We start from the raw sequence: 61,896 nt of genomic DNA, 5'->3' as shown, positions 1-61,896 counted from the left end.
AAATCAGTGCAATTCGGTTCAAAAACGGTTCAAAAATAGTGTAGTTAAGTTAAAAATTAGTGCAGTCCAGTTCAAAAATAGTGTAGTTCAGTTCTGACGTAGTGTAGTTCATAAAATAGTTCAGTTCATATTATAGTGCAGTGCAGTTCAATGCAGTGCAGTTTAGTCCAATTTATTTTTAAGAAAAACAATTTAGTTCAGTTCGTCTGAACTGTTTTACAGTTCAGTGCAGTTCATGCGAACTATTTTTTAGTTCAGTGTAGTTTTTGGTAGTGCAGTGCAATTTGGTTTATTTTCCCAGCCCTAATATTGAGTTCTTTTAGTACTTGAATATTTCATTTTCATTCTTTCTTGTGAGAACCCCTTTTGTTTTCCCTTTCTATGTACTTTCTCTCTTTGCTAGCACTCACACAGAAGCAACACTCCACTCACCTTGCACCTCTCTTCCTCACCATTTTCTCCTCCTTCTCTCTAACAAACAAAGGGCTTTGGGCTCCAATTCAGTTTCTGAATTCTGCTTTCTTCCTTCTGTAACAAAAATCTAACCTGAGGCTAGCATAGAATCTCCTCCCCAAGCTGTTCAATCCATCCCTACGCGTAAGTTGATTCCAATTTCTCAGTTTACCTTCAAATTTTCTGAATTTTGGGTCCTTCAATCTTTTGGGTTGAATTAGGAATCATACTCACGTATAGAAATTTCCTTTCCAGCTCCTTAAGTGCTGAAATCAAACCATCTTCCAGTTGAGAGTTGAATTTGCTTGTGATTATTGAGAAGGTAAGGGAAGCTAACCCCTTTTACTCAAATTGCATAGAAAATCCGTTGATGGGTCTGAATTGTATGTTTAATTGTTGAATTGATGTTTGAATTGTATGAATTGGTGAGTGATTGAATTGTGTATGAGGAAAATTGGGCTACTGCATGTGGGAACAGGTTCGTGACCTGGTATTTTCGCCTAGGCGAGTGACTCTCACCTGAGCGAAAACACTAGGAAACACATCTCTGTTCCTGCGTGAAGTCTCGCCTAGGCGAGCTAGGGTCGCTTGAGCGAGAGACGATCTCGTCTAAGCGAACTAGTCTAGCATGAGTGAGAGTTCGCCTAGGTTTCTTATTTTGCCACTGTTAGGGTCTCGCCTAGGCGAGACTGGCTCGCCTGAGCGAGATGGCCTCTCGCTTGGGCTAGATTTTCTAGCTTGAGCAAGAGCCACTGTAGTAGGGGTGCTTTAGTTTCTGTTTTCATTAGTGAGAATGCATGTTTTAATGTAGCTTTGTGCAAATCAGACCTTGTATGGTTGAAATGTCATTATCGATGTACTGCATGACGAAATTGGATGAATATAAATTATGAGGAGTTGTGGTTGAAATAGAATTTCAAGGGAAATTCAAGTGAATTTGTAGTGTGTGTAAGGACATGAGGAATCCATATTGGTTGGTATCCTGAAACTCCAATAATCATTCACGCTCAGATAGAGTAGAATGGATTATGTCGTGAGGAGTAGCAGGAGGTCCTAGTCATTGGACTTGATCCAGTCCTAGACGTGAAGGGGACTTACCTTGGGAACGGTCGGGTGAATACTCCATGTGTCCAGACTCTGCAGAGTCTGGGAACCGTTACAGGCGCAAGCCACCAAGAGCTCCAATGTCGCTTACACAATCCGTATATCGAGTCTAGAAATTTATAATTGAATTATGTGCTATGAATGATATTTCTAATTATGAAGTGTATCAGTGTCTCTCATTTCAATTAGCTTACCCTTCTTGTTTGTGTTTGCTTGCTCTTGTATATTATCCTTTGCAATGATCACCTATGGTTGGTGTGAGCAGAGCAAAAACCAGATGAAGATACCCCCCTTTTGAGCAGGAGTTGACGCTTTACTGAGAGTTTCCGCTGTAGTTTTTAGGTTTGATGCTGTAAAGTTTTGGAGTTGTGCAGTTTAGCATTTTCTTGTACCTACTCTTATCATGAGTGTTTTCATGTGGCTTTTGGATGACTGTACTAACTTTATATTCATACATATAAATTATATGTCAGTTATATCCTACTACCTACCTGTTTTGCTTGATCATAATATAATGTTTGATTTAGTAGTGTGAAAACTATTAAATGGGATGTTATACTTTCTAATGTTAAAATATAATTAAGGAAAAAAATATAAATATAAATTATGTAAATAAATGAAAAAAATATTTTTTAAATATATAAAAATAAGATAAATAATTTATTTAGTTTGATAATAAGAAAAAAATTATAATCTTAAATTTTGTTTGAATTTTATTATAGATTGAGACAGTGAGCACGTATTCAATCTTTTATTAAAAAAATCAAAATTTAAATTAACATGAAATTCATCTTGAAAGATTTTAAATTTAAAAAATAAGAAACAAATATTAAAAAATTTCACTAAATGATTCTAAATTTACAGTATAAGGAGCAAAGAATTACAGAGCTCCCTCAGAATTTTCCATTTAAAAAAAAATAAAGAGTAAAAGCTTCTCCTAAATATTTTCAATTTATAAAAAAATGTAAAAAATAAAAATTATCATTTTTCTTTTTTATAAATACATGTGATAATTATTACAAATTAAATATATCATGATTTTATTTTATTTACCTAAAACTAGTTTTGGTATTTTCTTCTTTTTTATCTCCAATCCCATATAACCATCAAAAATTATTGTAACATCCTTACAATCTCATTAAACAAAGGTAGATATGTTTAACATGTTATATAACTTCTGAAATACATATAATTCGTGTCTCTCATTTAAGATCATTACAACTAAATGCACTAGCAGTCTAGTGTTTGTAAGAAGATGGAGTTTTACTTAGATACATTCATCTATAAAAGTCTAGAAACACTCCTAATTAAACTAATACGGATTAATCTTCAAGACCCAAACCCAACTCTAGAGCTACTAGTCTTATATGTTCATTTCACTATTCATATATTAATATATTAATATATTATCATTGTAGAAAAAGAACAAAAGCAACATACCAACAAAAAACACAAAGGTGAGCTAATGCATTTTAAAAGAAAAATAGAGAAAGAAATAAATCATAGTGTGAAAGGTCCGAGAAGGATTTGTTAGATATGTATAATCCATGAGAAGTAAATATGCGTACAAAAACGTGTACAAATACGCACAAAAGGTGTTTGGTAAAAAACACCTCAAAGAGAATTTGTCTTCTGATTCATTAGAAACATGTCCAATATATAGAGTATAAAATCTCATGATATAAGGGGAGAAGGAAAACCTAATATATATCATCGTAAAACAGGATATTTAATAATAATAAAAGAGAATAAAAATATATGATATCTCTATTAATAAAATAAAAACTATAAGATATATGATATTTTTATCACCTCTTTCAAAGTGGGCATGAACATTGTAAAGGTCCAACTTGGAAGTAATAACCCAAAAAGTATAAGGATGCAATAACTTAGTAAACATATCAGCAAGTTGACTTGTAGAAGAAACATGGAGAAGGTGGATAAGGTCATCAACAAGCTTTTGTCGGATAATGTGACAATCAAGTTCTATATGTTTAGTTCTCTCATGAAGAGTGGAATTCTCGGCAATGTGAATAGCATAATTATTGTCACAAAAGGCAATGTATGGAATGGGAACAGAAAAATGCAAATCTTTAAGAAGATATTGAATCAATTATAGTTCACATGTCAGGGATGCCAAGGTACGACACTCGACCTCAAAAGAAGATAGTGAAATAGTTGTTTGTTTATTAGACTTTCAAACAATCAAGGAGGTGCCTAAGAAAACATAATATCCAAACACAAAGAGAGCTTATGGTAGTGACATGTTACTGAATCAAAATCAAAAAATGCATAACTTATACAAAAGGCCATATCTAGAAGCATGATCCGTAAAGCCTACTACATATGTGGTTCACGCAAAGAAGAAACAAACTGGCAGTGTTGTTGGATAACAAAACTAATATTAGGGCCTGGTATTAGTCAAGTAAAGTTATCATTCAATCATATGCCGAAAGAAAGAAGGATCTGGTAGAAAAGCTTCTTCATCTACAAGAAGTTTGATAGAAGGATCAGATGGCGTTGGTGCAGGTTTACATCCAAGCATCTCTACCTCTGAAATGAGATCCAAATAGTATTTCCTTTGGTTCAAAACTAATCCATCAAGAAAATGAGTAACTTCAAGGCCTTATTTGAGAGGGTCAAGATCTTTAATATGAAATATAGAATGAGGATGAGCTTTTAAAACATTGATTTCAATAATGCTATTACCAGTGAGAACCACATCATTGACATAAACCAATAAAACAATAATAACATAAACAAATTTCTTCACAAAGAGAGAGTGGTCAACAAAGTTGTGTGTGTAACCAAGAAGAAGTAACTTTGAAGTTATTTTTTTCCAATTATGACTAGCTTGTTTTAAATCGATAAAGACTTGTTAAGCTTACAAACAAGATTTGGTTGGGGAAGAGAAAAACCAAGTGGAGGCATCATATAGATATATTCATGTAAGTCTCCATAGAGGAAAGCATTGTCAACATCCAACTAATGAATAAAACAGTATCTAGCAGTGGCCAAGGTTAAAAGGATGCGTACACTAGTAAGTTTTGTTAACTCAACCCATAAAATCAACTTGTAAGGTGAAGTTTGCACCCACTTATATACTATAAAATTGTTTTATCTCTAGTCGATGTGAGACTTCCAACACCCCTCCCGTACATGGGGGACTAGACATTAATGGATGGTCCAATAGCGGGTCAATAGCAGGTGGAACTATATGCCCAAGAAACAAATCTTGCTACGATATGCTTTAACTATGGCTCTGATACCATGTTAGAAGTGGACTTTAAGCCTAACTCAACCCCACAAAATCGGCTTGTAAGGTGAGGTTTGCACCCACTTATATACTATGAAATTGCCTTATCTATAGTCGGTGTGAGACTTATAACAAGTTTGACAACAAGGGAGAAGGTTTCAAAATAATTAAGCCCCTCGATTTGAGTAAAACCCTTAGCCATAACCATGCTTTAAACCTATCAACTATGCCATCTGGTTTATGTTTGAGTTTGTAAACCCGACGGTAACCAATTGGCTTAATGCCAAAAGGAAGAGGAACTAAAGTCCAAGTCTGGTTTCTGTCAAGAGCATGTAATTCAACATCCATAGCATGTTTCCAACAGTCATGTTGAGCAACTTCTTTGAGGGAGAAAGGTTCAACTTGGGCAGAAATATTATGACAAAAGGCAGTATGGTCAAAAGAACAATTATCATAAGAAACAAATAAATGCATTGGATAAGGGTGAAAAAAGTAAAGCATGAAGTGGAAGCGGCACCATAATAATATTATTTTAAGTACCGAGGCTTGTTTTTCACTCTATGAGAAGTTATAAGATTAGGATCAGTAACTTCAACATTATTGGAAACAAGACTAGTAGCATGTTCGTAGTAAGGTTAGTGACATGTGAAATAGGTACAACTGAAAAATCATACATACTAATATCATAGTAATGAGAATCATCAATTGAAGCAAGAAAGTTATCAGATGGCAAAGAGGGTGAGTAAGGAAAAATATTTTCATTAAAGTTAACAATCCTAGTCACAAAAATAGACTTAGAGTGAAGATCATACAAAACACATCCTTTTGTTCCTGATTTATAACCAAGGAAAACATATTTTAAGCTTTAGGAATCCAATTTAGTTCTTCCAGTAGTGTCAGAACTGGCGTAAGGCTTAAGGCTTAGGAAAGAGGAACTACAACAAGAATCCGTTCTCAATTATAAAATTTGCAAAAGAGGCTTAGGGCTTAGGGCTTAGGGTTTAGGAAAGAGGAACTACTATAAAAATCTCTTCTCAATCATGGATCGTTTTGGGCTAGAAAACAAAGAAATATATGAAGAAGGGGATTATGTAGTATTGATTGTGTATAAAATGTTACAAGAGGTGTGTTATATATACACACAAAGCTACCCTTAGAAGTCACACGTAAATGGGCCTAAAACATGGGCCTATGCTAACAATATGTATATCACGTAAAACACAAGTATTTCGTGTAACAAAATATATCAATTTTGGGAGTCTCTTTTTCATTTGTTAAGTAATGTTTTGCTCTATGTTGAGGGGGTATTCATTTCTTTCATTTGTTAAGATTATTCGTAAAAAGCATATATGTCAACAACAAATATCTTTTATGAAAGGAGTTAAAACTCTTATGCTTCAGCAACTCCCTAATGCTTATTTTTTCAACTTTGGGAAAAGACATATGACCTGTATGGTTTAGTGCTTTACAAAATTTCAAGCACAGACACTAACCAAGGACAAATAAGTACTACTAGTTATTAAGATGTTGCTTAAAGAGGAGAAAAACACTAATGTATTGAATGCATTAATACATCCTTTATGTTCAAGTTAATCACAAACAAAGGAAGATATCTCATATGAGTTAAATATGCTCAATGTGCAACAACTCTTTAACAAGAAATACACAACAATCGAGCTACGATTTGCAAAGTGTTGAAACACTACTTTTTTTTGTGTCATAGAAAGCTTTGTAACAACATTGTTCTTTTCATTTATCAAACTAGTACACTCTTTAAACCTTGTATACATCATAAGATGCTACCTTTTATAGTGAACAAACCCTGTGATATTTTATATCACATTTTTAGACAAATCATTGCCTTAGCTGGGACTGCTTTCGTTATAAAAAAAACTCATTGTGTTAGCTATTAGTGATTACTTTCTAAATAATATTAAACAAGTTAGCCATAAATGACTAAGTGTTTAAAGAATACTTAACGGGTTAACCATGAGTGACTATGTTTTGAAATAATACTACACATGTTAATTAAGAGTGGTTATGTTCAAAAAATAATAGTTAATGGGTGAGCCAAAAGAATGCTCATTTGTAACTTGAGGCAATAGAATGCATAGTGAAACAATACTACACATGTTAGCTGATAAGTGTTAAGAATAAGCAAGTTTTTTATTTGAAATTTACACTTATTATGTATCAAATGGTGTTATTTGTGTATAAAATAAACCTCTTTAACTTAAGATATAGAATGAGATATTGAGAAATAGAGTTTTATGAATTATAATGATATTTTGTTGTTTTGTAGTAAAAATAAAAGAAAATATCAAGTATGTAGTTGAGCCATAGTACTGGAGTTGAGCCATGGAAGTAGAAAAGACATGACAACATATTTGGACTTTCTGGTTGAGCACAAGAAATGGAGTTGAGCCTCGTGAGGAAACCCTCTTTGCAAGGAAACCTAGAGCCCAAATCCATGAGGCTGAGCAGCCAAGAAGAGCCTTCCAAGAAGGAAAGGTCATGTGTTAAGAACCAGGATAAAGGGTCAAGCTGAGTAGGGTAGAATAGGGTCTGTGAGGCACGGGAGAGGTGCTTTTAGTGTAGATCTTAAGTGTAAATGTTGTTGGAATTGCATTGTAATATTCTATGAGTAGCTGAACTCCCTCGTGTCTAGGTTTGATGTAATCAATTTTGACTTTATTTGCTTATACTTTTTGGGTATTTATCTTTGCTTTCATTCAATTGTTTGTGGTTTGATTTATGCTTAATGATTACTTGATCACTCGTCTATTTAACTGGTTTGGATTTTGAATTGAGAAACTAGTCTCAAAATATGGTCCAATCAAACCATCATACATGTATTGGATGCTTCATGGCATACCAGAGTGGATGTTGGAGGAGAGAGTATTGCACATTAAAGCAAGGACTCATTCCACTAGGAGTTGAGAGATCACACTAGGGTTTGGAGTCCTTAGGTTCTAGTGTATCAAAGATGAACCTATATCTACATAGAAAGAGTACTCCCAGGACATTAAATGATTTGCAAAGTAAGTAAACAAGATGGTTGTGGTGTAGTAGAAAAAGATGAGATGAAATCAGTTCATAGCCCCTACTCCACTCAATCTATCAAATCAGTACTAATTTTATTTACTTGCACTCTCTATCAATCAAAAACAAAAAAAATAAAACTACCAATATACTTGCTAAATCCCTATGGATACGACACTTGTTGATACTACTACGTACCAGTACATCTTGCTGGAAAATGGTTGTTGTAAAACAGTCATCATTAGCCAAGAGTAGTTATATTATAAAATAATAATTGACGAGTTAACCAAAAGCGACTACGTTAAGAATACTTGATTTGAAACTTGTAAATAACTTGCATAATGAAACTCAAACAATTGATTTGCGACAATTGTCTGCATAATAAAACTTAATCAATTGATTGAGTATTAGACTTATTATGCGTTATTAGATGAAAATATTAGAGTAAATTCTTCTTGTGAGAACCTAAAAAATTTTGTTTTAGGAGTTACTATGTTTTAAATAATGAGACTCGATTATTTTAATAAAAAAAAGCTTGTGTATAAATAGAAATTTCATAAAAGGATCTCGTTACTTAGAAAACACTTAATCTCTCTAAAAACACCTTTCTAAGAATTCTCTCTCTTCCCTCTAAGCTATCTCATCGCCCGTTTGTCCTTTTGAAGCATAGGATTTCTCCTTGTGAGAAGATGATCAAGATCAACCAATCAATTTCTGTATTTTAGGTAAGTTAGTATTTTTTTTTGCCTCTTCTGATGTCTTATGTGTTATGGTCTGCATGTGACTCTTATAGGATTGCATGTGAGGTTCTAGTCTTCTTCTTGAGTCTCTAAGGATCAATGATAATGATGATATGATTTGATCATGTTTGTGATGTTTCTATGTTTAGATAGAACATCCTATGAGTTGAAGGGAGTCTGTTGTTCTATGATCTTGGTAAGGGAAGCTAGTGGTTTTAGCGTGAATGGGTTTAATTTTGCATGGTGTGGCTGATTTTGGTTTTTTGATGAGTAAGTTGTGTTGTTGTGATAAATTTGTTGGTATGCATGTTGATTGTATGTGAAATTTGGTTTGATTATTTGAATCATGTTTACTTGTTTGGCTTTTGGTAATTGAGAACAAATAGAATTTGAGTCATTAATCAAATTGATATCATCTACTACTATTTTAAATCTGTTTTGGACCATTATCTGAAGTAGAAGTACAAATTTACCAATTTGAATTATGAATCGGGTCTAGATTGCTCCAAAAACCAAAAAATCAAAGTGTTGATATCTGGTGTGACGTTGAGTGGTATACTTCACCGTTGAGCATCACAAAATACGAATTGATAGGCGTTGAGCGCTACCAGTGGTGCTGAACATTTGGGACCGTTGCATGTCTAGGAGTATTTTAGCTTCAAACGTTGAGCGATGTCATATGGCGTTGAACGTCGATTTTTATAAGGCAAGATGGCGTGAGCGTCAAATGTCCTATTTTCCTATTTTGCTATTTTGGTTACTTTTGAGGTTCTGTGTATGCTTGAACTAAATTATTTAGTTCTTATTGATATAAATTGAATTAAATATATGATTGTGAGTATGTATGAGGATGTTGGTGAAAGAATTTCAAGGAGAAATTCTTACTGGTGGTATTTTAGTGTATACACTATCATAAGGATTCAATATGGAGATATCATTTCTCTAATAACTACTCATACTCAAATGGAGCAAAGTAGGTTATGTGGTGAGGAGAAGAAAGAGGTCCTAGCCACTAGACCTATTTGGTCCTAAGCGTGTAGGGGACTTATCTTGTAAGTGGTTGAGTGATAACCCCTTTAGGTCAAACTCTGTAGAGTTTGGAAACCACCATAAGTGCACACCACCAGTGAGTCTGATGTCAAGTGCATGTATATGAATAATTAAGTTTAGTGTCAATTGTTTATGTAATTATAAATATACACATATGTGTGAGTTTGTTGCATGATTTTGATTTTATATGGTAAATTCTTTTTCACATTAGCTTGCTATGTTGTGTTTTTGTTTGGTTTATGCTTGGTTGTCTCTTTTGTAATGATCACTTAATTGTGTAAGAATGAGAGGATGCAAGTAAGGATACCCCTCCGGTGGATAGCAGCGAGGTTGCAGAGTATAGTGTGTTATTGTTTTCTCTGCTTAGTTTTGAAAAACTCTTATACCCCATGTTTGTTTTGTATGTATTTATAGGAAAATTATACTTTGACTCTCATTTTTTGACTCCCATCCTTTACTCCCTAACGTGACTTAGTGTGGGTCATTGATTCTTTCAAAGGAAAAGATAGTGATACATTAATCAATGATCCACACCAAGCCACGTTAGGGAGTAAAGGATGAGAGTAAAAAAAAGAAGGAGTCATAGTATCATTATCTATATTTATATTATTATAGTTATTATTGTGGATAACTGTATTAATATTTTATATATGTCTTCCATTATTTGTTTTGTGTTATAAATATTTAATATTTTGTTTAGTAGTTTTAAACTATTAAATGGGATAATACACTTATTTTCTTCATCTTGTTAATATTGCATGTTTCAAAATTGTACTAACTCAAGAACACGGGCGAAACTTAGAGTATCTATAGGGGGCCATGACCCACTCTCCGCACCCCCATTTTTTTTCCTATATAGGTAAAATGAATATATATATATATATATATATATATATATATATAAATTTATTTGATATCTCCAAAAAATTTATACATTTTTTTTGTGTTAAATATATTTTTAGTTTCCAAGCTTTAACGTGAAATTGAAATTTGTCCTTTGAACTTTAATATATTTTGGTTCCTAAATTTTTGAGATGAATTAATATAATTCTTTTAATCCAATTACGTAAAATTTCTTTTAAAATGTAGATGTGTTTCATGCTGACATTAAGTTGTTTATACTATTTGACGCGTTCTCGTTTCAATATCTACTAGAAAATGTAGTTGACTCATAAAATATGTAACGTACTTGGATTAAGATGACTATATTCATTCATTTTTAAAGTTTGAAAACTAAAATATATTAAAGTTTCGGACAATAAAAAATTTCAGTTTTATGTCAAAGTTAAAAGATCTCTAAAATTTTGTCCGGAGATCTCTCACTACTCATGAAGAAAAATTTTCAAACTAAATCTATGAAGTTGTTTGACAAATTGCTTGTCAAGTTAAAAATTATTGTTTGAGTATAGATTATCCACACCGACAACCGTGATCATGAACAAAAATTTTAAACACACAATTTACTTATTTTTTTTTATATATTTAACCTATTATCACAATATTCACATACTTTCTAGAAAATGTATTTAAATATTTAATAATTTTATTATTTATAATTTTAAAGTTACCATTTTACATTATATTTTTATTTCTATTAATTCTATTAATTTATTTTAAATTGTTTTCATTTCATTATTTAAATTTATTTGAATTTAATTCATTATTTAAAATCCAATAAATAAATAAATATAAATCAATTATTTTTTAATTATTATTATTTAACCTACTTTCACAATATTCATATACTTTTTTTTTTCAAATTAATCTAAATAATGTATTAAGATATTTAATAATTTTATTATTTATTATTTTAAAATTATCATTTTAACATAATATTTTAATTTCTATTAGTTATCCTAATTTATTTTAAATTGTTTTTATTTTATTATTTAAATTTATTTGAATTTAATTCATTATTTAATAATTTTATTATTTATTATTTTAAAATTTACCATTTTAACATAATATTTTTATTTCTATTAGGTCTATTAATTTATTTTAAATTGTTTTTATTTTATTATTTAAATTTATTTGAATTTAATTCATTATTTAAAACCCTAAAAATAGATAGATATAATTTTTTTAGTTATTATTATTATTTATTTAAAATGAAAATTTTAGGTTATAATTCAATTTGAAAAAACTGAATTCCTAAAAAGAAAATTTGAAGGTTAAAATTTCCCTCTCCAAAACTGAGTATTACACATGTACAATGAATAAGTATATTTAGGATTAAAAAAAAAAGGTTTTACAAGAAATTTTTTCAAAGAGACTACGGTCAAATTATATTAATCTAGGGGTAAAAGAAATTTGAACACTACAATCTAATAAGACATTTGTATAGAAAAATCCAAATATTCACGTGTAAATGTTCATAATATAACATAAATTAGATAAAGTGTTGTCAGACTCTTTTAATTGAAATACATGTCATTACATTTTGCCGAATCTAAGGATACATTTCATTTAGTTTATAGGAGTTCAAATAAGAATTCTTAAAAATTAAAAAACATAAATCTCTATCTACAAACTACACTCATATTTACCAGAGAAGAATAAATTTGGCACATCATCTAAAATTAACTATTTGATAAATAATCTAAAATTAACTATTTGATAAAATTAACATGTGCCATAAATAATATTATTTATTCATTTTAAAAAAATTGCAATCAACATTGAAAATAGTATACTAAACTTAAATTAAAAAAAATCTAATAATACTGCTAAAAACAACTTTCGTAAAAAAAAAAAAGAATTAGTAGGTGTGAGAGAAAATGAAGTGTCAAAATACTCAGAAGTCACCGTCCATGCGGGTTATGCTATTATGCGCCTTGCTTCTCCACACAACAAATCACCAATTTGGTCCCTTTCAATGCACATCTCACTGGTTATTACATTCTTCGAAATTTGATAAACATATCTTATCAAATTCGAAATATCTTATTTTTAATTTTTTAAACTTTATTTCTTTAACTGATATTTGTAATTTAAATTCAATTTTTAGTTTTAAAAATTATATAAAAGTAAATAAAATTTATTTGTAATTAAATTGTAAAAGTTATTTATATTTATTTTTATAATTGTAATTTTACTATTTTTTTTTATCAAAATACACGTTTTACGTATGTCTTTACTAATATATTATAATTAAAGTTCAAGCGTTATTGATATATGTTTTTAATTGTTTTTATTATAATAAATTTTTTATTTAATTGTAAATTTTTTTAATTATTAAATTAAAAATTCTTAATAAATAATAAAATATTTTTTACAAACATATAATTATAAAGTAAATATTTTTAATTTTATAAGTAATTTTTTAATTATATAAATGAGTTTTTTCTTTAATTAAAAATAATTATTTGAATTTAAAAAAAGTTTTATGACGTGAAAACAGATAATCTCTTGTTATTTTTCTCCAAATTTATATGTTACGTAAAAAATATTACTATAATTATAAATAATTAAAATTAAAGTTGAATAAAATTAAGATTATTATAACTAAGATATTAAAATTAAAATTATATATATAGTTAACAATAAAATTAAGGATATTAAAATTAATTGATTAGAGTCACGGAAAAAAAGGACTAAAATTAAAACTATGACAAATAAATAAAGTTGTTTAAAAAGTATGTAAGATTCTTTACAAAATTTAAGTTTAATATATCAAAATAATTTATATTCATATTTTTTATATTTTTATTTCAGAAATGATTATAAAAAAATTATCAAAATATTGTCATAATTCTCAAATTAAATTCATTATATTTTTGTCTTATGATTTTGTTCTATCATGTTCTAATGTGTTAATTGCATTCATCAAACATTAAAAGTGCAATTTTTTAGTGTTTTTTTCAATTCTAATTTTCAACTAAAATATCAATACATTAATATTTTGAAAACCGAAATTAACACTAAGTTAAGTTAGGCATGACTTGAAAAACTCAGCTGAAAATAAATACTACTAAAATAGCACATTTAAAATGTCACAAGCTAAAAAGGTAGTATAATTCAGTCAACATAAATAATTAATAAATAAATACATTTCTTCACAGTCACCTTGATTCACTCCCTCTCCCTCTACACTCATTCTAAGACTATCTCCACTACACTTTTCTCACTTGTATCCATTTTCAGGTAATTTATCATTTTTTTAAACCAAGAAAATTCCCAATTTTTTCATATAACTGGATCTGAATTTCCAATTGTATAATAAAAAGTGTATCTGATGATTCTTTTGTTTCAGGATCAATGCGGGAGGAGCACGTGGTTTTATCTGTTGTTGATCCTCTTCTTGCAGCACCTTCAACTTTGCAACCTGAGCTCGGTGGTGATGACCGAGATTCACTCGTTGAGGGTGCTACTCATGTTAATGATGTTGGGGAATGTGATACTCTGGAAGAGCAGGAACAAGAACACGAAAAAGACCTTACCCTAATGGTGGAGTGTCGCATTTGTCAGGAAGATGACACTCTTCAAAATTTGGATATACCCTGTGGATGCAATGGAACCTTGAAGGTATTTTTATACTAACTTTCCCATGTGCGAACGAGGATAGTAAACAACAAAATTGAGGCATTTTTGGATTGTTGCTTCTTGTATATTTTTAGTAAGCAATGGGTACAGTAGATTGTTGCTTTCTATGGGAGGATGAACTATGCTAGTTAGCAGTGAACTCTTTGGGAAAAAAAAAATACAAACATGGTGCTTGTAATAAATGGCTTCCTCTTTTTTGAATCAATGCATCGGATTTCAAAGGATTGGCTGTTTTCAGCAGTTATTGTGTGTGCAAGTAATTTGGACTGCATGTTGATGTGAAGTCGAATGAGATAGTGGATAGTGTGAATTGCAATAGTTATATTCTTTTCTCATAACTAATAACACTTATTGATGTAGTATAGTAGTCGATCAATTGGCCATTGCTTTGCCTCCCGTTCCATCTCTTTGCACACTCTGAAAATTGACAATTGCATCAACATATCCTTTTTTTTTTTGTTTTTTTGTACAAGTTTGCTCATAGGAGATGTGTTCAGCTATGGTGCTACGAGAAGGGTGATACAATTTGTGAAATCTGCCATCAGGTGACTTGTTGAACACTTAGCATTATCTTGGTATATTAGCGCTAAGAAGCATTTTTATTGTAATTGACATGTATCTTAGCTTTAGTTGTCTTTTGGTCATTATTTTAAGGATTTTTATGCTGATTTTCTTGTGGCTGTGTATGAAGTAGGGGCTTGCTGGATAAACCCAGCATATTGATAATTTTCTTGTGGATTATATAGCTGTTAGCTTTGCTAGTGATCTCTGATTTGAGAGACTGTGGGAAACCCTCATGAACATGACAATAATGATTGGAGTATGTATTGACAATTTTTAATTCTGCCCTGTTCATAATTGTTTTGGGAATCATGTCTAACATTGAGGCATTTATAAAGTTATCAGTGTATTTTCTGTTCTTCTTAGATGTTTAGTATGCAGGTTCCAACATGATGTGTATACAACAAATAAGTCTTAGGACCTAACTCAACCCATGACTCGACTGAAAAGGTAAGGTCTACTTAGGTTATATGACTAAGGGATGTGCCTCCCACACCCAACACAATGAGGGTGCTGCAGGCTGCAATGAAGGCAGACCAAAGCGTTAAGGTGGGCTGGGGTGGTCACAATTAAGACTAGTTTCTAACAAAATTAATTTTATGGAGAATCTCAATATAGGAAAACAAACATGCCCTGAAAGGTTAGAGAGAAAAAAGCAAAGTCAGAAACAATAGATGGCTGTTAGCAATAGGATAAAAGAGAGATGAATGAATTTTAAGTACCAAATTGATTAGATGGAACAACTACGAAATCATAGGGCCAGAATATTGCATTTATTTACTTTCTCAGATTAAGTTCTAGTTTTTTCACAGAAAAGTTTTCTTGACATTCAGCCATTCAAACCTGGCTATTCTGCGACAAAAACTGTCTACCATCCTGGAGATACTTCAATTGATATCAGGTAATTCCACCTTTTTGACTGTTGATTTGATGTTATTCTTTTCAATATACACAAGAATATTTATATTTATATATGTAGATATGGTGGCAATCTCGCCTTGCTTATTTGTTTACCTTCTAGACTTCATTATATTGAGTGAGACTAAGTGTAAGAGATCTCTGATGGAAAAGAGTGGAGGAATTTGTTGGGGGCTAGGTGGGTTTAAGATTATTTATTAGCCTTCTTCCCTTTTATGCTAGTCTATATCCATTTTTTTATGTAGTTTATATTCTTGCTATATTTTGAATACCTCTTGTTCAGGCTAAACTATCATTATCTGCTCTATGTCCTGCATCTGGTTTTATGTCTTAACATAAGCTTCTGCATATTGGACAGTGATGACTGGGAAAGCTCTAGTATTCCTTTAGATTTGCACAATTCTCGACTTTTGGCAATCGCAGCTGTAGAGCACCAAGTTCCAGAGATTCGTGAAGGTTATGCCTATGCTGCTGGCACTAGTGGAATTACATTATGGCACTCTGTTGGTCTAATTGTAAGCGTTTTTAATTTGTTCATGAAGTTCAATAGTATGTTTTTCAAATCTTTTATATTAGCCATGAAAATTGACATTCTTAAATTTTTTCTTTCCTAACACTTTAAGAAATTGTAATTTAAGCTTAACCCAACTTCATTAAACTAGTCTGATGAAGTGAGGCTTGTTCCCATTTATATATTATAATTTGATCATATCTCAATTTATACACCAAGGATTGAACATCTCGAGTATGGGACTAAGAGGAACTAGGTAACAAATAACGTGATAGACTCAACAAATTTGACTAAGATAAATTCTGAATGACTCTAATACTATGTTAAACTATAAGGAAGGGGGAAACATTGAGCTGAAACCATATGTTTTTGAGACTACACGAATGCTTTATTTATATTGAGAAAAAGATATAAATACAATAAATCGATAACATTTGATATTCCCTAATAACAAAGATATGATACAGGAGTAAATAAAAATGTTTCTATAATAGATATATAATCTGGATATTCCTGATTATATAGGTTCAACTCTTTATTTCTATAATTATAACACTCTACCTCAATATGTGCCTAGTTGTTACACATAATCAATCCTCGGTCTTCTTAGAGATTTGGTGAATATGTCAGCTAATTGGTCATTAGAGTTGACAAATATAGTAGTATCTTCATACTCTAGTTCTTATCTTAATAAAATGATAATCCACTTCAATATGTTTAGTCCTCATGGAAGATAGGATTAGTGGCAATGTGTAATATTGTCTGGTTGTCACTATTAGAATAGGTCATCTTAAATAGACTTTATTGAAAAGCTGCAATATGCTTTCTGATGTACCTAAGTTTCTAGATGTGATCTTTCTTATTGTTTTCTCTTTTTTCCCATTCATTGTATGTGAACTTCCAATGTCATTATAAATATGAGAACTTAAGAGAGCGGAATCAAGCTCTCAAATTTATTATCTATTCTTTTATATTTTTTCTCAATTGTCAGATACAAGATGCATTGGAGAACTTTCTTCAAATTTAAGCTCTTTGGTGAGTTGTTTTATCATGGTCCTATATTGTGCTTTTGTAGTTGACCTTGTCACCACATCTTGTTTCGTCCTTTTCTCTGATATTAAATTACCCCCAACAAGAACACAATTCCTTGGAGTGGAGCGTCTCTAGCTTGGTGACCCTGCCTAGTCTACATCAAAAGGCCCAACAATTCCAGTCTTGCTTTTATTTTAAATGAGGTCTTTTTAATATATTTTAGGATCCGTACAACTACATTTCAATAATCTTGACAACTGAGAGTTTAAAATTGACCTATTACGCTCATTGCAAAGACGATACCGAGACGGGTCATAGTGAGGTAATTTAGCTCACCAACTAACCTTTTGTATCTCCTAGGATAAAAATTACAATCCTCTTTAGTCAGGTACAAGTTTGACATTTGGATCCATTGGTTTGTCTACACGCTTAGCATCTATAATTATTGTGTCTTCTAGAATATTAAGAGCATATTTTCTTTAAGATATGACCAAATCATCCATGGATTGCGCCACTCCTATACCAAGGAGATATTTTGTTATCATTTCTTGCGAGAACAATGTTATCCACGTACACAATGAGATAAATATATCCTTGGGGAGAATGATGATAGAACAAAGAATGATCAACATCAATTTGTTTCATTCCAAATTGTTGGATGACTATCCAAAAATGTTCAAACTATTGGGGTGATTGCTTGAGACCATACAACGAGTTGTGTAGGCAACATACTGTATTAGATGACTCCTCAGTTTTTGATATTATTCATAGAGGAGCAATTGCTTTTAAATAGAATATAAAGACATAATAACTAAAAGTCCTAATTTATAATGGATATAATCTATTCCTATAGTTCAAGAGCAATGATCTTGTACAATAAATATAAAATGTACTATCAACCTATTAATCCTCCTAATTATCCTCTAAATCATGGAATGCATTTAATTTCTAATTATGTAATTAAACATTTACAGCGAAATATTAACTGCAACATAAATCATGTGATTTTGACACTCCCCTCAAGTTGGTGAGTGGACGTCATCCATTCCAACTTGTCAACAATAGATTGAAATGTAGCACCACTTAGCCCTTTTGTCAATATATCTGCAAGTTGATTTCCAAAGGATATAGATGGTGTACATAATGTCCCATTATCCAATTTCTCCTATGAAGTGTCTGTCTACTTCAACATGCTTAATTCTATCAGACAAACCAAGCGAGCTTCAAATATGTTAGGAAATACTATAGGTTCCCCACACATTACTATGTATTAATGCAAAAGGGAACAACCATTCTTTTATTACTAGAGGGAAAGTTAACATGTTTGTGCTTTGCAAATTCACTAGTATCACAATGAAACATTTTTACATCAACTTCTTAAAATAAATTTGGAAACATAATATCTAAGGTGCTTTTTGATGGATCGCTTAAACAAAGGTGGTATAACCAGGTTTTTTCTTTATTGGAAAAAGTGGTTTCTGACAACAAAGACAAATGATTTTGACTCTTAGAGCTACATATCTTGTTAGTATCCTCTAAAAGGTACAACCAATTATCTTCCTTAGCAAGTCCAATCATCTTCCGTATTCACTTGTAGGATTAAATGTAAATCTATTTTAAGCTTGTGAGAGAAATCTAATAAGCCGATAATTTGGGCACATTGTTAAACATCCTTTTGAATGGGATTCTAATTTATCATACTATCTCCTTTTTCAACAACAGTAATGAAAGTTTCATCTGCAAGTGTAAATTTTTTGTTTCTTGGACAAGGTCTATAAGATATTAACTCAATAGATGATTGAGTCATGTGGTTTGTGGCTCTAGAATTAACTACCTAGACACCTTCTTTAGAGGAATTTGACATTGAGTGCATAAGAGTAAGGAATATTACCTACAAATGCCAAGGAGCAATTACCTGAATTTGCAGGTTTTGTTAATGTGACTAGCAACCCCTTTAATTTCATAATGTGTGTTGAACTCTGTAGTGGGTCGTAAAGAATTGCTTTCTGTTGGGTGTAGTTGTGCCATATGGACTTAAGTATGTCCTCCACCTGGAATTCCTTTAGGTGTCCAATTCCGGTTTGGATTTGGAAGCTTACTATGAAATCTCCAACACTTGTCTCAAGTGTGTCGCAACTTCTTACAATAGGTACACAAGAGGGAGTCTTTATTATCTCCTTTAGGTATATTAATTCTTCCTATTTCCAGATGAAGTGAGCGGGCCTTGTCCAACTTTCTTCCCCTTGTTTTGTACAAGCAAGGCTGAACTTTCAGTTGATGGGGTTTCCAACATTACTCCTCTACGGGTTTCTTCAGCCTATGACACAATCATTGTCTCATTGAGTGGGGAGAGTCCTTCCTAGCACTTGAATTCTAACACAGTCAAAAATTGGTAGATGCTATCATTCTCCTTTTAGCGTTTGAGTAGATCAACATCTTCATTACATTCATAATAGTCTTAACTCCTGCCACAAATTTTGTAGTATATGGGCTCCCTCACTGGCTGAGTAGTTCCCTTGTTTTGTATTAGTGTTAGAGACTCTCATCTTAATCTCATAGATTTGGGCAGCATCACCAACTAATACTGCAAGTTACAAACCGAGTATTACTTGGAACACGACCATTTTTGGCTAATAACCAAGTATTATTTGAACGCTCAATCACTTCTGGCTTAAAATCTTAGTATATTTTAGAACACATCCACTCCTGGCCAAACAACCCCAATATTTTTTAGAACACAACCACTCTTGACTAACCCACTTAGTATTGTTTGGAACGTAACCACTCTTGACTAATAAAACGTATTGTTTGGATATCAAACACCTCTGACTAAGACACTGAGTATGTTTTGGAACACAACTACTCATGGGTAAACAAACTAGGTTTGTATAAAGATGCGATCAAATAGATCACATGGATTTGCTCACTAGAGAGTGCTAGCATCTTATGATGTACACAATTATATGAACTTTCTATGCAAAGCTTTCAAGAGAGCAGAAATATTTTTACAGTGTTTTGGCATTTAGCAATCATTCATTGCTCTGTCTTCTTCAAAGGAAATATTTATTTAGTTTGGAAGAATGAGCGGTTGCAAATCCCTTTATGGTTGTTGGGAGATTTTAAACTTACATGGTTTCATCTTCTAGCATCTGACGAGCATGGACAGAGAGATGCATTAAATGTCAATCTCCTTTTCAAGCAACATCCTGATAGATGACAATATTTATCAACACTAGGTTAGAGAGCTTTTTACTCAAAACGAAGTAAAAGAAAAGAATATACAAGGCAAATAGCTTGACTATAGTTGACAAAAGCTGTGTCAAGATGGTTGTTGAGACAAAAATAGCTTTAACTCGTATCCCAAGTAATCTTAACCTAAATTTATGCTTTGTGAATTATCTGGGGAACATGTTCAAGAATATTTTTGTTAGGTACAATGTAAGCTTAAAGACATCTATTAAAGTTTTCACTTATCGAATGAAGCAAAGACTGCAAGGTGCTGTATCATCTAGTAGACGAAGTACTTGTATCTTGCAAGATCTGCATTTTTGTTTTATAATTCATCATCTTCAAACGAAGCATCTTCATGTTTTATACTTTGTTGTGACAAACATTAATCAAAACTATGAGGCTGATGGACTTTGCTCTAACACATCTATGATAATGTTTTTAAATGTTACTAGAGATGGATCAATCGAGAATATAGGAGCAACTGATGATTCAGTAGTAGAAGTGGAATACTCTTCTCAAAGCTAACAATATGGTTAGAAAAGATAGGAGAATCTATTCTGGAGGTTGATATGGGGTTGGAAGACATTTTCTTTTTCTGAAAAGCTAGAGGGAAATAAAAACTTAGTAGAGGGTATCAAAATAGTGAAAGCGAATCTGGGAGAAAAGTTTGCTGAAACAAATTCTTCAAGAGAAAGTGGGTTTACAAGACGATTTGAAAAAGATTCTAGATGTCATTTTCAGAAAGTAAAATTTAAGTCTAAATTAAGCTCACAAAACTGGCTTGATAAGGTAAGTTTGTACCCACTTATATATAATTTGACCATATCTCTAATTGATGAGGGATTTTCAACACTAACATCATCCATTGGACCACTGCACCTTTTCTGATCATTGTCCTTCAAATATATTTATGTATGCGTATGTGGTACCTACCCATGTATTTCTGTTGGGTGTAGGGTTACAATATTGTATTTCTCGTGTTTACTTTTTTGGGTGTAGTGTCTGATGGGTGCTTTTTGTTATGTTGTTAATTCTTATATGGAAAGAGATCCCTGTATTTTTAAAACCTTATATATTAAATGGTTTTCCTGGTGCAATTCCTTAATTTCTGTGCCTGGTTCGTTTGCAAAATTTGCAGTTAATGGCTCTTTTACTTCTGAGGCATGTTGCTCCCCTCTTCAATGCTGATGTGGAGAAAGTTTTAGCGTATTTTTATGTAAGTTATAATCTAAATGATTAACCGTGGTGCTATATAGCTGATTGGTTGATTTCATATACTTAATGTTTTCCAGTTTTTCTTTCTTCGTGCGGCTGCTGTTGTCCTTCCTTGGTATCTTATGGCCTGGATAATTCGCGTAATACAGCATCAAAGGCAAAGACAAGTTACTACCCTGTGCTTATTCTAATATTGAAATATGTGTTATTTTCCCTTCCTTTTTCCGTTTTTCATATTTTGATTAATCATATGATGCCAATTGGTAGACCATTTAAGATTATAATATTTAAGTGAGGGTATCAATTTGAATTGCAACAATCTATGGTGCACATGGCATGATTCTCTTATCACTGGTGAAAAACAATGTGAAACTAAGCTTCTTGCCTGTCTATAGTCTCTACCAGAGACCTGGAAAGTTGATAGTGATTGCAGGCTAAGTTTTGATGATGGGAAATGTTTTTGTCTGGGTTCTCTTCTCAACATGTACTTATTATTCTAGTACATCTTTACTTTGTGCTTTTTATTTTTCTTTGACGAACTAACAGAATCATGTATTTATTTTGGATCAGCAAGCACCTGAAGAACTTGCATTTATGCTACAAGCAGACGAACAAGGTTAGCAGTTTGCAATATCACCAGGATCTATTTTTCACTGATTAATTCCCGAATGCCATCCCTAATACAAGGACCTTAAAAATTGTGGTTGGATCAGTAGCGCAACAGAATAAGATCTGACGGCTCTGTATCTGGTTCTCCATTTGTATCTTTCTCGGGTTATAATACCCCACCTCCCTCCCTCTCTCACTCTTTCTTCTGTAAATAGGTATATTATACATCGTCTCATCAGCCCAAATACAGCTTATACAGCTGCTAATCGGGAAATTAATGTTAACAGGAAATGTTCTTCAACTATGAAAATATCTGTATACAAATTTGTAGTTTATTGATGTCTTGATATATTTTGAAAATAGAATAAATTCACCAAACATGTTTGAAACCTTATTTTGGCCTCTTACTATTAATTTTTAGTAATAGTGAAGAAGTGTAGTTTATGTTAACCTGCCTAATTTAAAATAAGCTCTCTGGGGGTAGCAGAACTGAAAAGGGAAATTGGTCATTGATTTCTATCTTCGGACAAATTATTTGAATGTGCTGCTGAAGCATTCTCCCAATAGCCAAGAGTGACCTGGTTAATAGTTTTAAATTACGGTTGCAGTTTCATGCAGTTCTTGAAATTTTGTGAAATTTCTGTAGATGGGGCTGTAATTGTAGTTGCGATGCAGTTGTGGCGATTAAAAAACCGGGTTGTGTCCGTAATTGTGGTGTCGGACCTGCACTTAAAACCATAAACCATGTAGCATGGTAGGTGAGGTACTTTCAGAGTTCCAAGTTTATCGTCAAGGCAATTGTCAGTTTTGTTCAATGCAAGATTGATATAGCATTTTGTTGTAGGTAGAGGTGTTAAAATGAGTATAAATGCATGAATCAAAAAATTTTGGCTTAAAATCTTAGTATATTTTAGAACACATCCACTCCTGGCCAAACAACCCCAATATTTTTTAAAACACAACCACTCTTGACTAACCCACTTAGTATTGTTTGGAACGTAGCCACTCTTAATAAAATGTATTGTTTGGATATCAAACACCTCTGACTAAGATGCTGAGTATGTTTTGGAACACAACTACTCATGGGTAAACAAACTAGGTTTGTATAAAGATGCGATCAAATAGATCACATGGATTTGCTCACTAGAGAGTGCTAGCATCTTATGATGTACACAATTATATGAACTTTCTATGCAAAGCTTTCAAGAGAGCAGAAGTATTACTTTTGAAGTATTTCAATTAGTTAAATTAGAAGGAATTCAAATATCCTCAAAAAAGATAGAATTTGAAATTCTTCTCACTCAACCTCACACTAGACTCAACCCCAAACGGACCTGGCAAATCCGACAACCATGACAGGCTAGGTTGGTTAGACACTCCAGACGGATCAAACTGACCTGACAATACAAACGGGTCGAGCAAACTCGACGACTTAGAATGGGCCCGATGACCCAGATAGATCGGGGTGACCTGATGACACATACGGGTCAGGCGAGCTTGACAACTCAAACAGGTCAGCGGGTCCGATGGCCAAGCAGGGTGGGTACAAAGGTTGGCATGAGATTTATATGCATGATAAGTATTACTTGGTTGGTGGAATATGAATCGTATGTGGTTACGACGTAATTCCATGAGCCTCTAGGTGAGACTTCATGGTGGTGCCTCAGTTGGTCGGGACGTAATTCCATGGCCCCTGTTAGTGGGAGTTCATGGTGGTGCCCATCTAAAATGCATGTATTTTTTTTGAAGTATTTCAATTAGTTAAATTAGAAGGAATTCAAATATCCTCAAAAAAGGTAGAATTTGAAATTCTTCTCACTCAACCTCACACTGGACTCAACCCCAAACGGACCTGGCAAATCCGACAACCATGACAGGCTGGGTTGGCTAGACACTCCAGACGGATCAAATTGACCTGACAACACAAACGGGTCGAGCAAACTCGACGACTTAGAATGGACCCGATGACCCAGATAGATCGGGGTGACCTTATGACACATACGGGTCAGGCGAGCTTGACAGCTCAAACAGGTTAGCGGGTCCAATGGCCCAAGCAGGGCGGGTGAGCCCGATAACCTACACTGGTTTAGCGAGCCAAATGACTTAGAAGTGTCGAGCGAGATGTGTCGGGCAGCCCAACGACCCAACCTACCTGTTGACTAGACAAGCCTGACTGACTCGATGACCTAGTCGGGCTTGACCAACCCGACAACCTAGATGGGTCCGACAACTCGGGCGATACCGACCAGCCCGACGACCTTGCTAGGTCGGGTCGCCCCAACGACACAGACTTGCTGGGTGTGCTCAATGACACAAACATGCCCGACAACCCAGATCGGTCGGCGACCCAACGATCTAGTGGGTCCAAGTCAGGCCAACAACCTAGATGGGTTGGGTCTGGCTGGGTCGACGAACTTGACGGGCATGACCGGCCCATATGGGCCAGGAGGCTGATCAGGCTTGTCTCGATCGTCGAGCCGACCTAACCTAGCCCATTTGGGTTTCCTGGTCCGACTGAGTCGTTGGGGCGACCTGACCCATCTAGCTCGTCGAGCCCGTTTCCAAATTTATCATGAACTCAAAACATAATTAAGCCTAAAATAAATATTTTTAAAAGGAAATTTTATCTCACAAGAAATTCAATTATTTTATCCAAACAAGAAATTGAAATGTAAGGTATTTTAATTTCTTTATCCAAATAAGTTATTTAGAAAATGAAGGAAATTTAATTGCAAGCAATTCAAATACAATACATTTCAATTTCTCAGCATTATTGAAATGCTTCATCCAAACAAAGGTAAAGGAACTTCGAATTTACCAACAATAGTTATTTTCAATCTTTTCATAGTTTTTTTATTATAATTATTTATTACTTAGAATATTGTTCAATAATATTTTAATAATTTGAATGTTTATTTTTTTTTCAATTATATAAATTTAAAAGTTTCCTTTTTAATTATCATTTTTATAATAATGTTTGGTGAATATTTTGATTGTCGTGTTGTAAAATATAGGATTAAATATGTTTTTGATCCCTCAAGTTAGTAAAATTTGGAATTAGTTCTTCTTGAAAACCTTTGACTAATTTAGTTCTTCATCTTTAAAAAATACGTGAATTTAATCATTTTAACCAAATTTTGTTAAGTTTATCTGACATTTCAAGCACATTTCATGATAGTATTTGAATTATTTACACCGTTTGACACATTTTCGCTTTAGTGTTAACTCAAATATTATCATAAAATGTGTTTAAAATGTCAAATAAATTTAACAAAATTTTGTAAGAAGGACTAAATCCATGCATTTCTAAATATGAAAGACTAAATTGATATAAAGTTTTGAAGAGGAACTAATTCCAAAATTCACTGAAACTTGAAAGACCAAAAACATATTTAACCCTAAAATATATTTTGTATTATAATAAATATAAATATATAAAATAAATTGAAACCACAAAAATATCATTATATTTGAAATTGAAATTTAATTCATAAAATTTTAAAATTTTATATAGTATTTACAATTTAGATTCCATACATGACTAGGACATAATAAAATCGCTAGAATTTTTGAAAAAAAAATTATAAAATCATGTAAATTACCTTTTTTCTATGCACCCTTCACCTTCTTGGTTGAATAAATTTTAATTAAAATAAAGTAAGGTATAATGCACGCGCTATATATATATATATATATATATATATATATATATATATATATATATATATATATATATATATATATATATATATATATATATACACTTTTGTAGAAAACAAAATCTACTATATATCTCATACAATTTCACGACTCTCAATTTTAAACTATTTTTCAAAAGATCAGGAGTCAACTCACTTAATTTATCAATTACGTGTATCGAATTGAATTACAGAATTTCAAACTTGCCAACATAAAATAAATTGAGTTAAATTCAGTAATTTCTAACAGAATCTATAGTGAATTAAGTGATATGAGCTGAGGTGACTCTCTTTCACAACTTCCCCTGCTTTTATGCCAATTTTATGGACTCCATTGGCTGGCCACTTCAAAAAACTTTCGGACATGGCTAAGCCAATGCTAGAAGAAACTTTTTCAGAAAAATAAAAAATTTCACTTTTTATTTAATTTATCCACCTCAATATTTTAGAAAATTTAATTTAACAGTACAAAAAAACTGAGGGGCACATAAGATTCCTTTGAAAAATTAATAAAAACTGGGTCAAAGTTTTGGAGATCTTTTTTTCTGTTTTTTGGGTTTTCAGGACCAATCATCCTAACAATTGAAAACAATAAAAACTTTTCTAACAGTATTACTTCTGGTTCCTATGTAAAGAGATTATAGCATTGCTGTATTAAGCTAGGAATTCCTATGTGATAAGGTAGAATCATTTGATTCAAACCACTTATGGTTCAGAAACTATATTACCATTGATGAATCTTAAAAGCTGTATTGGTTAGAGAAGGTTTGTTTCTGAAAGCAACACTTCACTTATTTCTTTTACTTTTCTCCTTCACAAAACGGTCCGATATTTCTTTTACTTTAATACAGCTCTAAAGTGGTCACAAAGAATATCTTACTCCTTCGTTATCTTCTTCAATTCACTTCCCTATATTTCTTTCCTCTTTCACCGTTATTACTTCATTAAACATATGAAAGTGAAACCACATAAATTTATAGAATACAAAAAGAAAAACATTTGTGTGTTTGAGAGATGAGTTGAGTTGGTAGAAGTGTTTTGAATGTAGGCAATACATAGAGATGGAAGAAAAGCATAAAGGAAATCCATTGAGCACTAAAAACCAAGACTAGCATTTTTATTGCATGGAATGAAGAGCTTGGAATTCTAAAGACTCTAGGCTTAAAGAAAGTGCTTCAACATGAAAGCCTGTTATTGGTTGCTTCATTTTTCATGGAGTGACTGCCATTCCCTACCTTCTTCCAAAATTCTCTACTTTTAATGCCTTTCTTCTGTCTGTTGCATTAACATTCTAAACATACTTACACAAATTTCTTAATAAACATTTTTATATGAAAAGAATTAACAAAAGAAATCAAAGAAACCTCTTTATAAATTATCTTATGCCTAAAAGAAGTTATATATATGCATATGAGTTTCTACTGATATATTATTTTATTTTCTTGTATTTTTCCATTCTTATAAAACAATGTATCCAAAGATATATTTAAACATGTTACTATCATCTATCTTTAGTCTTGCCATGTCACCATTAATTTGGACCACATCCTACTCAAGAAAAGTTGATGCTATGAATGCTAATTGCTCTTTGTTCTGGTTTTCTTATTAAGGAATCTTTTAGTGAAGTTCATTTTGCAAAGTTAATTCTGATTAGAATTAAGTTTGAAGGGAAAAATATTTATGCTTGAGTATTTTTTTTTTTTATTCTCAGAGTATGCTAGTAGTAAAAATCGTATAAAATATTTGGTTAGTTACTTTGAATAATTTTAACCAAAAAGTAAATTCTTTGACATGAGATTATATGTGAAAATTGATGTATACTCATGTTAATTGATATTTTAACCTAAATTTATGTAAGTCGAGTTGATTATGGAAGTAACAGTTTTTAAGATATGAGACAGTTATAAGATCCATTGATAATTGCACTGTTGAAGAGAAAACTTGTTCAAATTCTAAAAGCTCAAGTAGTATTATAGGACTTACTAAAAACAAGTTAAAAATACTCTTTGTGATTGCACCATTGGAGACGCACTTGCCAGTGAAAGAAAAACGGTTTCTTTGCGAGGAGGTTTGTTTTGGATCAAAATCACTTTTATGTTTCCATTAGATCTTCATTCAAGATAGATTGGAGATCCTACATAGATCACAGAAGATAGAAATAATTTACCATATATAAGTGAATATATAAGTGAACATAAATGAATATCTAAATCAACGTAAATCTTATTCAAAACATTTAAAATTTATTAGATTTGTTATTTGTCAGACCTATTATACCACTTATTAATAATGTGTTGAAAATCTTACATCGACCAAAGATAAGAAGAATTGATTAAGTCTATAGGTTGGTTTTTCATGGATTATGAGAGAATGCGGCTACTTCAATAAGCAAGATGCAGAAAATGATTCCTATTATTGGCATAGATGTCTTGAGGATATGGTACAATGACATGTCAGCAAGGGAAGATGACGTGGCAGCATAATAAAGTGTTTGAAGAGAGAGCTTCTTGGGTCTTTGTTTGGTGAAAAAGAGGAAGACAAATGATGGGGATCTAGGGAAACTGAATGGAAAGATACTTGGCTTCCCAAGGATATTGTTCCACTTAACTTTTATTCAAACCTGTCAGTGTCAATCATCTAAATCAGCCTTATATATTGCTTATATAGCATTTGCTTATGATTGGGGTGAATCTTAAACTTCCCTACATGTTCTAGGCTTCTTATGCTTTTGCTTTTAAACTTCCAAATCCCACAGAAGATAAACTGCAGGATTATCATTCCTTTGCCGCTATGATATAGCAGCAAGAAACAGAAGATATAAACACTCAGTTTCAAACCCACCACCTTCTCTTCTTTGCTTCAAGCTGAGAAGGCCTTTGTTCCTCCAAATTTTCCACAGCAAAAGAGATGAGTTTCTTGTCTTTAAGAGGGTTCTTTGTTTTAATCTGTGTTGGGATTTTAGCTTCTCAACCAGGCATGGTTTCTGGCCTCAGAAGCAAAGATCTTGCTCTGAGATGGGATCAGAGGCAATCACCACTTGCTCAAATAGCTCGTGCTCTAAAGGCTGTTGCAATGGAGGACTTGCAATCACAGTTGGATTTGGCACCTGCACCTTCACTAACATTTGATCCTAATCAATCAAACAAAAGGACAGTTCGAAAAGGGTCTGATCCAATTCACAATCGATGTTAACAACTCAACATGCTGTGGTTTTGTCCCTTTTTTACTTTTCTGAGAATGACAAGTGAGTTCCCCAATGCCAAGATGGTTCTTTGCTTCGTTTAACAGTTTAATGAGGTTGGTCGGATTTCGAAGCTCTTCTCCTTCCCCATTGGTTTTTAGTTTTGTTGAGTCTATCTGTCAGGTGAAGAATTGCTGATGAAAAACATTTTGTAAAGAAATCAGGCATTGAAGAATAGCTAGATAGTTTCATGATATTGTTAGCTATCAAATACAGAATATAGTGGATTTCTCCCTCTCTCTCTGTCTCTCTCTCTCTCTCACACACACACACTTGCTCTGTCTATCTTCTACTACACTAATATAGGTTCTAGAGGGAAACCAAAGTATGGAAAATTTGTGAATGCAATTAACTTTTTTAGTATGCAATCATTATAAAAACATTTATTCAACTAACAAAAAATCACCTTATAAATGGCTCATAAAATAGTTATTCCAAAAATTAACAATTCTCAGTCATGGCATTTTATGATTAGATAATAATATAAGATACATACACTTTTATACTCCAATTAAATTCATTTTAAGCACTCTTTCTAAGATTCATGCACCAAGAGGAAAAATGCTTGGACATTAAAATAAAAAATCGTTTTTTTTCCATCAACAAGATGAGTAATTCAGCAAAAAGAAGGAAAAATAAGTGAAAAAGAAACCAATGAAGAGAATGGGAGCTTGTCTCTTCCACTGGCATGTTGAACTTGACAGAGACCAAGGTTAACAGATCCTAACGACACATAATCTGGGAATTTCAGTTTGTCTTAACACGAAGCTGAGATCTCTGGTATCTGTTCTTTCTATGCAAATTGAACCTTATTGAAGATATCTTTCTTGCAACTTGCTGCCAAATCATATTCACTGCATCCCCAGGTTGTGATGGATACTTATACTCAAAGTGGGGTGTAATTTCCTTCAATCTTTCCCACATCTTGTTCCACTCTTCCCGTTTGATTGAGCGAAGGAGATTCAGCAGGTAGCCTTTCTTCACGGCATCAGAGGCACGCACAAATACAGAAAACTCTGAGTAGTCCAAAACATCTTCAAAGGGTAGCTCAATTTCATCACTGATGATCACAGGCACACAGTGGCTTACTATTGCGTCAAAGAGTCGATTCGAGGATGGGGTATCACCGGCAATGTTGAGGCAGAATTTTGATAAGGCCATGCCATGGCTTGCCTGATTGATCCCATTTCCTCCTATGCTCCCAAAACTGAAATGCACATCTTTCTCTTCTTTCAGGAGGTAGTACAGTTCTTGGCGAATGGCTCCTCCCTACAGGTTCAATATCATAAATTAACTAATTAAAATGAAGAAAGACTATCTTCCACATCTAGAATTAGTACAGTAAAATTGATGAGGGAAGTAGTATTGATGGAAAGAGGAAATTATATCATTTGTAACTATTCTCACAATACAGTCATAGTAGGATTTGTTTAAGTTTTAGTTTTTCAATGAATTGATGTGCCCAATATTTGTTCAGAGATGTTGACAGAAAAAACATTCAATAAAATTTAGAAATCAACCATCATGAGTCCTTTCCTATATTTGGAATCATGAAAATGTAATATTTGTACCACCTCTGAAATAAACGCTTGTATACACGCTACAGTGAACCTACATGTGCTGATTAAACTTGTAGAAGATGTATTTTCAACTAATGCATTATAGTTCATTAAGGAGAGATTATATATACGTGACTTCAGTCCAATTCACATAAGAGACGACACTACTTTTAACTCAAAATCTTAAGACATTGGATTAATGAATCTTTTTTTTTATATAACGTTTAATTTTGTCATTTCTACCCATATCTCCCTTTATAGGGTGACCTTTACTTAAACCAGTGTTGTTGTGGTTAAGGTGTTGTTGTTATCACAATAGTTTAAGCCGGTCACAAAGACAAAATCTTAAAACATTGGATTAATGAATCTTTTTTTTTTATATAACGTTTAATTTTGTCATTTCTACCCATATCTCCCTTTATAGGATGACCTTTACTTAAACCAGTGTTGTTGTGGTTATGGTGTTGTTGTTATCACAACGGTTTAAGCCCGTCACTAAGACAAACCATCGACTCGGATGACTCTGATACCACTAATGGTATAGAGCACATGAATAAAATAAAAAACAAAAGAAAGAAAAAAAAATTCTCTATACACTATATCACTTATATCTCTCATACCTCATTTTCCAAACCCCCTAAAAATTCTCACCCAGCAATAGTCAGTTCAGTGAACCTGATATTTATATCTTGATTTACCTTCTGAAATTCAATAACAATAGATTTATATTGATATCTTGAGGTGCCAAAAAACATGGAGTTGAAGTTTTTTCTTAATTTATAATGCAGTACGAAGGATGAGAAGGACATGGAGATTGTTGCTAAAGGTGACGGTAGAATATTTGTCATGTCTCAGTTCTCTATGTTCATATCACTTCCGTTAAAAAGGTGGCAGGGTAAAGTCAAGTACCTAGGATCAAATCTTACCTTCAAAAAGCACCAGAGGTGTAGTGTGTTCTTTAGCTGAGATGGTGACTTATATACAAGGTGAAATCGGTAAAGGTTCCTGAAAGATCTATTATCTAATCCATAAACCAAGAAGTGGTTCTTAATTCTTATATTCACCAAATTAACAAGTTAAGAAGCTAATGCACTTTGACATCTAGCCAATACACAATAAAATGCAACACAGGCCTCTTGCAAACCTTAAATGAGTATAATCAATAGCCAATTTATTTCATAAATGAAATTACCAAAAAAAAAACTGGGAATTGAATTGTAAAACTAGTCAATATGAGATTTTTTTTCACAATAAGGCACTTATGCATTAAACAGATAACATGAGTGCAGCAAAAACTCACGTCTTTCCTGTATATTGCTCCCTGGAAATACACCAGTGTGGTACGTTCTTCATATGAAACTGATTTAGCTCTTGGTATGGTGCCTACTAGGTGCCTGTAGGGGGCTATTACATCTTTCTTGATATTTGCTAATTGAGGAGGATACCTTCCGAAATCTGCAAGCACAAGCATAGCAGAACCCAATTTTTTTCTTGCATCCAACAAGCTGTTAGGATGGTGGGCTATAATCAGATGATCCTTCCCTCCTGAACGTTTCCATTCCTTCTGGTCCATCAAGAACTGCACTAATTTGTGTTGCAACATTTTGTTAACACTAACTTTTTCCTCTCCATGAAGCTTGGAATGCCTATTGTAACTCAGAGATGAGAAAAATGGCACAAAAATTACATCTGCTTGACTTGAATCCTGCACTCTGATTGCAGAGCAAGAATGACCAACATTAACAGTGTTTGATGACAGAAGATCAAGGGTGAGCCAGTACTCTATGCTGTGCTGCAAGTTCAGTCCACCTGGATAGCGTGGAATACCTTCAGGGTTATCCACCTCAGGCCATGTTTGATTCAAACTTCCCTTCCAACCCAATAACCCAAAGTGAAATTCTGGGGGCAAGTCATACATGAATACTCTCAATAAAGGATGAACTGGGTGAGATGCCACATTCATCTTCTGTACTGCAGAACTTGTTTTCTTGCTTGAATCAGAAGCTTGACAGTTGGATTCTCTGGACTTTTGTGATTGAAAATTTAAATCCCCAGAAGGGTATGGGGTGAGTACGTTCTGATCTCTCTTCAATTTTGGCATGAAGTAAAGTGACGCGTTATTGACAAGAATAAGTTCTAACACTGATCTAGGTATCAAAGAATGACTGCTAAACTGGAGTAGGAAAAGGGATGACAGAACCAAAAGGAACATAGAAATGATCATCACGTAAAATATAAACCTTGAGTGAAACATGATCTTCTCTGACATTGTTGAGGATCAAACAAGGTCCAATCAAGCAACCTTGCAGCGAATACAGGAACAAGAAAAAAGACTGAGAAGCTCAAAGGGTAAGCTATTTCCACAAACACAGAGCAAAAACCTTGATGGGGGTTATGGTTTTAGCAAGAAGCCCTTCTCGATCAGAATCCAAAGCTCAAATCCCTCAAACACAAATGACCATACCCACCCACTAATGGCTTCTCAGCCTTCTGCAGCGTTGAAGAAGATCTCCAAACAGTTCTCCTCACATGCAATGACTTGCACATACAAAGCAAAGTCAAACCCTCCACTTCTTACAGAACACACTGATTCAAACAGTACAATCCATCAACCAAAAATGCCAGTGAAATCCAACCTTCGTTGAGCCCAATCAAAACTAGCAACAAACAAACACCCCTAAACAAAAAGTTCTCAGCTTCAGCATTCCATTAAACACCCTAAGGAGATGCAATCATTAGAAACCCAAGAAAATTAAACAGGAATTGGCATCTGGGTAGACAAGTTTTATTTTTTATTTTTCTTTTGGGGTTGTGAAAGAATGGGTACCTGACGATAAAGGTTGATCCAGCACTCACTTCATCACTGTGCTAAGTCTTCACATTCAGACAGAGGAGAAAAAGAATAGACTTTCTTAGCAAAGGTTTATGTTTCGTTAGCGGTGTACGCATAACGTGTGCGAATTACGAGTTTCATCACACTCGTTTATTTTTCAATCAAAGTCTCAACCTTTCTTGCGGAATTCAAATACCCATTTAATTCAATGTATGTACATATAACACTTTCCAGTTCTTAATTATTTTATTCTCTTTCTGGGTGTTCACGTTGAACAATTAAGGCAAACTCTGTCTGTTTCTTACCGATCAATAACATTTGAATTAATATATAATTTAAGAAACTTAGTTTAAACGGTCATTTATGAGTAGAGATAAATATAAACATCTTTCACATTCTATATTATTTATAGTGATTAGGTTTTACGCCACCAATCAGGGAAATTAATCAATTTGAAATGTGGAGGAGTACGGTGTTGCATTGCGTCAAGTAATTTTTCTTCGACAAATAGTCAAAATCTTGAGGACAGTGGAAAATAATCTTACTAGTGAATATGCAACAACTTGTACAGTGAAAGTGACTTTTTTTTCTTTCTTTTTTTACTTTGTATTTCACTAGGAAATTGCTAGGTGTTATTAGGAATATGAATATGAATGGAGTTTTCCACCAAGAAAATAGAAATAGAAACTAACAAGAAAAAGACTTTGAATAGATGATTTATAGCATTTGGTTGATGTAGTAAAAGAAGACACCTGTAAAGTAAGCGAATAAGAAGGGAAAGAACCTTATTCTTTAAACTTTGTACACCAACTTGTTTATATTGTTAGAACGAATGATAAAGTATAGTGTTGCTTTATGGGTACATTATTTTTATATTTTGTCAATATTTTAGTAGGTCAGAAAATAGAAAATTAATTATGAAGGTAATACAATGAAATTAAGGAATAGCCAGAGCTCCTAATGCAGTGTCATTTTGTTTCACACAAATTTCAATCAAGTCAAAAAATATTAAATTGTTGAAAATAATTTAAGTCAGTTTAAGTTTTATGTCCAATAAAAATAATAAAATTAGTGTATGATCCCTTACAAATAAATGAAAAGACCATCAAAATTGATTAAATTATGATATTTAAGTATGCATAACCTAAGAAAACATTTTATTATTAGGGCAATTTTTTTGATTGAAACACATGATGATAAGGTGTCACTTGTCAGCCGACACAAAATGTTAAGAAACTTTTCTTTGTGGAAATTTGTTATGTAATTTTTTCTGGGCCTGAACAATTGAAATGACAACCTAATGAAAGTGTCTAGTTTACTTATTGTGCAGAAGAAGGTCATAATAACAAAGTCTACATTCGCTTAGTTAGGAAGAAATAAATCTCAATTACGTTGTGTTTATTCACTCCTTTTATAAGGTTTCTTATAATATGCTTACTCTCTTTTTCCTTCCAAAAAGGTTCACTATCTTTTGTTTTTATCGTTTTCTTTTTTTGGTAAGGCTCACTTCGGTTTGTTCCAGGAAAAATATTGGGCCTAGAAAGTGATAGCTTGAGGTAAGAAGTGGTTGTTGATAGGATGTTTCTTCCTGCACTCCCATCATTCTTAACTGCATCCCCATAATTTCTGAAATGACCGTTTTACCCTATGAAAATGTGACTTGTGGAAATATTTGTTTGGGAAGAAACTTTGCAGAATTTTTGAAACATGTTCTAAGACATGGTTTTTGAAATAAGATTTTCAGAATATATAACATATGAATGTATTTTTGAAACTGTTTTTTAATATATCAAAATTTCATATACGACATTGAAATTAAAATTATTTTGAATTGTATTATTTAGATTAAACGATTTAAATTTATTGAAATTTGAACTTTTTTATGACACATCTCGGTTACCGCTTAAAAAAAAAAATTCAAATATCATAGAATTTTTAATATTTTCAAAATATTAACATTTATGATTGTTTAACCGATTTTGGTTAATGTTACTTTTTGGCTAATGTTTGCTAAGAATTTTTTTAATTGATATTCAGAAAACATTTTTTGCATTATAACATTAACTAAAATTGTTTTTAATTGACATTGGACAACTAAGGCTATTTTAAAAACTTTAATTGTCAGATTTTTATTTTTTGCTTTTTTATCTATATTAGCTCAAAAATTTCCGAGTTGATATCGATAAAATTTGATTTCAAATAAAATTAAATTTATCTAAAACGTACAATATAGAATATAATTTCATTTTTTTTAAGTAATATGTTTTTTTCTTGTATGTGATTTTTCTACCCTCTAGGCATATCTTTATTTGTTAGAGATCATAAAATCATGCTTTAATTGTTAATCAAACTCTTTTTTGTATAGATAGAGTTATTTTAGGCTTTGAAGTTGTGCAAGGAAAAAACAAGATTAGGAATCGACTCTAAGGTAAGGGAAGCTAATTATTTAGAAGGTATTAGTTTTCTTAAAATATTGAGTCTTGCTTTTAATATTTAATTTGGGGTATTCATAATTTTATCTTTTTGTAAATATGTGAGAGGTGACAAATTTATATTAGAAAAATTGTGATAAAGAGTAAAAGAATTTATTCTTTTTTCAAGAGGAAGGCTTGTGATGAAGATGAAAAAAATGCATCTACGTCATCTAAAATTGAGAAACTTCATGAGAATCCAAATATTGAAGAAAACGAAAAACAACTCTCTAAGGTTTCTAAAGTTACATATAATGAATTTAAAAATACTTTAGAACGTGATCCAGGGAAGCGTCTTCAAATTTGGCAATACCCACCAAATCAAATTGATGAGGTACGAAGGGCTTATCTAAAATGGGGTCCATATCAAATGAATCTAGAAAATTATTCGTTGTCAGGTAAAGATGATCATCCAAGAAGATTTCAGTACACATGGTTTAGCTTATTACCTTCATGGTTAGAGTATTCGTCATTAAAAGATGTTGCATATTGCTTATCGTGCTATCTTTTTAGTAAAAAACCAAGCGAACGACCTGGCTCGTATATTTTCATTGTTAAAGGTAATTGAGTTTATTTTCATTGATTTCTAATTGGCAATAAGTTGATTGTCGTCAACATGTTTTAACTTTTTGAATTTTTTTATAGGTTTTAAAAGTTGGAGGAAAGTTAATAATGGAAAAAATTGTGCTTTCCTTATACACATTGGGAAGGATCCTTGTTCACCACACAATATTGCAGTGTCTACTTGTCAAGACTTGTTCAATCAAAATTGTCACATTAGGAATGTTTTAGAAGTGCAAAGCTCAGATCAAATTATGCAGAATCGGTTACATCTCAAGACTTCAATTGACACGGTTCATTTTTTATCACTTCAAGCTTGTGCTTTTAGAGGTCATGATGAAAGTACTGAATCGAGGAACCAAGGTAATTTTCTTGAGATGATAAAACTCATAGCATCATACAATGACGAAGTTGCAAAAGTTGTGTTGGAAAATGCTCCATTCAATTCCAAATATACTTCACCTAAAATTCAAAAGGAGTTATTGAATATTCTTTCTAGTAAAGTGAAAAATCATATTCGTGAGGAAATTGGGGATTCCAAGTTTTGTATAGTTGTCGATGAAGCTCGTGATGAATCAAAAAAAGAGCAAATGGCTCTTGTTTTGAGATTCGTTGAAAAAAATGGTTTTATTCAAGAGCGCTTTTTTGATATTGTGCATGTTAAAGACACTGCAGCAATAACTTTGAAGAATGAATTGTGTGTCGTACTATCTCGACATAATCTTAATGTTTATAATATTTGTGGTCAAGGGTATGATGGTGCTAGCAATATGAGAGGAGAATGGAATGAATTACAAACATTATTTTTGACTGATTGTCCTTATGCATATGTTCATTGTTTTGCTCATCGGTTACAACTTGCCTTGGTTGTTGCATCAAGAGAAGTTATTCCAATTCACCAATTCTTTTCAAAATTAACTTTTATTGTCAATATTGTTTGCTCTTCTAGTAAAAGTCTAGGCTGCCAAGTTAGATGAAATTGCATATTTGTTAGAAATTGATGAGCTTGAAAAGGGTAAAGGGGCAAATCAAATTGGTACTTTAAAATGAGTTGGGGATACCCGTTGGAGCTCCCATTTCTCTTCTATTTGAAGCTTGATCAATATGTATGATGCAACTTGTTTAGTTCTATAAAAAATTACTGTTGATGGATCTACTTATTCACAATGTGGTGATGTTGATAATGCTTACAAAAGCTTGACCTCATTTGAGTTTATACTGATCTTGTATTTGATGAGAGAAATTATGGGGATAACATATGTTCTTTGTCAAGCACTACAAAAACAATCTCAGGATATAGTTAATGTTATGCGTCTAGTTTGTTCTACAAAAGGACTTATTCAAAACTTGAGAGAAAATGGTTGGGATAAGTTATCAAAAAAATGTGACTTCTTTTTGTGAAAAACATGACATTGAGGTGCCTAATTTTGGGGCTTTTTATGTAGCAAGGCAAGGACGACCTCGTTACAAAAAGATCATATTACAGTGGAGCATTATTTCAGAGTTGAAATATTCTTTGTTACCATTGATAAGCAATTACAAGAGTTAAATTGTAGATTTAATGACCAAGCAATGGAGTTATTAATTCTAAGCTCTACTTTGGATCTTAAGGAGCTTATAAAGCTTTTAATATTGATAAAATTTGCACTCTTGTGGACAAATATTATCCCATGGATTTCAATGAGCAAGAGAAGATTAATTTGAATTTTCAACTTCAACATTTCATTATTGATGCTCGTCAAAATTCAAATTTGAAGAATTTATCAACAATGCAAGAGTTATGTACATGTTTGGCAACAACAAAAAAGTCTGAAGTTTACTACTTGATTTATAGATTACTTCGTTTTATCATGACTCTTCCAGTTTCTACAGCTACAACTGAAAGATCTTTTTCTGCAATGAAAATAATCAAGAACAAGTTGAGAAATAAGATGGAGGTTAAATTTTTAGCAAACACTATGATAATCTATATTGAAAGGGATATTGCAACTAGCTTCAATTTTGATTCAATTATTGAAGATTTTAAGTCATTGAAAGAACGTAGATGAGCACTCTGACTAAAGGTAACTTTTTTTTATATATTATTGTTGATGATAAACTTTATGTTACTATTTCATATATATTATTGTTATATTGTTTGGATTCTATTGCCATGAGAGCTTATTTTGAATAAAAAAAATGATGCAAAGAAATTAATTTTTTTTAATTAAAAATAATAATTTATATATAACAAATATAATTTGGTCCCTCTAAAATTTTTGGTCAAGTTTTGCCACTGCGTACTTCATGCCTATTAATAAAACTTACCAAAATCTTCCACAACATATACTCACATTGCACCATAACATTCTGCACTTACCGATTCATGATACACAAAAAACATATTTAATTTTCAATTACATCCTCACAATGCACCAACAAAAATTGCACTTATAAATTAGACACATAATTTACTACCGGCAACTCCACATCATATTTACAACATCAAAATTCAATCTTAAACACCAAACTATACTACTTCTATTATATACCAAGAATCCATATCACACTCATCTTTGCACATAAACATGAACCAAAATCGATTAACTTACCTCTCATAAACAATTTCTGCCACCAATAATTCCTTAATACAATTCTCTATTGTCCAAAATAAAACTTCAAAGCTACAAAATATATATATATATATATATATATATATATATATATATATATATATATATATATATATTTCATAACACCAACTAACATTTTCCTTTACCTCAAAACCATGAACAAAATTATATCAACATAGAATTTTTGCAAATGTTGCTCAATCACAAGAACATAATATCACTACCGTAACAAGATGATCATATAAAATTTTACGTTCCTAGTTCATCCATATTCACAAACAATATTACAATAAATTTTATTTTTTCTTTTAGATACAAGAGCTTAAAAGTTTGGTTAAAATATTTTATAAATTGTACTTGGGTGATATATTTTACAAATTATAAATTAGATATTTTCATACTAAAGTGTTTTTTAATACGCTTAAGTGAGGATGAAGTGAGAAAGAAGAAGGAAGTAGAATATTAAATTAAAATTGTTTCTTTAATTTGTGGTTGTTTAATGAGTTGTTATGAATCTTGAAAAAATTTCAAGATCAACAATTTTTATGTTACACTTGGATTTTAAACTCAAGAAAAATGTACGTTACATTCTAATAAAATTGTTTGGTTATTTTATCTTTTGATTATTTCTCTTTTAAATTTGAATTAATTTAGTCTTTTCAAAATAATATTATTTTATTTTAAAACATGATTGGAATATTTTTGAATGATTAAAACATTTGTTTCTGAATCAATAATTATTTGATTTGTTTCCAAAATTTTTGCATCAGTTAACCAATTAATTCCATCTATTGTTTTGAATTTTTTAACTATAAATGAATTGGTTTTTATTCCATTAATTTTGAAATATTTTAAATTTCTATATTTACAATTAATAATTATATGATTACTTTTTAAATTTTTTTTATCGATTAATTGATTTCATTAATTATTTTAAATCTCTTTAATTATGAATGAATCTTTTGAGTTTGTACATTTTTATTTTTATTCTTCTATTTGTTCGTACATGTATTCTTATATTAATTTTATTATTATTATTATTATTATTATTATTATTATTATTATTATTATTTTAATAAATATGTATATATTGTATTCAAATGTTTTCCTTAATCATTGATGCCATGCATGCTATTGGTGGTCCTGCAAGTATGTGTTTTTATTATTCTCTGGATTTCATTTTGTTTTTAGCACTTTGATTATCTGGACATTGATTTAAATCTTTTGAGATTTTTAAAATCTTTCAAGTTCATGCATTTCCATCTAATTAATATATTTAGGACATAAACTAATGAATTTGTATATATTATTGTAACTATTTTCTTAATTAAATTTTAGAATAAATTTCAATAATTTTATTCAATATGTATATTTAATAATTTTTTCAATTAATAGTATTACTTTATTTGTCTTTGTATACATAATATTTAACAAAAACTTAAAATATCATATTTCCAAACATTACGTTTGCAATAAATAGATTTCGAAACTCTTTTCTTAATTAAATATAATTATGAATACTATTATAATTACAATGCTAAAATTTTAATCAACATTTATAATTATTTAAACATTTTTCTCTGATTATTAATTTTATCAAATAATTAATTAAAATTAATAATATCATTAAGTATTATTATTAATACTATGAATTAATAATATTACTTATTATTAATATCATTACTTATTATTAATAATCAGCAATAAATATTGCTATTATTAATAATTTTATTATCTGTTTGTAATAATTAACAAAAAAATGTGTAGACAACATTTGAACAATGATAATAATTATACTTTTAAATTCAAGTTGTCAAAATCTTTCTAATGTTTTTTTTATTATATCTATGTTACATATATTTCGATGTCATGATTTTTTACTATTCTTTATATTTGTTGGTCTATATTTTGTAGATTTAGATAATTTACTATTTATATTTTTTTTTCTTCGTAACATTTGTATTTTTAAACAATTTACTATTTATATTTATATGCATATGGTCTGTGTAATTTTATATTGTCTATTCTTGATATCTTTTTTATATAGTCTAACCTTTATATTTCTATTGAAAAAATTTATATCGTTCATCATCTTTATTTTTATGGAATCTATTATTTATATTTTTCTATATTATCTGATTAATATTTTATTTAAAAATGAATTTGATTTCTTAATTTTAATTAACTCAATCTTAATATATTTTATGATAATTATATATATATAATTATATATATATATATAATTATATATATATATATATATAATTATATATATATATATATATATAATTATATATATATATATATATATATATATATATATATAAATTAAATGCATTTTCATCATAAAATTAATTAAAATATTATTATTTAATTTTATAAAATAAAATACTTATTAAATTTAATTATATTTTTTCTCAATTTTAAATTAATTTAATAAATATACTATAATTCCTTGCAACGCACTGGTAGAAGTACTAGTTAATAAAGGGTTGAGAATACTACATTTTTGAATATGCTTAGTGAATTATTTATGATTGTATTTCTTTAAAACTATTTTGTCAATATAATATATCTTATCGATATTAGTAACGCCATGATAAATTTTATCCTTAGTTATTGAAAAACTGAGTCTGCAAAATATCCAACTTTTAGGAGGACATCTAAGAGGTATCTAGACATCTTCACAGTGCATCAAATATTATTTTATTTGGTGTTCTATGTTTTTTCTTTATAACAATTTCGTACGTCCAATAACATTTGTAACTCTCACTACTTTATGCACTAGTGGCCCTGCTTCTGCTTCTGATGCAGCAGATGCCAGATTCTACACGCAGGAGAATAGGAAATTGTAGAGAATCACAAGGTACAACTATTAAAATAAGCTTGGATCTTCAGATCCTTTAGCCTACATGCCATATCTGTCGTAAACATTACATGACTCGCATCATAAAATAACTTCATTATATATGAAACCAAAAAATAGAACAATGACAAAGATAATTGATTAACCAGAAGAACACCCTCTTGTTCAGGATTCTTCATGAAATTAACGAGTGGTTTAATTTCACGGTAGAGAACAAGATGGTTAATTTAGTAGTAGTCTTAGTGAAGACCCAATTGTACTAGGTGCTACCCGAAACGCATGTAGCAACGGCCATAGTTGGTGGTTCCACTTTGAGTAATATAAAATTGTTGGTCAAATGATGCTTATATAACTTCAAGGGCATTTGGGTCCTCCACGCTTGGTCTTCCAGTTGTTGTAGCAGGGGCACACAGACTTGTTCCCATAGTAGCCAGGAGGAACACATAGGCAAGTTTTGCAGCACTTTTGACAGAAGAACATGCATGGCTTGTGGTACTGTGTCTGGCTACATCTTCTTGTGCATTCAGAGGGGCACTCTGATCATACAAACACCACTCATTAGATCACACATAATTCAGATATAGTTGAAAGCAAATTGAGTTCAAAACCTTCAGAAACTTTTGGTTCATGAACCCTGATGAATATTTTGGTTTGTAAAACATCATTGAGAGTATGATTACTCACGTGAGCTCTTTAGACTCCCAGGTCCATAATTCCTCCCGGCTCCATTATTACTCTGAAAATTAATGGAAAGAAATAGTCAAAATATAATTTCTTTTTTTTTTCAATTCTGAAATTTGCCGACCAATTAAAACCAGTCATTATATGTTGATCTGATATAATTTTCACATGACAAACACATTAGTGAAAATCACACCATACAATAGTTTTCAGTGATTAAAAAAGAGATACTCACTCGTTCCAAGTGATAAGCAGCATCTTTTGCCATAACCTGAAACCATAGGAAAAATAAATTCGAACAAGGTTTAGACTTAGAGCAAATATATTATCAAACAGCTTGCATACATAGCTTACATACATAACTGTAACATGTAAATGCAATAATGGGTTGTTTTAGAAGGGACTATAACCTGAGTTGTGATCATGGAAATGGCAAGGAGAGCCAGAAGCAGAACGCAGAGAAACTTAGCCATGGCCATTGCACTGCAGAAAATGGTCGAAATGGTGTTTGTAGAGAAAGAGAGAGAAAAAGAAAAAACAGAGTAAAGAGTGTGGGGAAGGGGTTTAAGAGGCCTAAATGGTTTGGTGCCTTTGGTTTGATTCAGATGCAGCGGTTTGTAAGCGCTATAAATAGACGCTGTTTGGTTTTTAACTCTGAAAAGGATGCATATTGGATAATACTGTATTATTTAATTATTAACCGTATAGTATAATACTGTATTTATTGTATTTATTATGTGTAGCAGTACCTGTTTTTGTATTCATGAGAAAGAACGTGAGCTTGTACCTTTCATTGCTATGCTATGCTACCGTCTTATCCCAAACTTTTGCACCATTCAATAATCTTATTTTATTTACTATATTCATCCTTGAAAAATACAACACATGATGACTCTCTACAAAATAAATATGTATGATCATCATGCATCAGAATGATTTCAGCACAAAATATTTTTATATATTCAATAGCAAAATATAATCCATTACAACTTGCCAAATTAAAATAGCATATTGTATTGTAGAATAATTTTGGTTTGAATTATTTGTGTTCATTAACCTTTTAAAATATTACATATATATATATATATATATATATATATATATATATATAAGGTAACCAAATTCACTCTTTCAATTCATTAAACAAATGAATGAAAAACATACATTTGTTGCTTGTTTTCTACCATAGTAAGTTGAAATTAAGCTATGTTTTAAAAATCGAATTGTCATTGATATAATAGAAAGACGTGTTTAAAGGTCTTTGGTTAGATTGGTTGTGGAACCGATACTAACTAAAATAATACAAATGATTGAATAATGTGAGAAATAACATTAAAGAAATACAATGTCAGAACCTAATATTATTAAAAAAAACAGTAAAAAAATAGAGTAAAAGAAGGTAAATTAGGATAGAGAGAATGATGTAAATGGTTAGATGAATTGAAAAAGATTTAAAAGTGGGATGAGAAAGGAAAGAAGAATATGGAGGTTGCAACGAAAGGCATTTATTGTTAGTTAGTAGCAGCATGGTTTTGTTTGTAGTGAAAGAGGAAAGAATAATAAGAAAAAATGTGATGATGATTAGTGAGAGAGAGAGAGAGAGAAGGAGAAAATAGTAATTTTGGTTGATGAGGGAAATCACATGGGTTAAGTTAAGAGTGGGGTCGAGTGAGGGATACATAATTGAAAGAGAAAGAAGGGAAAGCCATGTGCAAGAGTGCATCAGCACATGACTCAAACATCGCCCAAAAAAAGGACAGCAGTGCGCACGATACGCTGTCTGTCACCCCCCATGCGATGCTCTTTTTGGGCCTTTGCTATTCACACTCTTCTAACTTTTCTTTTCTTTTTATAAATAAATTAATACTAATTTCACACACTTGCTTTCATACAAATTGCTTCTCTAAAAACTACAAATTCATTTCATGACCTTTACATCTTTAGATATTTGTTGAACAACCACCGCAAAGAAACGATTATGTTATTTCCAGGATTAACTTCTACTACATAGTTTGAAAAAAAAAATGTATAAAATTAAGAAACGTAAATTATGTTTAAGTTTATATAAAAGTAATATTAAAAAGTTAAAGAACTAGTTTCATCATATTGGTGACACGAAAAAAAAAAAAGAGAATGAAAGAAAGAGTTGTGATAGAAGTAGTAATAGAGGTGCCAAATGTAATATTTGTCTTTCTCCCTACTTGCCTATATATGTGCATGTGTGTGATGGAGATCTTAGAATCTCCAACACTTTGTTTTCTATTACTTTCATCTTCAATTATTTTATTTGTGGTCCTTTTTTTTTTACTATAAAGTACAAGGTAGTGATAATAAGGGAAAACACGTTGTTTTCATATTATAGTATCTCTCTATTAAAATTCACTGGATTTCTAAAGTATCATGGGTATCATGCTGAAGGTAAGTATACTACTATTTCATAACTTTTCTGGGAATTTTAATACTTTATTCAAGATGATGAATGAAGTAGCCATATCGTACCTTTTTGATAAAGATAGCATATACAAGGCTTCATAAGATTAAGGCACGTCTTAGTATATTTCACTTTAAATTACCATAGTTCTATATTTATATAGGTTTATCTTTGTTATCTTATTAATATAAATTTTGTTATTTTCTTTAGTAAGCAAATTAAATGTAAATTATAATATGAGAAATGAGAAAGTATTATTTTTATTTATATTATATTATAACACAATATAATATTAATATATTATTATTATTATTATTATTTATTAATAATATAAATATGTTGATCTAGAATTAGACATAGTTTGCAAGTTCAAATGAACCAATATAAAAATTTGTTAAAATACTTCATTGATCCATGTTTTTGTATCAAAATCTCAAATAGGTTCCCATATTTTTTTTTTAGTTTCAATTAGGTTCATATTTTTGAAAATGTGTAACAATTAAGTCAATTCCGTTAGTATCCTTATCAGCGTTAAGTATATACTGTTGTAAAAATGGTGGTTTAATATATTGAAAAATATATGATTGTTGCATTGCTCATTACTTTTCAGTTTTTAACCATTATTGGTGCAACTTTTTGATGTGGTATTTATATCAACATGAATATTTTTAACCGTTGTTGTCTTATTAACCCCTCTCTCCACCTATAAATAAGTATCTTATGCTTCCTCCTATGACACACCTTCAGACTTTTATTTCTTCTTTTCCTTACATTTTATACTCCATTTATTTTATGTCCTCTTTGTCTAAGATCCTAGATCCTGGGTTTATTGATACTCTGTAAAGAGTTGTTTATCTTGTTAGATTTTGAGATCCTCGAGATATTCGAGATGTTCCTGTTGTACCTTGAGGAATTTGCGCATATACAGCGGATAAATCCTTAAGGGCAGTGATCCTTCATGCCTCAGGAAATACTTCTAATTTATGTTTTATGCAGATTATCCAACATATACCACATGTCAGTTCCTTATTTTTTTTTATTATAAGTATGTGCCACGTGGCACATACGTAACGTTGTTAACACCATACTAACAAAATGGATCTAATTGTTACGCATTTTCAAAAATATGGACCTACTTGAGACTAAAAAAATAATATAGGAACATATTTAAGATTTTGAAACAAAAACGTGGACCAATGAAGTATTTTAACCTATAAAAATATAATGCACATTCTATCTTTCTCCTTATCTCTTTGCATTACATGTTATTTTTATCTAAGCTAATTAACTTGAAATGAGTCTTTTGAAGAACATGCATAATTAGGACATTTTTAAACATGCAAATGAGTTAAGTTGTATAACTTTGCATGAACTTAATCATATGTAACTACTTCTAGCTAATGGCTTAAACTATCGTCTGAATATTCCTTATCAAACAATATTTGTGAAAAGTGTCAAAAAGTTTTTAAAAACATAATTCAACCCTCCCTTTATGTTTTTTCATATGCTTGAAGAGAAGAATGGCATTTAATGTTGTACGAAGCACATTTAATGCACCTCCACATTCACACTTGACAAATGGAGAAGATGAGGCTATTTGAGTTCAAAAGCTCTCAACAATAAAAAAAGAATATGCAATAAGGATCTTTCTTTGAAACTCTATCTAAAGCTACTTTTTAAGAAGAAAACAAGAGACATGATCAAGTACAGAATGCTAAAATAGTGTCAAAATTTTTCTATAACCTTAAATCTTTGTGAAAGAATATTGTTGTGTTCATATAGAAAATTAGAAGAGAGTGAACATATTTGTATACGTTGTAAGCTCCCGTGATCTTTGTGATCACAATTATCTTTGTGAGCAAAGTCTTGTGATCTTTTTGATCACAATTATCATTTTTGTTATATGTGTTCATTACATATTATATTATCATATATTAACGAAAGAATGAGAGATTTACAAACCAATATTGGAAAATATTTCATGATAGATCGTTTGTTAATGTAAATCTATCGTGTAACAACTTGATATAAACAATACAGTGAAATTTTTTTAAATCAGTTTTAAAACAAAATTCAGCTCTCCCTTCTTGTGGTTTAACCTATTTTCCAGACACACAAACACTTTGCTCTATACTTTTTGTTTGATAAGGTTTTTGTTTGAATAGATGATAACTTTGTTTAAGAGACAATAAACCTTAGGCATTAATGTCACACCTCGGAGACATATAAATGCTTTTCTGTGTAGGAAATTTTCATCTCTTTGTTTATCTCGCTTTGAAGTGTCAACCTTAAGATCCCTTGAAGAACTTGATTAAAGTTGCTCCACACAAAAATCTTTTTCTAAGAAAGGTGGAATGACAAGTGTTATGGAATCAACCAACTATATATGTCATGTTGGAAATATTTTATTATAATTTAAAAAATAAATAATTAAAATAAAAATTCTACTGTTACTGAAGTTTTCATGAACTTTATATAGGACAAAACTTTATATTCTATTTGTCATATCCTCAAATATGTTTCTTACAAAGGTTGTAAACTTCTTATGAGTCATGAAAGAAAAAAAACACATTTAAAATATTTCAAAGTGTGAGGGTGTCTTGTAAATGTTAATATACCTCTTAATGAGAATAAAAAAAAAACTTTGGTTATTTATTCTAATAAATTTCTAGAGATGTTTCCTTTAAATGATAAATTGACTAAATTGTCTGAGATACCTCTAGTACTGTTTTTGCCATATAGTGATAATATTATTTGTGTTTCTTCTAGTTATGACCATATGTCCAATTTCTTGAGATTATTGAATGATATATTAATGTAATTGAATATTGATTCTGGTTATACAAAACCACCTACTAGTTATAGTTATGTTTTAACTTTGGGTGGAGGAACAATATCATGAAAATCTGCTAAACAAAATGATATACCATGGGAGCAAAGTTTCTTGTTGTAAATAATACTAGTGTTGCTCATATAGATATTTATTATCTATATGATTTATGATTATTAAATAAACATATACCTCCTATTACATTGCATTTTGACACTCAAGTTGCTATATATATAAAACTTATAGCAAAATTTTTGTTGAAAAAAAATCAATAAGAAAGTGAGACATAAATTTATTAGAAAGTTATCACTCATATATTAATTTTCTTGACTTTGTCAGGTCAGAAAAAGTTGTTGATCCGCTCACCAAAGGATTAATGCATCAATGAGTATTTGAGTCGTCGAAGAGAATGAGACTAAAGCCCATAAATTAGTTGCAACAATAGACACCCATCTCTACATGAATGACGATCTCATGGAATGAAGTTCAATGGTAACAACGAAGTTGTTGTTAACTAAAGTACACCAAATAATTTGATTAAATCCTATGTCTCATTTCTATGGCGAGGTGTACTATAAATTGTGACAATAATTAGATTTAGGTATATGTAATATTATGCTTGTATATTATTTTTTAAAATACCTCTGAATAAACTCAATGAATATTATTGTAGGGGTGTGAGTCACAAACCACCCTTTGAGGGTTTACCTAGTGAGTTTGATGGTGGGGCCGCCATTGTGAGAAATTGGCAAGTCTCTAAGTGACACTCACGAAACAAAATACATGCATAAGGCCGTAACGTGCACCCACTAATTAGAACCTATAATGAACATCAGTATTGTATGTGTTACTTACTAAAACCCGATCATAGGGGATGTAGTTCAAGACAATCAAGTCTCTACATTTTCTCGGGTGGAAGTTTATAAGCACTATGTGTAAGGCTCAAACCTAAAAGGTTCCTTACTCTGAACTACAATATTTTGTTTTAAAAAATAATATATTTTGTTTTATTTTATTTTTTAAATTATGTGAGAGATTGTTGGAAATATTTTATTATAATTTAAAAAATAAATAATTAAAATAAAAATTCTACTATTACTGAAGTTTTCATGAACTTTAAATCTTATGAGTTAATGAGATTTATGGTTAACGACTATATTTTTTATTACAATTTACTCTGTCTTTTCTACCTATAAATACCACCTAGGTTCATGGGAAAAGACACAACAAAGCAACCAAAAATATTAGAGTTTTCTCCGAAGTGTTCTTTTTTTCCTCTCTATATTATCTTTAAGACATTGATGTTCATAAGGTTTGGAGATCCTTCGTTGCACTCGATCGATCTGACAAGTTGTTGTATCTTGAGAGAGAAATGCATATGATTTGAAACACATGATTGTGTATTTGTATTGCCCTGTGCAGTGGGGGCGTTTTCTTTCTAAGGATAGTGCCATGCATGCCTCAACCCAGGCTTTTTCTATGCTTTCCTCATTTATTTATTTTTTATCTCTTATTGTTATTATAATTGTTAGGTCTCTGATTAATATTCGTTGATTTATATATATGTCTTGGTATTATTATTGGTTTAATAATTATTATTATATTATTTTATATTTTTATTATTAATAGTATTATTTGAGTAATCATTTTTCTATCATGTCAAATCCTAAAGAGGAAAGAAGCTACCGACCGTATAACTCATGTTGTAAAGAAGCACACATGCATAAAATGCTTCATGGAGAGCATTTAATGCGTCTGCGTGGTGCTTGGATGTGGACAAATGATAGACGAAGAAGATGAAAGACATGTAAACCTCAAGGACCTTTTTCTTCTCAACTTTATACAAAGAAGTTCTTATGAAGAAAAAACATTGGCAATGCTTATGAAACAATTCTTAATGCTTTCAAACAATCCTCAACCTATGCTTTTGTAATTAGGAGCAATGTTTGTATTCATAGGAAACTAGAAAGTTATACTCATCCCAAAATATTTAATAAAAATATAAATTTTAATAAAAATATCAACTTAAAATTATACAAAAACTAAATTTTGTCCCATTTTAAGAGGGACTAGGAGGGACATCATTGCTTTATTTTAACAAAAAAATGGGACTAAATTGAATAAAAAAAATATGGGACTAAATTGAGACTTTGTCACGTGGCACTACCATGTCATACGATGTCACAAACCACAAATATACATAAGGATGGTAACAGGTCGAGTTGGCAGATAAAGCCTACCCACTACCTGACCCATAACAAAAGAATTCACTCATTACTCGCCATGTTAATCACCTGCTACTCACTGGTTACTAGTTTAAAAAATACCCATGAAATTTTTAAAATTCGTGGGTACCCGTGGATACTCGCGAAACTTAACAAAATATAAATTAGAATTTAATTTTAATTACATTTAATTTAATAAATTATAAATTATAAATGAAACTTTAATTTCATTTTTTTTTCTAGGTATCAAATATCCATGGGTATGGATAATATGCTATTCGCCTTCACCGGTTTATAAGTAGATATTAAAATACCTGTTACCCGCAAATAATAAATATTCGTAAGTACCAAATATCTGTTGTGGATACCTGTGGACACGAATATTTTTGTCATCCCTAATTTGTAAACTACTAACAAAAAATGAACTAATTGCATCAATTTTTTACAAATTGAGATTAAAATGAGACTAAAAAACTCGAGAACCAATTTAATATTTTTTAAACGGAAACTAAGATTAAAAGAGTAATTAAATCTTAATTAACATCGTTAATTCTCATTGCACCATTCGTTTGTAATTAATTATTCTAAAAATCGATTTATCTTTAACCATAACATTATAAGTAAACGATAAGATGAAGACTAATTTGTTTAAAGTCATTTTTTGAGTTATAAAATTCCTGGCAAATTTTTTTATCCGCCAGTATTGTATGCGTGTTAAAAGATGTTAGTTAGATTTGAATGAATTTGATTTACAAAATACCAACTAAAGGTTGACCAATTATGCAATATGTTGCAGAAACATCCAAAATTGATTTTGGATTGGATCTCAAATCCCTAGGATGACTGAGGTGTGGAAAAAGGGTAAATAAAAAGAGTGGGCAATGGAAATAGGAAAAAAAGGGGTGTGAGTAGTTTTTTTCTTTCTATCTATGGACCTTGACTTTTTCCTTAGGTATCTTGTTGGCAGCCTTAACAAACAACCCTCTTGATTCTTTTAAATACTTCCATTATTAATAATCTATTTATATTAGAATCGACAATTTTATTCTAAAAAAATTATCATATTTTTAACATTAATTATCAAATAATATATTCTATAGTATTATACTGTTATTTTATTGTTATACCTGAACAATTACTTTTATTCTATTAATATAATATCACACACTCATACTATTATTATTATGTAATAATTTATGTCTATATATAAAAATATAAACATTTTTTTATATATTTACTTTTTCTATTTTATCCCTAATAATATAACTTTTAATTGATTTGTTAAGGGAAATTTTTATTGTTAAAATTGTCCTCATTTCAGTTTAACCTTCTTTTTTATCTATTTATTCAATTGATTTCATTTTCATTATCTTATTTTTCAATTTCAACCCTTTTATGTATTTGTTATTTTTTTTCCATTGCATTATTTATTCCTTTTGTAGATATTTTTTTTCTTCTTCTTTCTTTTTTAAATTCCATTGTTCACTCGAAAACATGAAAAAAAATATTCATAAGAGAGAAAACGTCAAAACGTCAAAACTGCAGAATTTAGGAACAATTTAAAAACCATACATCTTTACATTAAATGACACTGAAATGCATGCCAAATAATACAATGTCATCATCACCTCTGTGACTCATGCACCAAAGATTAACCCAATCAAACAATGTTTCTACCAAACATGAATTTTAGAAATAAAAATCATTAAGCGACATTCAATTCCTTAAAAGAGAGGAAGAAAATTGAAAACCTGAAAGTGGCAAGGGATTCAACAACATGGATGACAGTTACAATTAAAACTATGATATTTAGCTTCAATTTCGAATATTTAATTATATTAAATACTTGTTTTTTACTTATATTAAATTTGTTCGACAACAATAAAACTTCATTTCGTAATATGTATTAGTAATTTACTATTTTTTCTATCACATACATCGTTATTTGGCCTTCCAACGATGAAGAATTAATTGATGTACAACTATGCATATGTAATTTAATGATACTCTCTCTCTCTCTCTCTCTCTCTCTATATATATATATATATATATATATATATATATTTATTGTTTATAGTTAAATTATAATATCACTTGATATAATATTATAAATATTTAAAAAATGTATCATACATGCGTTACAGCTCGTGCATATATTAATGTTAGTAATAATAACACTATACAATAATATTTTAATATTTATACTCACGAAATGAATAATAATTTAACAACCTATTTTGTTGTCCATGCTTATTATCCACTTATGTAATATTTGTTCTATTCGCATGATTTTTTTTTCTTGATTTGAATAATTTCATTTTGTCAATTTTCACTCGCCATTTTATTGTTATCCAGTTTTTCATGTGGATATATTTTTTCCCTCTCAAACACTTTCAAAGCTTACTTATTCTCTTACTTACCCAGAATATTAATTTTGTAGGAATATATGAATTTTTTACATTATTGAAGCTTCTAGATATTTGGTCCTAGTTTGGACTGTATTCATTTTCGGTTGGGTTCAGAAAAATCCTTTTATAAATTGGGAATGATTCAATATATATTGGGAATGCTTCGGTAAATCCCCCCAAAGAACCTCTAAAAAAATAACACCGGCATAGATTCGGATAACCTCTTGCAACACCATATGTGTTGCGTTTAATGAACCCAAAGTTACTTTTCTTTATTTTTTTTTCTTTTGAACATAGAGAGATTCATGGGCTTTATCATAACCACTATCAATACTACAGATTTTAAGAATTTGGCCAAGAGTTAAACATAGTACCTATGGTTATAGTTCCAGATAAGGTGATGTCAACTTTAACTCATGTTAGAAGAACATGAGAAATAAGCAGCATTTCAAAATTTGTGACTATTACGAAACATCTGAATGCCCCAAAAAAATATGGATGGTAGATGCCAAAACAACATGTTGCAGTTGTTTGTTATAACTATTTTTTATCAATCTTAAAATAAAATCAATGTTGTCCAAATAATTTCTGGATGATTTGTAGCTTAAGGGGTGATAATGGTATGGATCAACTACAAAATGTTAGAGAAAAATAAGATTGTGGAAACGTTTCTCATTGTGATTCATATTCTTATCTCACAAATAATCCATGAAAAACAATACCATTTTGCAAAAAGAACATAAAAATGAGTTAACACTTTAACAAAAAAGAAGAAGTTACCTTTATAATGAATCATAAAAAATAAGTGTAAAAAATTCGTTACTTGAAAAAACTTATCAAGATGATAGCCAAGACAAGGACATATAATGTTAAAAGAGTAGAAAATAAATCCAAGATAAAAAAAAGAGAAGGAATGTAGTGAAGTAAAGATGAGATGTGTGATTTTGTATATAATAATGTGGTTTTGGAAAAAGGAGTTGATCTTGGAGGAGAAGGAGTCCGTATGTTTATACGAAGGGCTATGGGACACCAACTCAACTAAAACCAACCAATCTGTATTTGTAGAAATTTCGGAGCACGTGGAGTAATTTGTGGATGTTTAAAACAATTTCTATGTTTTGAGCCTAACACAACACAATTAAATTGAAAAATCCCTGAATTGCGGAGAAAGAGATTTTGCAGTATTCATTATTTTATAACAATCTTTCACATATTGCAAAACCATCATATAGAGATAAAAAGAATATATGAAGAAAATCTCGGGTCTCATAGAAAATGGAATGCATCAAAGTTGGTATAATAAACTATATGAAAAGTCCTACAGTGAGAAACTTAATACACTGTGTAGTTGGTATAACAAGCTACATGAACTAAAAACACTTGATGCGTATAGTGGTTTGTTAATAGCAATACACTCCCAATATTCTTGTTGTTATCGTTGTGTTGCGCTTACTAGGCCATGCACGTGCTTGATATTCATAAGTGCTCTAGAGATCATGCCAAGATCTCATACAAGTATACCCACTTGACACTCATATAGGCGATTTCATCAAGCATATGCTAGAAATCATGCACCACCAATAAGAGATATGAAAATCATTAAAAACTTGTTTGTTTTCAAGTAAGCAAGTTCCATTCCCTCAGATGTTTCTAAAATCATATTTTTTCCAAGGGGTTTAGGCAAATGATCTACTAGATTTTGTTTTGACTTCACATAGTCAATGAAAATAGTTCCACTATTTAATACCCGCTTCACCAAATATGTCTCAATTGTATATGTTTGTTCTTTCCATTGTAGTTTTTGTTTTTAACTATAGCTATTGTCGATTGAAAATCATAAGTATTGACACATATGAGGTTAGTTTCGTTCCTAGAGGAATGTTTGCCAAGAAGTTTTTCAACCACTTAACTTCATTACCAGCCCTTTCGAGAGCAACAAAACTCAAATTCCATTGTTGATCTTGCAATAATTGTTTGCTTAACTGATCTCCATGTAATCGCACCACCCCCAAGTGTGAATACTTAACCACCAGTGAATTTGTCTCATTTGAATTATAGTTCTAATTAGCATCATTGAGTACAACGATAAATGTATTATATTCAATGGCATAATCCATTGAACCTCTTAGGTATATCATAAGTCTCAACTACATCCAAATGTTCCTGATTAGGACATTGAGTGTACCTACTGCATAACAATATCAAGTCTAGAAAAGCTAAATAAATGCAGTAAGCTCCCAATTATCTTGGCATACTAAGGTTGAAGAATTGATTATCCTTTATTTTTCTTTAATTTAAGGTTAGCATCATAAGAGGTACTCACTGGTTTGAAGTCATAATATCTAAACTTCCTAAGAAGTTTCTCAGTGTATTATTCTTGGGATAATAATATACTATCTCCCTTCATTGTGATTACAACTCCTATAATCACATTGGCTTCACTTATGTCTTTCATTTGAAACTTAGATACTAGAAACAATTTAGTTCTAAAAACTATCCCATTGCAAGTACCAAACATTAACATGACATTCATATATAAAGACATATTTACCATTTTCATATTTTAGTGCACATACATTTATCAATAACATCATTAAGTGAAAAGCCATCACAAAGTATTTTTTTTTTCATTTTAAAATTGGGGTTAGATAGGTTAACATTACCTTAGGCATCCTCACACTCTTCTTGTTATTAACCACCAACCTAGTCGTGCTTATCTTTTGAGAGATAGGCAAGGAAAGAACAAACACCTTTGTGGCAGTCAAGTACGTCCACTACATCCTCCACCATGACAATTCCATCCTCCATCAGAATCGTTAAATCGAACATGAAGATCTCAAATATGGAGTGAATCCCGATCATGATCGTAAAAAAAATAAACTCGTATACAATGTCGTTTACCCCCTTCCTCTCCATAACCTCCATCGTCAATCAGACAACCACAATCATCAAAACCACGAATGCTAGACACGAGGGGAGAACCCACACTGATACTAGAGGGCTCTTCTAAGACTCACTTTTATCGTCTGCCAAAGCCAGCACAAGCTCCAGTCTAAGAGACTTTGTCATTGAACTTCAATACCACCATAACTATCTCCCCCATATGCGTCGTGATGAGCTTAAACTCGATTAAGACGTGCACTAAGATCAGGAATGTGGGAATGGAAAGTGTAACACCCATGAAGACGATGAATTACGTGAACTCAGGCTTATCTAAGCTATTAGAATTGTTGCACAACGAATTACATTGGACAAAAACAAAGAGGGGGTGAATTGGTTTCTTAATAAAAATTAGTTGAAATACCGTTTTGGTCCAATTTGTTCAATTTGGTCCCTGTTTTGCTAAATTATGTTCAATTTCGACCTTTTCGTAAATGCCATTTAAATTGATAACTGACACTGTTCACATATGTGGAATATTTTAATTATGATTGTTTGTGTTTTTGTTCAAATAAGTCCCTATTTTAGTTAAATTTGTTCAATTTATTCCCCACCCTCACTTCATTACCCTCAACTTCCACTTTATCATGACCCTCACCATCCACTCATCACCCTCACCCTCCATTTCATTACCCTTCACCACTACTATCACCACCACCACCACCATTGTAGCCGCCACCACCTCCACCAAACTAAAACCACCATACCACTCTACAACCATAACCACCACCATACTAAAATCATTGTCACCACCAAAAATCTAAACCACAACCACTGCCACCACCACATTAAAACAACAACCACAACCACTAACAACACATTAAAACAACTACCACCCCCTTCAACCACCACCATCACATTAAAATTACCACCACCACTACCATGCCCACCATCACACTAAAATCACATTTACCACACTAAAACCACTATCACCACCAAACTAAACCCACCACCACATTAAAACAACAACCACCCTACAATGACCCCTTACAATCATCACCACCATCGCACTAAAATCACTACCACCACTAGCACCTCCACCATCCCCTACAATCACATTCTCCTTTTATCAAATTCCCTTTTAAAATCAAAGTTACCATAAAATCTTTTCCTTTATAATAACAGTTAATTAATTAATTAAAGAGAGTATGGAAAAAAAAAATTTGCACAAAATATTTTATATTGGTTCAAATAAAAAGATCCTATGTCTAGTTGTTAATCACTCTTAAAAGAGAGATTAACCAAAACTAAATATTACAATCATAGTAACAACAATTTAGGATAGAAATCACCTCCTTTGAAGCCATAAGAGATTAAAGACACATAGAGGATGAACTAACTTACATAACAACAATAGCAGCACCTAATCACCTAAGAACACTTTGAAATTTAATCATTCTACCCACACTAGGTTTTCAAAGCTTTTTTACAAAGAGTTTTTCAGTACTCAACGTGTCTAACTTTTGTATCTTTAAAAGAGGTTTCGTCCTTTTATTTGTAAAAACTATTTTCAAAAATTAGGGTTAGAATATGAAAAGTCAAATTACAACCGTCGCTAATAATCGATTATTGTAAACAACAACCGATTATTCCAATAACTTTTCTCTACAATAGTCGATTATCATAAGTGATAATAGATTATCACAATGTCGTTTGAAAATTTTGTTTTCCCTTATGTGTTTCAATGTTGTTGCTCTATGACTCTCAAGACTCATCCTAAAGCATTTTAACTACTATTACGAGGTTTTACAAATATATTACAAAGGCAAAATATTATTATCAAAATTACAAGTCTTCCAAAAAATTATTGGTTTCTCTTTAAACCTTTGGACTTGGTATCATTATCAAAACAATATCAACTTCTTTTCTCAACATGCGCCTTCCATTGTTTTGCAAAGAACGATGACAACGCAGACGAAAGGAAGAGATTCCCACGACAACGAAGGCTTTTGCTGCTTTGTGTTTGATGGGTTGTTGAAGGAAGAAAGGATAAATGAAGCTACACGCTTGGTTGATAAAATAAAGGCCGACGGATTTTTCAACTGTACACAATTGTCTCTTTTATTACATTCTAATACAACTATTTTCTTATCCTTTTCTAGGATAGAACAAATGATGGCTTTTTGCAAGTCCCAAAGATTCCATTTGCCAAGTGTCTATGCATAATCGAACCTTCTTAATTTTTGGACAATACCATTTATTTTCCAAAGGTTTGCAAACAAAGAAGAAATATCGAAAAAATGAAACTTTAGATAACAAAGAATGAAGATTTCATGAGCTTGGTGTCTATATTCTCATGGGTAAATCCTTAAGATTGGTATAAAATATGACGAGATCACAAACAATATGGGTTTCTTGAGGCGTGTACGATCACTGCCTTTAAGGATTTATCCACAGTATATTATGCAAATACTCAGGATACAACAAAAACTTTTCAGATATTTTCAAGGATCTCATAAGTAGTAAGACCATATATTTTAAGAGAGTAGAAAATAAACCCACGATAGAAAAAGAGAAGGAGTATTTAAAGTAAAGATGGAATGTGTGACTTTGTATGTAGTTTTTGGGTTTTGGAAAAGCGAGTTCATCTTGGAGAAGGAACCATATGTTTTTATGGAGGAGTATGGGTCAACAATTCAAAACTAAAACCAATCAATTTGTATTTGGATGTTTAAAACAACTTTTGTGTTTGTAACCCAACACAATGTAGTCAAATTGAAAAATCCGACGGAGAAAGAGATTTTGCTATGCTCATTATTTTTATAACAGATATATAATTCATACACCTTTCAAAGTGAACCACAATATCACAATATATAAGAATGCCATTTAATTTTCATAAGTAACTTTACAAGAGAAGTTGACTCTCTATCATATAGAGCATGCGACGATTTTGAAATGAGAAAAAACATATCAAGTGTTTAGAAATATTAAAAAAACTCAAAAACAAAGACTACTTAAATTAAGATTAACTCAGTTAATTTTATATTTAATACTTTAGTTATTTCTCCAATAACTAGTATGATTGAGCTCCGCATACACTAACAAATTTATGACTATGATTTATATTTTAATAGTTATAACCATTCTTCATTGGTAAAAATAAAATCTCATGAATTTTTCTCACAAACACACACATAGACAGAAACAGAAAGAAACATCATTGTACCTGCATAAGATGAAGATGAAATTTTTTTATGTGTAAGGGGGATGAAGGATGTTTCATAGAGGACAGTGGTGGTTTCGTTTTGTTGTCGCAATGCAAACTTGACATATATATTGAAACTACTAAATCCAACCATTAAATGTACTTGTTGCCCTTGTGTGCACACCCATGTGACCTAGCAAGAGGAGGTGCTCATGTGACAAAGTGCCCTAGAGAGAATGCCTACCTATGTGTGTGGTACTAAATTGACCAAATTAGGTTCTTAATGAGATAGATAGAAAAGGACACTAACATGCAATTATCCAATAATAGAGATAGATATAGAAAAACAAGTGTACATTGTACAATTTGTAGTACAAATGACGCATCCTAAAATTTATTGTTGAAGAAATTATTTTTATCAACAGTTAATAGAAATGACACATCCTAAAAATCAACAATTTTTAGTAAGTGACGATTTTAAATCAAACTTTGAGTATTATGATATATAATAAACAATAAACATTTCAAGTAACCATTAAGTTTTTGTATAATGAGTAACCGTGTAAGGTGAAAGTAAGGGTTTAAAGGTTTAACAATAAAGTTGTGTATAAGAAAGTAGTTGAGTTTTTTTAGAACAGTTGACGTGTAGAGTGATTCAATACTAGTGGATATAAAAAAAATGGTAAAAGGTATCAAAATATAGCCCAAAATGTTAGAGGATAGAACCAAACAAACTAAAGGTAGTCCAATAAATAAGTATATAAAAAATCCCATACAACATTTTTATACTTGTATGCATTTTTAATTCCTTAAAATATTAAAAAATATTTAAAATAAGATTCAATATTTTTTTTTAAAATAACAAAATTACACATGATAATCACCAATTTCACCACTAGACCTTCATAAACTTATAATAAAAATACTATTTATGTTAATTATAAAATAATTTAGGAAAAGATTCTCACAAGTATGTTTGAAAAATAATACTAAATCAAAATATAACATTTTACATATCATTATATTTTATGGCAATGATACTCAAAAAGTATTTAACAACAACTTGTTTTCAAATTGTTGAAGTGTAGAAAAAGAAATTATGTTATGATATAGTTGTGATTACCCTCACTAAAAGGGAATTTGGTTAGATCTCCAATACCATATAAACTTTAACTTGTCTAATTTTATTGAACTAATGCTTGATTTTGATTTTGATGAATAGCAATGAAATACATACAGTCATATCTTCTAATTAGTAAACCACTTTATCCTTCTTTCTCTTTCCTCTAATTACTAAGTCACCTTAAAACTCCTGCGTTAAAATCATTTAATGTTATTTTAACAAATACGTTTTATAAACTTTGACTCTTATCCTAAATATATAACTGAAAATGTGATCAACTATCTAGAAACAACTTAAATTTTTTTAAAAGTAGTATGCCCCAAACATTTTAGATGTTATTAATGTTATCCAAACTAGATTGTCTTCCCTGACTATTACATAAAAGGTAGATCCTCTAGTAACTCAAACCTATTTTTCTTCTCTCTCTAGCTCTTTCTCTCTCTATATATATACATGATGGAGATTAAGAGTATTAATATTAACTTTTTTCAGCCGCCTAGAGCTATATATGTATTATTCGTACTATCATCAGCTTTGGTTTTGGTTAGGTTAGGTAAAGGACAAGCGGTTGTGTCCTCATTTCTTTTCTAATCTCTCATCCTTTTCTGTTAGGCCTCTATCTTCAAACAGAAATATAAATCATTCAACTAACTTCCTTCCAAATACTCCAAACAACACCTACTTTAGACCCTATTAGATATCATCATTAATATATAATTCATGCATCACCATCTTCTTCTTTTTCTACATTTTATATTCTTCTTTTCTTTATCTCTTCCTATACATAAATTGCGTGTAAAATTAATTTAAGAGTTAAGTAAAAAGTTAAAAGTTAAATAAACGTAACACTTGCAAGTTTCCTTCCAAATGACGAGGTTGCTTTACATGGTATAACGACATAAAAGAAATCAATGCAAAGTCCCATCACCATCATTTGTATTGCTTCATTTTGCATGAGATTGTTGTGGTAATAATAAAAGTTCATTCCGAAAGCTACCCATTTTTCAACGGACAAGTTAAATCAACAATTTTAAGCTTTTGCTCCGATATCATGTCATCGAGTTTGTTACCATATCATGTCATTAAGTTTTTGTTACCACTCGTAATAACTGGTATATATAATCAGAGTTCAGGTCTCACATTATTATTCTAAAGCTACAAAAACAAGATCATGCATGAAGGAATAATAAAAAAAAAAAAAAGAATTTTGATCCTTTTCGTAAGAAGAGAGTGAGAATGAGGAAGACAAAGAAGGACATGCACTCTTATCTATCCCCGACAAAGCATAGACACATTTTAAGGCCAACCATCTATCTATACCTAATTAGGGGGCTCACATGCATGATTAAACCTTATTCTTTTGCACACTTGAGGATCCCCTATAACACCTTTAGTTGTTTTTTCACCTTACAATATTTAAATTCCTATATATCCAAATTGGGCATTTTTTTATATATACCAAAACATTCATGGCCCTCTAAAAGTATCCTCCATGAATCCCTAACTCAAAAACAAACAATATTAGCCACCACACATTCAGTGCTTTCCATTGGCCTTCATTCATTTTTCTATTCACAAGTTTTGGCCATAGCTATTTCATCCACCTATAATAATAATGGCACGCACCTGGAAACTTGATGCAACAAATCAATGCCTTTTGCCTTTTGAGATAATTCCCATTTTTTAATAGGGTCCAGATAATTTTTTTTTTCTCAATAAGTCAAAAAGAAAAAAAATGGTAATATATTAAGAATGTTTTCATATTGACATGACAATCTAGATTCTCATTATGCCAATTATTGACAAATTCCATTTTTTATTTTCATAACAATAAAATTTCGTGCATAGCATATATATTAGTACTTGCCATAATTAGGAACAATAAAATAACCATTCCAGAACTCCATGGAAAAACTGATATAGCTAATATTTACACTCATATCAAAGACAACATGCCTTCATGTTCTTCGTTCATCACAAACAATAATAAAGAACTGAAGAGCCC

The 61,896-nt window shown here is 31.1% G+C and overlaps 4 protein-coding genes and 1 pseudogene across 6 annotated transcripts; 3 read left to right on the top strand and 2 right to left on the bottom strand.

The window, feature by feature from the left end:
• The first annotated feature begins 13,655 nt into the window (after positions 1-13,655).
• LOC114164165 (uncharacterized) lies at positions 13,656-22,603 on the top strand. 3 transcript variants are annotated; one of them, XM_028048714.2, is made up of 8 exons: positions 13,656-13,788; positions 13,898-14,169; positions 14,661-14,732; positions 15,582-15,649; positions 16,025-16,181; positions 21,579-21,656; positions 21,733-21,812; positions 22,226-22,603. In XM_028048714.2, the coding sequence occupies exons 2-8, from the start codon at positions 13,903-13,905 to the stop codon at positions 22,314-22,316; spliced, it is 813 nt and encodes a 270-aa protein (XP_027904515.1). In that variant the 5' UTR covers positions 13,656-13,788; positions 13,898-13,902; the 3' UTR covers positions 22,317-22,603. The 3 variants fall into 3 exon arrangements, with proteins under 3 accessions (XP_027904515.1, XP_027904516.1, XP_027904517.1); XM_028048715.2 differs by having other exon boundaries at positions 21,733-21,822; XM_028048716.2 differs by lacking the exon at positions 21,733-21,812.
• Positions 22,604-28,869: 6,266 nt separating this feature from the next.
• On the top strand, positions 28,870-29,154 carry CLE45 (CLAVATA3/ESR-RELATED 45). Its single transcript, XM_028047725.1, has one exon. It carries the CDS (start codon positions 28,870-28,872, stop codon positions 29,152-29,154), a length of 285 nt encoding a protein of 94 aa, XP_027903526.1.
• Positions 29,155-29,775: 621 nt separating this feature from the next.
• On the bottom strand, positions 29,776-33,801 carry LOC114163323 (putative arabinosyltransferase ARAD1). Its single transcript, XM_085666952.1, has 2 exons — positions 32,063-33,801; positions 29,776-30,472 (listed from the first exon to the last, which is right to left on the bottom strand). Exons 1-2 carry the CDS (start codon positions 33,029-33,031, stop codon positions 29,951-29,953), a joined length of 1,491 nt encoding a protein of 496 aa, XP_085523078.1. The 5' UTR covers positions 33,032-33,801; the 3' UTR covers positions 29,776-29,950.
• LOC146883495 (uncharacterized) lies at positions 33,237-38,675 on the top strand (annotated as a pseudogene).
• Positions 38,676-42,112: 3,437 nt separating this feature from the next.
• LOC114162260 (gibberellin-regulated protein 6-like) lies at positions 42,113-43,397 on the bottom strand. The gene is made up of 4 exons (XM_028046087.2): positions 43,197-43,397; positions 43,022-43,057; positions 42,790-42,841; positions 42,113-42,641 (listed from the first exon to the last, which is right to left on the bottom strand). The coding sequence occupies exons 1-4, from the start codon at positions 43,263-43,265 to the stop codon at positions 42,460-42,462; spliced, it is 339 nt and encodes a 112-aa protein (XP_027901888.1). The 5' UTR covers positions 43,266-43,397; the 3' UTR covers positions 42,113-42,459.
• Between the last annotated feature and the right edge of the window lie 18,499 nt (positions 43,398-61,896).

Source organism: Vigna unguiculata, chromosome 9 (assembly GCF_037176805.1).
Source record: "Vigna unguiculata cultivar grain cowpea cultivar isolate G323 ecotype 2 chromosome 9, ASM3717680v1, whole genome shotgun sequence".
Lineage (NCBI taxonomy): Eukaryota > Viridiplantae > Streptophyta > Magnoliopsida > Fabales > Fabaceae > Vigna > Vigna unguiculata.
This window is presented reverse-complemented; position numbering and strand designations above follow the sequence as displayed.

What these genes read in the sequence shown, in the direction of transcription:
- LOC114164165 (XM_028048714.2), top strand. Translation starts at nt 13,903, where the DNA reads ATGCGGGAGGAGCACGTGGTTTTATCTGTTGTTGATCCTCTTCTTGCA. An exon ending in TTTGTGAAATCTGCCATCAG is followed by an intron (nt 14,733 to 15,581) that starts GTGACTTGTTGA and finishes CTTGACATTCAG; the next exon opens with CCATTCAAACCTGGCTATTC. An exon ending in AAGTTTTAGCGTATTTTTAT is followed by an intron (nt 21,657 to 21,732) that starts GTAAGTTATAAT and finishes AATGTTTTCCAG; the next exon opens with TTTTTCTTTCTTCGTGCGGC.
- LOC114162260 (XM_028046087.2), bottom strand. Translation starts at nt 43,265, where the DNA reads ATGGCCATGGCTAAGTTTCTCTGCGTTCTGCTTCTGGCTCTCCTTGCC. An exon ending in TTTCCATGATCACAACTCAG is followed by an intron (nt 43,058 to 43,196) that starts GTTATAGTCCCT and finishes CTATGGTTTCAG; the next exon opens with GTTATGGCAAAAGATGCTGC. An exon ending in TGGGAGTCTAAAGAGCTCAC is followed by an intron (nt 42,642 to 42,789) that starts GTGAGTAATCAT and finishes TTGTATGATCAG; the next exon opens with AGTGCCCCTCTGAATGCACA.
- CLE45 (XM_028047725.1), top strand. Translation starts at nt 28,870, where the DNA reads ATGAGTTTCTTGTCTTTAAGAGGGTTCTTTGTTTTAATCTGTGTTGGG.
- LOC114163323 (XM_085666952.1), bottom strand. Translation starts at nt 33,031, where the DNA reads ATGTCAGAGAAGATCATGTTTCACTCAAGGTTTATATTTTACGTGATG. An exon ending in GAGCAATATACAGGAAAGAC is followed by an intron (nt 30,473 to 32,062) that starts GTGAGTTTTTGC and finishes TTGAACCTGTAG; the next exon opens with GGAGGAGCCATTCGCCAAGA.